Raw genomic sequence first — 72,089 nt, 5'->3', positions numbered from 1 at the left:
CCCCTTTATATACTAGTCTCCTAGGGGCTAGTGTGTAAATATTAATTATTACACAAGTCCTTGATATTTATAAGATAAGGGCTTTTTCTAGAATTCTCTACAAGCCTAGAAGATTCCAAGGACTTTCCTAGCAAATCCATAAGGATCTAGGTTTTTCCTAAGGAAATGTCCATACCTCTCTAGAATCTTCTCACAAATGCTAGCCCTCTTCTTATGTAAGCTTCCACATGTCATTAATATATGCCAGATGGCGCCTATATGGTATGATGACATGGCGGGTTATCACAGGTAGCTTTTTAATTTTATCATATACGTAGTTTAATGGGGAAGGAAGAGAGAGCAAGACTTTAATTATCTTTAACTAATTAAAAAGCTAATAGGAAATTTGTTTCTCTTATGTAAATCAACCATTGAATCAGTGACAAAGGCACAATATATGTTACGCGTTCTTTAGAACCCAGTAGCTCTGGTTCAATTCTATATATTCATGAGAAATCCACCAAATATATTCATATACTCTAATAGATTGTGAACCCAGTAGGACGACAAATGTTGAAGGGAAAGAGTGGAGATGGGGAAAAGCAGCGTTTGAATTTTTTAAACAAGAAAAAAAATTAAAATAATATTGGTAAGCTATATAGCAATTCAATATTACATGATGGTATAAAAACAAATTTACACTAATGGTGAACAAAACTTTAACTCTTTGTTTTAACATATCGCCATGATTGATGAGAAAAGGCAGAAATTGTGTTTATTTGGCACTCTTTAGTTATCCACTTTAAACTTTTTTCTTCAATATCTGAGGAGAAGTAAAACGTGGAAAACATGCAGAAGTAAACCATGAAAAAAAAAGAATTAAAATGAATGGTTGAAACGAAGGAGGACTACGATTTACAGGTTGTGTTAGCTATGGAATAGAAAATACATAATAAAAAGAAAATAAGTTCTACAGAATGGTTTCGAGACCAACAACGTCATATTCGAATAAATATTGAGCCTCAAAGACCTACATCATATAGAGAAAATTAGAAATTAATTTCTCTAAGAGAGGGTGCGACTAACACACATATATAAAGAACAAATTAAGAGAAGATTGTACGAAAATTAGCAAGTAATTTTTTCATTTTAAAAACGTCGAGACATGTTATAGCATATGCTCTTTAAATACTTTTCGTTGGACAAAGCTTTCGTACATTTTTTTGGCTAAATATATTAACAGAAACAGGTTTGTAATGGTATAAAATATTGTACCTATTTCCTTTCACATGAATAGAGTAAACTATGTCTCACTTTTTCCTTGTTCTCCCCATATACTTCTTTCAGTCTTTCTCGACTAGCAACCTTCGCCGTTCTTGGATTGAGAACAAAATTGTATATTTTGATGTAAACAGCAAGAGTCAAGAGTACGCGCTCAGCGACTCAGTTCTCAACGTTGGCATGACGAGCAACAAATGATTCCACCAGTGGGTTCACAAGATGAGGTGCCTCATCCTACAAGAAAATCAATAAAATGTCACAATGACGAGACACAATCCTCAGACTTCTAATATATTTTACATAAGAATCAAACTTTTGAAGGGGAGCCTTGGCGTAATTGGTAAAGTTGTTGTCATATGAACAGGAGATCACGGGTTCGAGCCGTGAAAACAGCCTCTTGCAGCAATGCAGGGTAAGGCTGCGTACGATAGACCCTTGTGGTCCCAGCCTTTTCTTGGACCTCGTGCATAGCGGGAACTTAGTACACTGGACTGCCCTTTTGTACAAGAATCAAGCTTTTCTTCTTTGGATGACATGCAAATTTTGAAGAAGCGTGTTTTCTTAACGTTATAGCTTCATATATAAGCTACGTACTTTGAGTATGCAGATGCGGATGGAGCCTTGTCTAATAGGTTCAGCTTAACCTAGAATTTTGCGTATATATGTGTGTGAAAAACCACTAAACTTTCAACAATTTAATTTTAAGTTTTGGGCAGCCCAGTGCACAAAGCATCCCTCGTTCATGCAAGATCTAGGGAAGAGTCGCACCCCAAAGTGTGATGTAGGCAGCCTAGCTAGTCTGATGCAAGTACCAGTGATCGATTCCACGACTCGAACCCGTGACCTATAGGTCACACGAAGACAACTTGAGCATTGCTCCACGGCTCCCATTAAGTTTCGAACCCATAATTCTAAATGCACTATGTTAAGTGATAAAAACCTTAAGGTTGAACCCATTAAACTTAAATCTTGAATTTGCGTTGCGAGTATGATTGCATTGCAGATAATGAATTAAAGGCATTTGACAATTGCATCTGCATTTGAAAGAGGGAGGAAAGACCTGAGGGCAATGGCCAACATTAGGGAGGACAACGAAATCTTCAACTGTATCAAATTTGCCATAGGCTCTTCCTAGTTCTATTGGCTCCCAAGGATCCTTGTCACCCCACGCCACCAGAACAGGACACTGCAAGTTTCACATTTGGGGAAAAACATTGAATTCCAAAAAGATTTAGTTCCCAAATAAATAAATAAGCGATTAGAGTACAGAAATAATAGCAATAAATTTAGGATCACCTTTACTTGGGGCAGTAGTTCCTCAGGAAGAGGCCCCGCTGAATAGCAAATGAACTCAAGAAACACATCGACAGCACCAGGCTCGAGCCCTGGAAGAAGGATGGCCTGTACCAACTCATCTGTCACCTGGGATGTGTCATGGTAACACTGCAAAGAAAGTTTTGGTCAATCTTATCGATTTCTGCTATAGTCACAACAAATAAACGAAAACAAACCGTAAAAATACACTATAGATCCTCCAAATATGTGACCAGCATACCACAAATTTTTCAAATGCGATGTTTTGGTCATCTCTTGCTGTGTTTCACTTGCTAAAGCGGCATCCCTCTGACCTTTTTGTCATAGTAGTTTCTTCTAAACCAACTAATGCTCCACTTAAGTTCAATACCCTTTAAAGAACTGCTATGTACACAATACTTACCGACCTCAAATAGTTGAATATTTTCAACCTTAAAACTACGACAAACGTAATCTTTTAAGCTGCTTAAATTTGAAAATTCTCAATTACTCCAAGTCAAAATTTAAGTTACAAGTAGCCTGTGAAGTTTTTGGCCTTAGATGTCAGATTTTGTTCTTTTTAATAGTTCATGTATGTCCACTCCTCCTAAATTATGCTATCTTGAATAACAATTGACGGACGCTAAACATTGAAAGATATCCCAAGATCATTGTTTTATACTTTAGTGAACATTTCTGTTAGCAATTACTTTTTAATTCTTCAGATAGATATAACATTATAGACAAAATGGTGCTTTAAATTATCTACCTGACATAGAATATTCTTCACTGATTCAGGCGTAGCAACACTTTTGAAAAAGAATTTCCCAACTGCAGTATTTCTGAGTCAAAAACACTTAGAACATGAGTCTGTTGCAGATAGCAAAAGATTCGAGATGTAATGAATAAAGAAGTTCACCTCAATAAATTCTGAAATGCTTTAATCAGTGGTCTTCCAAACCAAGGCTGCTTTGTTATATGCAGCATTCGGAGCGAGATATTTAAAAGAAGAATGCCTCTACAGAGTTGTGGTTCCATTACTGCAGCCTGAAGACCAACAAGTCCTGCAGAGGTATCCAGAAAGTTCTTTTATGGGTTACAAACATCACATAAATTAAAGCATAAAAATATGAAAGAAGCACATAAGCGCAAAGAACTAGAGAAAGTGAGAATCAATTGGAATATTTCACGAGACTGTGAAATGGATCTTTTACCAATTTAGATATAAAAGGTTCAGTCTTCTAGAATTATATATTATCTACAAAGTCATTAAATAGTAGTAAGTATATTAACTTTAAGCTCATAAACAAAACAGAAAGAGAAGAGGTCACCTCCAATGGAATTGCAAATGAAGAAGGCTTTGTCTCTGATAACATCCTTACAAAAATCGTTTAGCTGACAGCCCCATGTTTCAAATGTATAAAAGTTGTCTATACCAAGCTCGCGAGGATTTGGTTTGTCTGAATAGCCATAACCAATAAGGTCAATAGAGAACACCCGATGTGACTGCGCAAGAACAGGCAGATTTTTTCTCCAATGGTCACTGTGGGAAAAACGATCATTCTAAACGCCAGATCAAACAGAATGAAACAGTAACAAAATTCCAAGCATGATCTTTGTGCAGGGTGACAATAGTTGAACTTGCATTCAAATGAAACCAAATCAACCAACAGCCAGCAAAATAAGCTACACGTTAACCATGTGATCTGGTTTTGCAACTATAAAAGAAATGCTACATTGAAAGTTTTACGTACATAAATTAGCTTGATTGATGCAAAATAAGACCTCCAACTTTAGGCATCTTCTATACTCGTCTAGGAAACAAGATCGCGAAGTTCTTTGTATTATTCTATAGCTTCCGTTCAAGTATCTTCAAAGAAACTTAGCATAATAGAGTTTGGCTTTAATATAAAAAAGAGCGTCAATATATCAAAGATAAATTACATGCTAAAGTTCAAATTCTGTTGTCTAATATGTGACTAAAACTTCAAAGGCCAAAAGAGAAAAGGATTATGAAATGAAGAGGAAAGGAAAAATTATGTTCGTGGTGTAGTTTTGCAAATTAGTACCTATAAGCAAAATGTGATTGATGTTGACCTGTTTGCTCCAAAACCATGGACTAAAACGAGTGCAGGGCCACTGTTGCCACTATACTGGTATCGAATGGAATAGCCCCTCCAGTTCCATGTACTGCAGGACCAAAACAAACAGATAAACAGTTGAATATGGAAATTGCAAAATCGAGCAATAGGCTAAATGACCTCATTCAGAAATCTTTAAGTTACATTCTCAGTCTTTCCAGAAATGATAATTCTGAAACTTTCAATTAAATCCCCACCGCTTGTTCTTGAAATACATTCCAAGCATAGCAAGAATGTAAATTTTGTACAGAAACAAATAGCTTTAGGATGAAACTGTACTTCCTTTAATGTGTTTTATGCTTTAATTATCCTCCAATAGAACCTTTTTCTTTCTTTGGATGAGTAATTTTTATCCAATATGTATCTGTTAGCCTATGTTTTTCAAGCATTAGCTACATTTTCGATCTGCCATTAGTCCCAATCTAACTGTATATAGATCAATCAATTAACCACGTCTCAATCCCAAACTAGCTGGGGTCGGCTATATATTCTCCACTAAACGGGCTCATTTGAAAACACCGGGAAAGTGTCATTCCGAACTCACACTTAAGAACTAGCAATCTTGCTAGTCAATTGGGGTAAATACTTACCCTCAAGCAGAGGCGGATCCAGGATTTAAAGTTTATGGGTTCCTATAACGACCTTAAGCAAATATACAATAAATAACTGGGTTCACAATCAAATATTTATGGATATTTAGTAGATTTTTTAATACCTATACATGGTATATGTAAAAGCTACTGGGTTCACGGAAACCCACATTCAATAGGCTAGATCCGCCCCTACCCTCAAGCGAGTGTTCACACCAAACCGAGTAAACTTACCATGGTTAGGTTATTTAATAAAGTAAAAGCATACATCAATTAATCATGATTAAGTGAACTATATGCAAGCAAATGCCATGCTTCTACTGGTTTGGTGTAAACCCGATGCAAGCAAGTTTTTACCCGTCATTGGGCAATAAAGGCTACAGTTTTTTTTTCAGAGGCAAACATTATCCCAATAATACACTAGAGTCTATAGGTACAGATTGCAAGCTTTTCTCAGACACAGTAAAAAGGGTGAATTTTTACTAAAATACAGTTGAATATTTGAATAAAGGGCAGTCCAGTGCACAAGCCATCAGAAATTCACACATGGTCCGGTAAGGGCTGCACCCCAAGAAGGTGTGATATATGCAGCCTACCCTTATGCCATCAGTGGCTGATTTCACAGTTCGAGCCCGTAAACTATAAGTCACACAGAGACAACTTGACCGTTGCTCCAAGACTACCTTCACAATTGAATATTTGAATAAACAACATAAATACACTACAGAAATAGAAAGAATTTACCTGGTTTTAACTTCAATGGGGACTTGGGTTATGCTTTCTTTAGACGTTTCATCAATTGAAGAGTCATTTACAAGTGAATTGGATATATAGCCACAAGATTTTGGAGTCTTACTGGAAATAAAGAAGTTTTTAGTAATATATTTTCTACAAAAAGGAATTGAACTAATTGAGTTTTTCTTGTTTATGCTTTGTGAAAATGAAACTGGAAAGTCTAATTTGGATATGGAGATTGATGAAGAACTTGAAATCGCCATATTCAGACTTGGGACAGTTTGGTTAGTGAGAGAGCTGAAGCTAAATTTGGAAGTAAAGCTGAGAATCCAAATTTCCAAATTGTTTGGACAGCATGAAGCCACATACATACAGCCACGTCCCTATATTTTTCTGAAAGTAAAAATCTGTATTTTTTTTCCTCCTCTTATTACGTGCATATCATTTGAAATTATTTAAGAGAATCTTGGTTAGCCATTTGATATTTTTAAAATTAAAGATATCTGAAACTCAATATATATTTGATTATTAAAATATTATTTTTATATTTAAATACTAGACAATAATTTTTCAATATTAGGAATGTACATATAATTTATTAATTAAATGAATAAGTATAACTTTAGATAACATACTAAATCAAATTATATATGGCGGTCGACGGTAGTGATGTTAGTGTAGTAGTGACCGGTGGCAGTGTACTTGTATGTGTGTTTGATAATTGAGCAAAATGCATAGTTTATCCATCAAATTTTTAGTCAAATCCTTATTACAAGCCCAATAAACACGGGTAAACCTTTACACATCTAATCTTTTTCAAGTGTGTCTAAGACCCTCCAAAGTTGAGCAGTCCTTTTAATAATTCATAGGGTATATTACACACACTTGATTTACCGTTGACCATTATAACACCCGACCCAGCTGTCTAATAAACCTATTACATTACCCGACCCGACCTACTCCAATTAAAAGCCTAAGTGCAAATAACCCCAAAACAAATTCCACATTTATCGACTCTTCTTTCTTCTTCCATTGAAGGCGTTGAAGGAGATCCGCCCGGTGCATGTGAATATGATCTGCATCGGGTAATTTTACCATTCACAAACGGTTGGTTCAAGTCCTTCAGGGGAGTATGCACATTTTATTCGTCCAGTGCATGTGGGTTTTGTTTTTTGTTATTTATATTTAGTCGATTTAAGGTTTCGTACTTTTCTAAAGGGGAATCCTTCATTCTCAATGTTACTTTCTGTTTGTCGTTTTTCTGCTTTTAAGAGTGTTTTATTGTTGGTTGTATTTGGCTCTTTGTAAACGATGTCTAAAGTTAGGGTTTTTCTAGTTTTTTATTGTTACACCCGATTTTAATATTGTGAATTGCTTTGGCTTTATTTCTTTATTCATTACTACTTTGGCTTTATGTGTAGCTTTTTATTTCTTGCCTTTCTTTATTTATTACTGTATTACTGCTTTGGCTTTATGTGTAGCTAGTCAAGTCTTTATTTATTACTGCTTGCTCCCTTTTGCAAGAAAAATATCTTTTAATCTGATTACATTAAAATAGTATCATGATGGGGTGTTAGTTCCAAGTACTTTGCTCGTTATGTGGGGGGTAGTCAATCATTGACCTTAGATGTAGATGAAGATATGTTATCATTTTTTGAGCTAATGGATTACACTAAGCAAATGGGGCTAAAAAATATTATTGAGCTGTATATTTGTCCCATGGACAAAACTGATAAATTGGCAACTGTACTAACTAATAAGGATATATTAGACATTTCAAATGAACTGGAGGATGGGGATACCCTAGATATTTATGTCACACATGCTGCCCCTTTAATAGTTATTGACATAAATGCTACTGGGCCAGGAGTTGGTAGGACAAATAGTGAGGCTGATAGAGTCACTATATACTTAGAAGAGCAAGAGGAAGAATATGTTGAAGAGGGGGAAATAGAGGAAGATGATGAAGGTGAGCTTGATAATGAGAATGACTCAGATTTTGATAATTCATCTGAGTTTGAGAGTGATGGAGTTAACGAAGATGTTCATGATAATAATCAATATGGTTCTGATGTATATGAAGAGTTTGAGAAGTGCAGGGAAATATTGAGGAAGCATAGGAGGAAAAGGAGTGAAAGACATAAAGATAAGGGTGACATAAATCTACGGGATACTGGTATAGACCGTTGGTTTGATGAGCCGAGGGCTGAGAGCAATGAAAATAGGTATGAAGGGTTAGTTGGGGCTGATGAACCATATTTTGGTTCTTCTGATGCTGAAAGTTTTGCTTCAGATGAGGAAAATGAGTATGATGAAGAACACAAGAGAAAAATTGATGCAAATAAGATAAAAAAAGTTGATATTTGATCCAACTGTCAAGAAAGTAACATGGGACTTGGGCCTTATTTTTATAAGTGTTACGGAGTTTAGATAGGTTGTATCCAAATATGCTATCTGATCGAGGCCAACCCTACACTACTATTGAGTAGCGAGAGAGGGTCGAAGCAGCTTTTACCCGTTAAGGTCGGGATCGATTTTCACAGGGAGCTAGAAGTTGGAGTCGGGTGTCTGTCTAAAGCTGAGTTGTGTATGTGTTCCAAATTGCACTTCTTAACATTTTTGGATTTATGATTTACTTCTAATTTTATCAAGCTACAATGCTAAATTAAACTAGAATAAGCTAAGAGTAAACTATTGTGAGTTGTTCAAATGGTTAAAAAGCATTAGGGTAGTGACTTTTGCCTAGGTGGTCAATTGACAGATACTTGAGTCTAAGACATGATTGACATGTTTGGGGAGTATGATATAACCATTGCACGATTTTACCCACTCTACATCTCTCGGTGGTTCGAGTGATTTTGCCCGAATTGACTTTCTCAAGACCAATTGGGTATGCAAATTTGCACAAACAATCAAGGTTCAAGTCGGGTATTACTATCTCTAGGTTTAACCCTTTAATTGGGGCTATCAATCTCTTGAGTACGCCCCAATTCCTTGTTGGACCAATTTCAGAGACTTAGGCTCTCTTTCTCAAAAAGAGCCAAAGTCAACTAAACAGAAACTAGAGTTTGCAACCACCAATTCAGCAATTAAACATGAAATTAGCCCAAATATCAAACACCCATAGTCAATCTAGCCTGAAAATACAAGACCCATCAATTGCCCACACTAGGGTTGAGCCACAACCCTAGCTTATGGGTCTAGCTACTCATAATTAGAGAAGAAAACAAAGAAATAGATGAAGAAAAACTCATATTAATTATGTGCTAAGATAAACTAGAAGATTCAATGTTGAAAATGAAGCTAAAATTACTCAAAATAGCTAAAATATTCGAAGTTACGAGTGCAGCCCAGTACCAAAACTATCTGATAACCTAAAAATATGAAAAGAAGCTATTTATACTAAGCTAAAAAATCTAGACAAAAATACCCCTGAGGGGCTAGTGCGGACCGCACAAAATCACGTGCGGCCGCACTAAGGCTCTTGACTTAAAATTCAACTCTCTGAACACGGGCAGTGCGGACCGCACAGAATCGAGTGCGGCCGCGGTGGCTTCTAGTGCGGTCCGCATGAAATGGAGCACGGACCGCATTGGCTTCAATCTCCAAACTGGCACTTCTCTGCTCCTTGGTTTTGCGGACCACATTAAATCGAGTGCGGCCGCAGTGACTCCAATGCGGACTGCATTTAAATCTCATGCGGTCGCATTGCCTATTGGCTTGGAAGTCCACTTCTCTGAACCTCACTTGTGCGGACCGCACAAAATGGTGTGCGGCCGCATTGAGCCTGCTTTGCCTGATCTTGCCTTGTCTTGGTACTTGTGCAAGTTTCGCTCCTTTTTGAGCCGATCTTTGACATCTTGTCACTTTGTTGATCAAACCTGCAATCAAGCACAACTTGTGAGCCTTTTTGGGACTATTTTGTACAAATTTCTAATCAAAACATAAGCAAGAAGGAGTATAAAATGTATCAAAATCCCTAGTTATCAACTCCCCCAAACTTAAGCTTTTGTTTGTCCTCAAGCAAACAAAATAAGACCCATCCCTTAAGGAAAATTCCAAGAAGATTTAGCTGTCCTAAAATGTCCTCATCTAGCATCAGTTAGGACTAACAATTGCCCTCTATACAAATGAATCATTAATAACATTTTACTCTTTGAAACACCATGGATTAAGTGTGACACAAGAGCATCAAGAGTTGACTCAACACATCAAAGACTCTTTCTATTACTTTGGTCATTGTGGAACCCAAACTCACACATCCTCAACTCTCCCTAAGCAAATCTCACCTTTAGAATAGTAGCACTCAGAACGAGGTTAATGGAAAATCACTCATCTCTCTCAAGGAAAAGTCACGAGTCCAGCTCTAAGTACCATATGCTTGCCCCTTATGTGAGTCACCACTAATGTAAGCTTCATTCAACTCAAGATCATATAGGGCTTTTGTGGAGACATAGTGAAGGCTTTTGATTCAGGGCAGGTAATGTATGGTTTAAGTAGGTTCCATCTTCCCTTAGCACTTCTTTTGTTTCATTTTGGCACACATTCACTTGACTTTTTGAGTCTTTTCACTTCTTTCTAAGGGGTTAGAGAGACCCACTGTCACTCTTTATTATTCATTTCAAATCTTTTCGCCTTTTTCAACTTTCCACACCTTTCATTTTTTGCTTTTCTTAAATCCCTTTTTATTTACATAATGAACATTCTTTTTGTCTTTTTGCTTTTGTTTCTTTTTTATTGCCTTTTATTTTCTTCATTTTTGTGCCTTTTTACCACCTGTTGCAACCCTCGTCTCTCCCCCCCAAACTTATACTTTTGCCATGTGCTAAGGGAAAGATCGGGTGCCAAGAGAGGGTATCTTTTAGAATGGGTAAAGGCTTGTATCATGGTTCTCGAAGGAAAAAGGTCTAAGGCTCAAAAGGGTTGACTAGGGATCTTATCATTGGTAGGTTATGGAAGTGTTCAAGCTATCATTTGGACCAAGGAGAGCCTATAATCAAGTCTCAAGTCAAAATTCACTTAGGATTTCACTTTAACAAACATCCAGGGCAAGTTCTAGACCAATGGCTCGGGACTTGGACTTGTAATGTAATTCTCACCACACAAGCTATAGGATTGCTAAAGACACAGAGTCAGGGACCCACACCGACCTTAGATAAGATTTGAGCACACAATGGTCCCGAAAAACCACTTGATGATTATTGGTCAACACAAGAGTCTCAAGGTCACGACTTTTACCATCCTAAACACAACAATTTGTTTTTGACCATGAGATCAAAGGCAAATGTGCTAGGACCAAGTGAAACTTTGCTTGAGGTACCCTTACCACTTACTACTAAAAAGCAAAAAGAAAAACGGAATGAAACCCTTAAGAAGGTTGTCACGCCATCCATCACTAGAAAGTGCCACCCAGTTCACAGAAACTCCACCTTTGGAAAGAACCGTGGCATTAAGAAAACCAAAGGTTTATTACAAACGTTCAGAACAAGAAGCTACGAACCTAAATAAGAAGCTAAGAAAGAAAATATACGGAAAGTAAAATGAATATAAACAATAGGGGATTTAATCGAATATACAATAGATGAGATCAATATGTATAATGTAACATAACTTTATATACAGACCCAAAGTAAAATAAAAGTACGAGAAATGTAACGAAATGTTAAAATTATATACAAACCAAAGATGAAAAATAAAGAAAGCATAAAACTGTTAAATATATACAATAATCCAAATCCATAAAAGTAGGGCCTACCCCCTCAAATGAAATCTGGCATTGTCCCAAATGCCAACTAAACCAAATAAGCACTAAAAAGAAAAAGGGAAAAAGGATATAGAGACTCCTTATGGCCCATCTGTCTGCATGGGCTCCTGAGTGGTCCCTAGGTCCTCAATATGCTCGGGAACCTCAGACTAGTTCCCTATAGCCTGCTGCTCTGCTGCTGGGACCTGGGCCTGAACCTGGACAGGCTCCTAAGGTGCATCATGTGGTTAATTGGATGAAGTCTCCGATAGGTCTGCCAACTGGATGACTGCATCGTCTGCTCGAGGAATCATCCTCTTCCTCTTGGGAGGCCTTTGGGACTGCTCAGGCTGGGGATGAGCTGTTGGTACCGGGTCCTGTAGCAATAAGTCCAAAGGCAGATGATCCGCCTTCATCCTGTCAACCTCAGCCCTCAGCGTCTTACCTTGGAAGTCTGCGTCTTCCTCAACTTCTTGTGCTCCTTAGCAAGCTCCTTGAGAGCCTTGCTGTTTGAATCAACAACATCATTAAGCACTTTCTGGGTGTCAAGGATTTTCTTTTGGTTGGCCAGAATCTCCTTGAGGCATCCTCGATAGACTGCGAGACCTGCGGAGGCGTAGGTGCCGACTGAGCTTCCACTGTAGTAGTGAGGATAAACAACTTGGATGAAGCTGTCTGCATCCAGTTGTTGATGCTGAGAAGAGCCTGGCTTAGTCGGTGTGCATCCATTGGGTAGGCTGGGGAAGAGGGTATCTCGAGATCTGCTGAAGTGGATGGACCAGGAGGAATATCTGCGGAGGTGGAGGCAGGCTGAGAAGGAGCCAATACCACAACTGGCTCTTCAGACTGGCCAGTTGGAGTAGTAGTTGTTCCCTTGAAGTTCTTGCTCTTTGGGTTGTCATTACCCCTGCATACTGTACAATGAGAACGGGGCCTTCACTTTTACCTTTTTATCAAATGGCCTCTTTTCAACTTTGAGGTCCCTGAAGTACATGGTCAAGAAGCTGGGGAAGGGGTAGTTTCTATCACCCTCACTGACTACCTGCGTAATTACCCGAGACATTACCTTCCCGACATTAATCAGGTACCCTGCCATGATCGACGCCACCAAAACTGCCAGATGAAGAGGGAGAGAGTTGTCATGAGTAGTAGGGTCCAATCTGCTGCACACAAATGTTTCCCACCCCTTGGCTTCGAAATTCAGACTTCTTCTCAAAATTTTCACTCCCTCATTTAGCCAATCGGGGGTGGTACCTGGGATTGCCAGATACTGTGCCAACTAGCGACAGACCTCCTCGCCCAATTCCATCTTTGCCATATACAGTTCCTCATCCTTCTCATCAAAGCCGAGGTAATCATTTATTGTTTTCCCATAAAAAACACCTTCATATTTCGCACCTTGGTCATTTTTGTGCCCTTTTTGATGTGGGCAACATTGGTATAGAATTCCTTGACCAAGTGCTCGTTTGCATCCTCACAGTTGTTCAAGAAATACTCCCAGCCAACTCTCTCCCTAAACTGCCTCCTCACATTGGGATTGCGTGGTAATAAGTCTCTATCAACAAAGCTCCTCTCCGTGATCAACTTCCTCACCGGCCACCATTTCCTATGTTTGTGATAAGCTACCTCGCCCACAAACCGGTCTTGTCACACCTCCGGGTTTCTAGTTCGTTCTACCCCGCCAACCTGGGGCTCACCCCCTTCTCCTACTACTTTTTCTCCTACTGCACCCTCTCCGGATAATGAAATTGTGGGAGAGGTAGAGTATTCATCCCCACTACCTTCAGCTGAACCCTCAGACGACCTAGAAGATATATTTACTGACGCTTGGGCAGCGAGGAAAGTGGGAGGAGTGTCTCTTAGTCTATTTCTCTCCAGCCAGTCAGGGATGTACTCTGGGATTGAGTCTGAAGATATCTCCCGAGAGGGCTCGTGTAAAATAACCTGACCGGTCATTTTGTGTATTGTAACCTCGTTCCCCTATTAAATGCTTACTCTATGTTCACTTGTGGTTACATGACTTGTCGCGGTGGTTGGTTTTATTCCGAGGATGTTTCAGAGTGACCAGTTTGTTTAGAACCCTTGCCTCTTTGTTTCACCATTGTCTGCAAACATCATCCATTAGGCTTGTTAGTATCAGTAAAAACAATTAAGATCAAAGTTGCAGAAAAGAAAAAGTTACAGACAGCTACAGAAGTTACACAGTGCAGACCGCACAAAATGGAGTGTGGCTGCACAGAGGCCAATGCGGACCGCACAAAATGGCAATGCGGTCTGCACAGAGGTGGGGTTCAGACTACCCACCCTCGGTATCCAAGAAATGCGGATCGCACAAAATGTAGTGCGGCCGCACAAGGACCCATGCGGACCGCTCAAAATATAGTGCGGTCACAGTCCCCAAAGATCAGATTGTAGAGCTTTCAACAATGCAATCCGCATAGAATGTTATTGCGGACCGCACAAAGGCATCGCCGACCACACAGAATCAACCGCGGTCCGCACTGAATGCCCAGTTGCGGCACCAACTTAGGGTTTACAAAATTTTGATTTTAAGTCCATTTTTACACCTAATAAAGGTCCCTGAGTGTTTGCCTAGTGATTTTAACTACCTAATTCAACTTTAATCAAGGGATAAACTACCCTAACCTAACTAATTGAAGAAAACACGGGAAGAAAAGAATAATAGACAAAAAAACAAAAAGAACTGAGGAATAACAAAATTAAAACAATTAAAAAAAGGTGGTGTTACCAGATGTGAGAAGAAATGAAAATGAACAATTCCAAGCAGTTAGGTGTGAGTAAAAGAACAAATGAACAGTGATTTATAAGTTCTGAGAGTCAAGAGATCGAAAAGTGTAACAAGAGGGTCTCAGGCCCTATTTAGAGAAAAGGACCTAGGGCCCAACTTACCAACCCAGTGCGGACCGCACAAAATGGACTGCGGTCCGCACCACACAGCATGTTTCAAGTTTGAGAAGGAAACCCACTGCGATCCATACAAAATGCCATGCGGCCATAGTAGTCCACTGCAGACCGCACAAAATGTAATGCGGCCGCGGTGGAAAACTTCAGAGAGTTGGACATTTCATCATTAATCAATGCGGTACGCGCTAAAAGTAGTGTGTCTGCATTGAAAACTTCATAGACCTGAACACTTTTTCCACTATGTCCTGCACTGCATCAACACAATATTGTAGCATCTCACAACCAGTTAGTCAAAAAATAAATCCTATACTACCATGAAAATTAAAGAAAAACAAGAAGAAAAACACATGGGTTACCTCCCAAGAATCGCCTGATTTAACGTCGTAGCACGACACAGCTTACCGTCAAATAATTTGAGATGAAGAAGTGCCACCACGTGGTTGACATCAATTTTTCCCAAGTAGTGCTTGACCCTATGCCCATTCACTCTAAAAACTTCCCCATTTTTGTTCTTTAAATCAAGAGCACCAAATGGGGTCACACACACCACTTCAAAAGGTCCACTCCATTTTGATTTAAGTTTTCCCGAAAACAGACGTAATCGAGAGTCGAATGAGAAAACCAAATCACCAATTTTGAACTCCTTGCTACGAGCATATTTATCATAGAGGTACTTCATCTTGTCCTTGTACAAGGACGAACTAGAGTAGGCATGGAATCAGAACTCATCAAGTTCATTAAGCTGCTCCACACGAGGATTTGCTGCAACATCCCATTCAAGATTTAGCTTCCTCAAAGCCCACATGGCCTTGTGCTCTAACTCGACAGGTAGATGGCAAGCTTTTCCAAACACCAACCAATACAGAGACATACCAATCGGAGTCTTGTAAGCAGTCCTATAAGCCCATAGAGCGTTATCCAACTTCTTTGACCAATCGATCCTATTTGCATTGACCGTCTTTGACAATATGCTTTTGATTTCCCTATTAGAGACTTCAACTTGACCACTTTCTTGAGGATGATAGGGAGTAAAAACTTTGTGATTGACACCATACTTTGAAAGCAAAGTGTCAAAAGCTCTATTGCAAAAATGAGACCCCCATCACTTATGATTGCACGAGGAGTACCAAACCTTGTAAAGATGCTCTTCTTGAGAAATGCAACAACACTCCGGGCCTCATTGTTGGGTAAAGCCACGGCTTGAACCCAATTTGAAACATAGTCCACTGCCACAAGAATGCATGTGTTCCCACACGAGCTAACAAATAGGCCCATAAAATCAATGCCCTACACATAAAAAATATCAACCTCAAGAATGGTATTGAGAGGCATCTCATCTTTCTTCGAAATTCCACCCTCTCTTTGACATTCATCACACCTCTTCACAAGTTCACTTGCATCATTGTACAAAGTTGGCCAATAAAACCCACAACTAAGAACTTTGGAAGTCGTCCTCGCCCCGCCATGATGGCCACCATAGGGAGAGGAATGACAATCCTCCAAGATACTCAATTGCTCTTCCTCCGGGACACACCTTTGGATCACACCATCCGTGAAAATCTTGAACAAGTATGGCTCATCCCAATAGAAATCCGAACTATCCCACTTGAGCTTCTTCCTTTGGTTAGAAGAGAGCTCACACGGGATTATACCAGTCACAAGGAAATTAGCAACATCGACAAATCATGGCATATCATTCATCGACACCGAAAGGAGTTGTTCGTCGGGAAATGAATCATTGATCTCTAGGCCATCATGAGGCCTCCCCTCCTCCTCCAAGCGGGACAAGTGGTCGGCCACTTGGTTTTCACTACCCTTCTGGTCCATAATCTCCAAATCAAACTCTTGAAGTAACAAGACCCATCGCATCAGTCTAGCTTTGGAATCCTTCTTCGTCATCAAGTACCAGAGTGCGGCATGGTCGATATGAATAATAACCTTAGCACCCATAAGATACGACCAGAATTTTTCCATTGCGAACACAATAACCAAAAGTTCTTTCTCGGTCACCGTGTAGTTCACTTGAGCGTCATTCATTGTCTTGCTTGTATAATACACTGGATGAAACATTTTGTTCACTTTTTGACCCAAAACCACCCCAACCGCAACATCGCTTGCATCACACATGAGCTCAAAGGGCAAGCTCTAATTAGGTTCGGTAATGATAGGAGTGGTGGTCAACTTATGCTTGAGAATTTCAAAGGCTTGCATACATTTTTCATCAAACACGAACTTAGCATATTTTTCCAATAATTTGCACAAGGGATTAACCACCTTCGAAAAGTCTTTGATAAATCTCCGGTAGAACCCCGCATGCCCAAGAAAACTTTGAACTCCCTTGATAGATGTAGGAGGAGGGAGCCTTGAAATCACATCAATTTTTGCTTTGTCTACCTCAATACCATGCTTCGAAATTTTATGCCCAAGAACTATGCCCTCTTCCACCATAAAGTGACATTTCTCCCAATTGAGAACAAGATTGGTTTCTTCACAACAGGCCAAAACTCTATCAAGATTCTTCAAGCATTCATCAAATGAGTCTCCCACAACATTAAAGTCATCCATGAACACCTCCAAAATGTCTTCTACCATATCAGTGAAAATGGCCATCATACACCGTTGAAATGTAGCCGGTGCATTACACAACCCAAAAGGTATCCTCGAAAAGGCAAAGGTGTCATATGGACAAGTGAATGTGGTTTTCTCCTGATCTTCTAGAGCAATCAAGATTTGGTTGTACCCAGAATACCCATCCAAGAAACAGTAGAAGGCATGCCCAGCAAGTCAGTCTAACATCTGATCAAGAAAAGGCAAAGGAAAGTGATCCTTGCGGGTCACTTTATTCAACTTGCGGTAATCCATGCATACCCTCCAACCAGTGACGGTTTTGGTAGGAAACAAATCATTTTTTGAATTTGCAACCACGGTCATGCCACCCTTTTTGGTACACATTGCACCGATGAAGTCCAAGAGCTATCAGAGATCGGGTACATAACCCCGACATCCAACCATTTGATCACCTCCTTTTTCACAACTTCTTGCATTACCTCGTTCAACCTCCTTTGATGCTCCATGGAGGGCTTTGCATCATCTTCCAGAATAATATTGTGCATACAGAATGCGGGGCTTATCCCCCGAATATCATCTAAAGTCTATCCAATTGCCTTCTTCTGCTTTTGAAGCACCGCCAATGTGGCATCAACCTACATGTTAGTAAGAAAAGAGGAAAGAATAACTGTCAAAGTAGAATTTGAGCCTAAGAACTCATACCTGAGGTGTGGAGGCAGTGGTTTCAACTCCAACACCGGGGGCTCCTCAATTGAAGGTTTAGTTGGTGGAGTCTTTCTATTCTCGATCTCCAAAGATAATTTCCTAGGCTCATAAGAGTAAGAGCCCATTCCATGTAAAGCATTCACACACTCCACTCGGCCCTCATCATCATTGACATCAAGATTCAACAATACGGCCTCCAAAAGGTCCTCCACATTGATCATTGCACTAGTGTCATCAACTATCACTGATGTGACAAGGTCCACAAAAGAGCACACCTCGGTACTGTTAGGCTGCTTCATTGATTTGCAAACATGAAAGACCACGTTTTCATCACCCACCCGGAAGGTGAGTTCCCCTGCTTCCACATCAACTAAGGCCTTCCCCGTAGCAAGGAAAGGTCTCCCCAAAATGATAGGAACTTCATAATCCACCTCACAATCCAAGATCACAAAGTCAGCTGGCAAGATAAATTTGTCCACCCGGACAAGCACATCATCAATAATACCCAATGGTCTCTTCATCGTTCTATCCACCATTTGTAATCTCATGGAAGTCGGCCTAGGTTTCCTAATACCCAAAGTCTTGAAAATGGAATAGGGCATCAAATTGATACTAGCCCCCAAATCACATAGAGCTTTAGCAAAATCCGCACTCCCAATGGTGCAAGGAATGGTGAAAGCACCAGGATCTTCAAGCTTCGGGGCCATTGAATGCACTATTGCACTAACTTGGTGAGTCATCTTTATAGTTTCACAATCCATAGACCGCTTCTTTGTTACCAAGTCCTTCATAAATTTATCATAGCCCTGCATTTGTTCAAGAGCCTCCACTAAAGGCACATTGATGGATAAGCTCTTCATCATGTCAATGAACTTTTTGAATTGATTCTCATTTTTCTGCTTCACAAGCCTTTGAGGATAAGATGGAGGTGGCATTGGAAAAGGAGCCTTGGCTTTAGGCACAACCAGCTCCGGCATGTCTATTATGTGTTCCTTAGACGGGTTCACATCATTTTGGGTTTCCACCTCGACATGTTGAATATCAATCCTCACTTCTTCATTTACATTTTCATCAATTACATTTTCAACCACCAAAGGAACTTCATCTTCTTGCAACTCAACATCATCATCCACAATTTGCTTTTGTTTGGAGACATGCACATCACTGCCTCTCTCACTTTTTGTTGTTACCGCCATAACATGATTGTTCTCTCCCTTCGGGCGAGTATTTATAGACTATGAGATTTGGCCTAACTGCACCTCCAAGTTTCTGATAGAGGTATTGTACGAAGCCAACTGAGCATTCGAGTCCACATTCTTCATCATCATCTGTTTGAAAATCATTTCAATTCTACTCATATCATTGCTAGAAGAACTAGGACCTTGAGATGGAAATGGGGGTGGATTGTTCAGTTGTTGGTACATTGGGGGCCTTTGAAAGCCTTGCCCCCGGTTTCCTTGGTTTCCATTGTTCCATCCACCTTAATTGTTATTACTACCCCAATTGTTGTTATTACCATTCCAATTTCCTTGGTTGTGTTGATTGTTGTTCTGATTGCCCCAGTTGTTATTTTGGTTGTTGTTCCCCCAATTACCATTGCCTTATTGTTGATTGCCCCAATTGCCTTAGGGTCTCCATTGTTGTTGGTTGGAAGAATTGCCTCTTTGGCCTTGATAATTATTCACGTATTGCACCTCTTCACTTTGTTCATCATAACCATCATTTTGAAATCCACCACAATCATTGTCAAATTGCTCTGAATTCCCTTGGTTCTGTTGCCCTCTTTGTCTTCTATTGTTGACAAGCATGTTAACACCCTCCATGGCATTCACTTGGCGAGGATTTTGAACTTGTTGCAACTGTGTCTTCGCTAGTTGGTTCATCATGGTTGTCAACTCAGCTATAGCCTGCCCATGATCATGTAATTCCTTGTGCAAATGAATAACCGTGGGGTCACCCTGGGGCACATTGGCTCTACTTTGCCAAGCGGAAGAAGTGTCAGCCATCTCGTCAAGAATGTCACAAGCCTCATCATATGACAGCTTCATGAAGTTACCCCCAGGAAGTTGTTCACTATGCATTGGTTTGTTGTATTAATGCCCTGGTAGAAGGTTTGTTGGATCATCACCTCAGTCCTATCATTGTTGAGGCATTACTTCACCATTGTTCTATAACGCTCTCAAATCTCATGTAAAGGTTCTGCGGGCTCTTACTTGAATGCCAAGATCTCATCTCTCAATGCAGCCATATGCCCTGGTAAGAATAATTTTGCAATGAACTTATTCGCCAACTTATCCCAAGTAGTGATGGAATGGTTGGGAAGTTGCTCGGGCTAATCCAATGCCTTCCCTCTAAGTGAGAATGGGAAGAGTCTCAACCTAAGAGAATCCTCGGACACATTAGTTTGCTTGCTCCCCCAACATGTATCCACGAACCCCTTGAGATGTTTGTAAGCATTTTGATTTGCAGTGCCCGTGAAGTACCCACGTTGCTCTAGTAAGGTCAACATCACATTGGTTTTTTGAAAATTTCCCGCCCAGATTCGAGGTGGGACAATAGCACTTGCATAGCCTTGGTTCGGAAGCACTCTAGGAGCCACTCTTGGAGGTGGCGGAGGAGGGTCTGGTATATTGTCATTAACATTAGCATTAGCCTGGCAGCCTCTACGTTGTCCTTGAGGTATAAGAGGCACCTCATCATCTCCGACATTATCTACCTCCTCCCCCACAATTACATTTCCAAGAGGGTCATTGGCATTATTTGCTGCCATTTGGTACCTGAGTTGTGACAAAAACAAAATTAGTAACAAAGAAGGAAAGAAGAACAATACACAAAACTATTTAGATAGATAGCCAAAACTGTTAGCTCCCCGGCAATGGCGCCAAAAAGTGATTGAGGCCAACCTTGTACTATTGAGTAGCGTGAGAGGGTTGAAGCAGCTTTTACCTGATTAAGGTCGGGATCGATTTCCACAGGGAGCTAGAAGTTGGAGTCGGGTGTCTGTCAAAAGTGGAGTTGTGTATGTGTTCCAAATTGCACTTCTTAACATTTTTGGATTTTCGATTTACTTCTAATTTTATCAAGCTACAATGATAAATTAAACTAGAATAAGCTAAGAGTAAACTATTGCGAGTTGTTCAAATGGTTAAAAGGCAGTAGGGTAGTGACTTTCGCCTAGGTGGTCAATTGACGGATACTTGAGTCTAAGGCATGATTGACATATTTGCGGAGTATGATATAACCATTGCACGATTTTACCCACTCTACACCTCTCGATGGTTCGAGTGATTTTGCCCGAATTGACTTTCTCAAGACCAATTGGGTATGCAAATTTGCACAAGCAATCAAGGTTCAAGTCGGGTATTACTATCTCTAGGTTTAACCCTTTAATTTGGGCTATCAATCTCTTGAGTACACCCTAATTCCTTGTTAGACCAATTTCAGGGACTTAGGCTCTCTTTCTCAAGAAGAGCCAAAGTCAACTAAACACAAACTAGTGTTTGTAACCACCAATTCAACAATTAAACATGAAATTAGCCCAAATATCAAACACCCATAGTCAATCTAGCCCGAAAACACAAGACCCATCAATTGCCCACATTAGGGTTGAGCCACAACCCTAGCTTATGGGTCTAGCTACTCATAATTAGAAAAGAAAACAAAGAAATAGATGAAGAAAAACTCATATTAATTATTTGCTATGATAAACTAGAAGATTCAATGTTGAAAATGAAGCTAAAATTACTCGAAATAGCTAAATATTCGAAGTCACGAGCGCAACCTAGTACCAAAACTATCTAATAACCTGAAAATGGGAAAAGATGCTATTTATACTAACCTAAAAAATCTGGACAAAAATACCCCTGCGGGGCTAGTGCGGACCGGACAAAATCACGTGCGGCCGCACTAAGGCTCTTGACTTAAAATTCAACTCTTTGAACTCGGGCAATGTGGACCGCATAGAATTGAGTGCGGCCGTGGTGGCTTCTAGTCTGGTCCGCATAAAATGGAGCGCGGACCGCATTTGCTTCAATCTCCAACTGGCACTTCTCTGATCCTTGGTTTTGCGGACCGCACTAAATCGAGTGCGGCCGCAGTGACTCCAATGTGGACCGCATTAAATCTCATGTGGCCGCATTGCCTGTTGGCCTGGTAGTCCACCTCTCTGAACCTCACTTGTGCGGACCGCACAGAATGGTGTGTGACCGCATTGAGCTTGCTTTGTCTGAGCTTGTCTTGGTATTTGTGCAAGTTTTACTCCTTTTTGAGCCGATCGTTGACATCTTATCACTTTGTTGATCAAACCTACAATCAAGCACAACTTGTGAGCCTTTTTGGGACTATTTTGTACAAATTTTTATTCAAAACATAAGCAAGAAGGAGTATAAAATGTATCAAAATCTTTTGTTATCACTATCCAGAAAGGAGTTCAAATTGAAACGATCATTGATGAACCTGGCTGTGAGTGTAAGATGCAAGGGTGGTTGTCCAAGGAATCTGTTTGCTAGCAAAGATGGCAGATCCAACAATTTCAAAGTGAAGAGGTATTGTCCTATCCATAAGTATTATAGGACCAACACGAACAAGCTTTGCAACTCTAGATATCTTGAAAGGCATTACATGGATAAAATTATTTCCCACCAAATATGAGGGTTTGGGAGTTGAAAAAGCTGATTAAGCAAGAATTAGATATGTATGTTAGTAGGTCCACTGTCCATAAAGCTAGGGCAAAGATTTTGAATGAATTAATTGGATGTTCAGAAAAAGTTTAAAAGATTGTATGACTATAGACATGTCACTTACAAACTAATCCTGACACAACTTGTATTGTAAAGGCAATAGATAATAGGGATGGAAAACATGTGTTCTATTCCTTTTATGTATGTTTTTATGCAATGAAGAACGGCTGGATGGAAGGTTGTGGAAGAATTATTGGTCTAGATGGTTGTTTTTTTAAAGGAATGTGCAAGAGACAACTGCTTGTAGCTGTGTCTAAAGATGTCAATAATAAGATGTTTCCAATTGCTTGGGCCATTGTAGAGGTTGAAAACACTTTCACTTAGAGTTAGTTTATCAAGTGTTTGATTGATGACTTGATGTTGCAGGAAGGTAGATATCTCACCATTATGTTTGACATGCAGAAGGTAATATCTATTGTGTTTGATTTTTTTTGTTATATAACTAATATATTTTATGACTAATGTAACTAGTGCATTTTCTAACTTTTGCTAGATATACAAGGAATACTTAAGGCACTAAATGATTTGTTTCCTAAAAGTGAACATAGGTGGTGTGTTACGCATATTTTAGCAAACTGGTCAAAGAATTAGAGAGGGTTGGAAAGAAAAAAAATGATTTTGGAGGTGTGCAATATCATCATGTGTTGCTAAATTGAATATCCAAATGGATAACCTGCACAAGCTTGGTAATGGGATCTGTGAGAGTCCGCTCACTTATAATAAGGAAATCTGGGTAAGAGCATACTTCAACTGTGATATTAAATGTGATGTAATTTATAACAATATGTGTGAAACCTTTAATGTATGGATACTAGCTGAGAGACACAAGACAATTATCACAATATTGGAAGAAATAAGAGTAAAGATGATGGAGAGGGTAGGGAAGTTAAGGGAGTTTGCAAACACGTGGATATGTGATATATCTTCCATTGCTATGAAAGTGTTTCAAGAAAACATGGCTAATTCGATGAAGTGTACCATCAGGTGGGATGGTCTTTGTAACGACCCGACCAATCGTTTTGAGTACTTGCACTTCACTCTCCAGTTCTCAGGCATGACTAGTCTCGTATGATGTACTATGACTTATGTGAATCGTCGGTTGTGGTTTTCAAGTTAATCAGAATAAATATGGAAGAACGATTCTAAGCTTGAAGCTTTAAATTTGAAAGGTTTGACCCAGTCTTGACTTCTTAGTATTCGATATCGGATTTGGAATTTTATGATTTGGTTAGCTTCGTAGGGTGATTTTGGATTTAGGAGCGTGCTCGGAATGTATTTTGGAGGTCCGTGGTAGATTTAGGCTTGAATTGGCAAAATTGATAATTTGACATTTTTCGGTCGGCAGTGGAAATCTTGATATCAGGGTCGGAATGGAATTCAAAAAATTTGAGTGGGTCTGTTGTGTCAATTGTGACGTGTGTGCAAAATGTCAGGTCATTCGGATGAGGTTTGATAGGTTTTTGGATCGGTTGCGGAATTCGAAAGTTTTAAAATCCTTAGGCTTGAATCTAAGGGTGATTTAGTGCTTCGATGTTGTTTCGAGTGTTCCGAAGGTTGGAACAAGTTAGAATAGTGATGTATGACTTGTTCATATTTTTGGTTGAGGTCCCGAGGGCCTAGGGATGATTTCAAATGGTTATCAGAGAGTTTGGAGATTTTGGAATGCAGTTGAAGCTACTGGTTCTGTCATAACCATACCTACGGAGTGGGGATCGCAGGTGCGAGACTGTAGAAGTGAAGGAAAAGACCGCAGGTATGGCCAAGGCTTATAAGAGCAGGAATCGCAGGTGCGGAAGGTGGAGCGCACCTACGAGATTACGGTTCTAGTGGATTACGTCTGGACTGCAGAAGTGGTCCGCAAATACAGAAAAATGAGTTGCAGGTGCGAGATGCCTGGGTAGAAAGTATATAAGGTGGACTTCGCGAATTTTGGTCATTCTTCCACCATTTTTGGTCGATTTTGGATCTCCAAGCAGTGATTTCAAGGGGGAATCAAGTGTTTTCAGTGAGGTAAGCTACTTGGACCTTGTATCTTGTGTTTATGGCATTTATTCCCTTGCTTAATCATGATATTAGTGGGAAAATTTGAGAGGAAATTGGGAGATTAGGGCTTGAAATTGGAGAGTTTAAATTGGGGATTTGAGGGGCCATTTGAGGTCCGATTTTGATGATTTTGGTATGTATGAACTCGGGAGTGAAAGGAGTTTCTTGTTTTGTGATTTTTGTTGGATTTAGAGATGTGGGCCCAAGGGTAAGGGGGGGGGGTTGAGCAATTTCGAGATTTTAAATTTAATTTGATAATGTTTGCATGGGCTTTGTCCCATTGGCATGTATTGATGATATGATCCTGATTTTTGATAGATTCGGGATGATTTGAGGTCGAGTCGAGAGACAAGGGCATTACGGAGTAGATTCTCGTCTGGATTGAGGTAAGTAATGATTGTAAATCTTGTCTTAAAGGTATGAAACCCCAGATTTCACTTCGTTTCACTATATTAAGGTGACACACACGCTAGATGACGAGCGTGGGGGCGTGCACCTTTGGGGATTGTGACTTGGTCCATCCCGTAGTGACTCTTAAGTTGCGTATTTGACTGAAAACTATTTGATACACTTGTGTTTTGGAAAATATTACTATGTTTTGGGCTAAATGCCATATTTGGGCCTCGTGCCAAGTTGTTTGGACCCTTAAGGGCTTTTCCTTATTATTTCCTCACTGTTTTGACTTAAGATTCTTTACTCAGTCATGTTATATTTTTATTGATTTCATAACTCACTGTTTATTACTCCTTTGATGCATAAAAATAATATTTTGGACCGAGCACCCTATTTTACTGACAGCCCGAGTGGCTTGTAAGGTTGATGGCTGAGAGAGGCCAAGGGCCTGATTGTGAGGTTGATGACTGAAAGAGAGTCCGAGGGCCTGATTGTGAGGTTGATGACTAAGAGAGGCTGAGGGCCTGGTTGTAAGGATATATATATTATGGATCAGGTTGCACTCCGCACACATATATGTATGTATGTATGTATGTATGTATGTATGTATGTATGTATGTATGTATGTATGTATGTATGTATGTATGTATGTATGTATGTATGTATGTATGTATGTATGTATGCATGTATGTATGTATGTATGTATGTATGTATGTATGTATGTATGTATATGGATTGGATTGTACGCCGCAGCGATATGTATTGGATTGGGCTGCACGCCGCAGCGATATAGCGCTTGGGATGTAGGAGCCCCTTCGGAGTCTGCACACCTCGATCGCAGCGGACTCAACCTGAGGAAGAGTGGGCGCTAATACTTCTACCCAATAGCGGTATCGGGACCAATTTTCCACAGGGAACTTCAATTTGGAGTTGCATGTTTGTATAGTCTAGGACTATGTTTTAGCTCCTAATTGATCTTCTAACATTTTTGGTTTTCTTTTGATTAATAGCTACAATTTATCAACTACAATTGTAAAACTAAGTTATGCTAAAATTATGATTCTAAGTTGTGTGCAATATAGAGAAAGGCACTAGGGTCGTGGCATGTACCTAGGTGGTCAACTAACGGGTAGAGATTCCTAATGCAAGAATGATGACTATGGGACTTATGCTATAACCGTTGCACTTTTACACTCACTCTCACACCTCTCGGTAGAGAGAGTGATTTTGCCCAATTGACTCTCTCGAGACCAATTGGGTAGGCCAATTTGCCCAAGCAACTTATGGTTCAAGTTGGGTAATTACTCTCTCGAGGTTTAACCCGTTAATTGGGACTACCATTCTCATGGGTCCATCCCAATTCCTTGTTAGAATTAATCTTGGGGTCATAGACTCTCTTTCTCAAGAAGAGTCAAGACTCACTAAGCTAGACTTAGTGTTTGCAACCACCAAATCTTAATGAAAACATAAGATTAATTCAAATAACAAATACTCAACATCATTCATGCACTAAACAATCACACCCATTAATTACCCACACTAGGGTTGAGCCACAACCCTAGCTAATGGGTTTAGCTAGCCATAATAGGAACAGAAATTGAAGAAATAATAGATGAAATTGACATAACAATTAACTACAATGTTAATCTACTCAAATCCACGTTAATACTAGAAGAAATTTCCCAAAATAGGCTAAAATCATGAAATCCCAAGTTCAGCTGCTCTATGCTCTCAAAACAGATCTGGAAAAACTGCTGCTAAAAAGTAAAATGTTCTATTTATACTACACAGGAAAAACCGGACAAAAATACCCCTGAGGGTCTGGCGCGGACCGCGCACAAATGACGCGCGGCCGTGTGAACTTCATCCATGTGGACCGCACTGATTAGGTGCGCGGCCGCGTGGGCTTTTGCCTTGAATGATTATTGAGTCTCTGATACTCTTAGGCGCGGACCGCGTGAAAAGGGGCGCGGACCGCGCAGCTTGACTTGAAGATATCATGGCCTCTGAACTTTCCTGCGCGGCCGCGTGGCAGAACAGTGCGGACCGTGCATGTTGAACTTGAAGATGTCCAGATTCTGAACTCTCCTGTACGGCCGCGTGACAAAACGGTGCGGACCACGCAGGTCCTTTTGATCCCCCCTTTCAGTTGTCTTTTGACACTTGGCAGATTTTACTCCTTTTTGAGTCGATCTTTAGTATTTATCATCTTGTCGCTCAAACCTGCAATCAAGCGCAACTTGTAAGCATTTTGGGACTAATTTCTGGCAGTTAATGCATAAAGCTTAGGTAAGAATGGGTATAAAACATGTAGAAATCACAGTTATCAACTCCCCCAAACTTAAACCTTTGCTTGTCCTCAAGCAAATAAAATGAGACCTACCCCTCAATGGACAACACTCGAGAAATTCCTGTTTATCCTAAAATAACCTCAACAAGCCTCAATTGGGACTAACAATTACCCTCAATGCGAATGCATCATTAACACATTTAAATTTTGCAAACTTGTGGATCAAGTGCGACGCAAGAGCATCAAGAGTTGACACATTTCATCAAGGAACCTTTCTCAATTTCTTTGGTCATTGTGGAACCCAAACTTACACATCCTCGACTTTCCCTGAGTGAACCTCACCTTTTAGAGTATTCGCGCACAAATCGAGGTGAATGGACTTCTCTCTCATCTCTCACAAAGAAAAGGCCTTAAGTCTGGCTCTAAGTACCATATGCTTGCCTCTTATGTAAGTATCCACTAATGTAGGCTTCCCTCAACTCAAGATCATATAGGGCTTTTGAGGAGTCATCGTGAAGGCTTTGGGTAAAGGTAGGACGTGTTTTTGTTCAAATCTTCCCTCAAGCACTTCTTTTGATTTATTTTGGCACACTTTCTTGACTCAATTGAGTAATTCACTTCTCTCAAGGGGTTAGAGAGACGCATTGTCACTCTTTCTTTTGCAATTCAAATCCTTTCTCCTTTTTTTTTATCCTTTTTCCACACCTTTTCACTTTTTTTGTCCTTGGATTCCCTTTTTGGTTCTTATTCATTTTTGTCTTTCTTTTTGTCTTTTTCTCTTTTTCATTGCCTTCCTTTTCTTTTGCTTTTGCGCCTTTTTACCACATTGATGCCTTTCTTGTCTCTCCCCCCAAACTTAGACATTTGCCATTTATTCAAGGGAAAATTTGGGTGCCAAGAGAGGGTTTCGTTAAGAACGGGTATAGGCTTGTAGCTTGGTTCATGAACGAAAAAGGTTTAAGGCTCAAAAGGGTTGAACTAGGGATTATTTCATTGGTAGGTCATGGAAATTGTTCACAGTTTGCATTTTGGATCAAGGAGAGCCTATAATCACGTCTCAAGTCAAGTTCCACCTATGATTTCGCCTCAACAAACATTCAGGGCAAGTTCTAGACCATTGGTTCAGTACTTGGGCTCACGATTCGAATTCTCACTACACACACTCAAGGATTGCCTAAGACGGAATCGAGGGCCCACAACGACCTTAGATATGATTCAAGCGCACAATGGCCCAAAATGACCACATGATGATTGTTTGGTAAACACAAGAGTCTCAAGGCCACAACTTTCACCATCCTAAACACAACATAATATCTTTGACCATAGGATCAAAGGCAAATGTGCTAGGTCTAAGTGAGGCTTTGCCTGAGGTATCCTTAACTATAAAAACTTGAAAATCAAAAAAGAAAAATAAAAAACGGACTCAAACCCTTAAGAAGGTTGTCACGCCATCTATCCTTGGGAAGAGCCACCCGATTCGCACAACATCTACCTTTGGAAAGAATCGTGGCATTAAGAAAACCAAGGGCTTATTGCAAACGCCAAAACAAGACAAAAAGGCTACGAGCCTAACTTTGCAACTAAGACGAAGAATTTTAACAAGAAATAGAAAAACATGCAACTAAAACAAAAAATCAAAATGAAAACCGAATGAATATGTACAAAAGGGGAGTAGAATATACAACCAGGGGGAATGAATATATACATAGAATCTGAAGAGCATCTGGAATGAACAGTTATATATAAACCATCTACCAATTACTAATGTCAACAAGCTAAATGTAAAGATAATATGTACAGTAATCCAGCAGTTAATCAAAGTAGTAGGGCCACACCCCCCACGAATAAAAGCTAGCATTGTCCCCAATGCTAACTACCAAATAAAACATCAAAAATCAGCAAAGGATATAGAGCGGCCCCTTAAGCCTCATCAAACTGGTCCCCAGCCTGTTGCTACTGTGCTGCTGGGACAGGTGTCTTCTCCTGATCTGGCTTATCAACTGGTGGAACTGAAGAGGGCTCAACATCTGCAGTACTAGATGGGCCCACCTGAGCTGGAGCCACATCGATCACTATTCCCTCTGTGCTAGGGAGCTTTCTCTTCTTCCTTGGCCTATCCTCCTCTGCCTGTGGCTGCATTGCTGCTGGCTCTCCAGTTGGATCTCCAAATAGTAAGTCGAGTGGCATCTGATCTGCTAGCAACTTGTCCACATCCACTCTCAACTGTGCAACTGACTCCTTGGAAATTTTCTGCTTCCTTAGCTTCTTGTGCTCCCGAGCCAACTTTTCCAATGCCTTTCCATGTGCCCCAACCGCCTTAGTCAAGGCATCCTGCATCGCCATCATCTTTTCCTGGTTGGCCAGGATCTTCTTCAATGCATCCTCAATGGAGGAGGGAATCTCAACAGTAGCTGGTGCTCCCTGTGCCTGCACAATAGTGGTCAAAGTAGACAACTTGGATGTCGCAACTGACATCCAGTTATTCAAACTGGCAAGGGAGTGAGTGAGCTTGTTGGCAGTGAACCGGTGAGTCTTTGATGAAGGAATCACTGGATCAGCTGCGACAGATGGACCAGCTGTGGAGGAAGGGCCTGGGGGCAGTGCCTCATCAGTAGTAGGCTTAGGGGGCTGCTCAGTAGCAACTGGCTCTTCAGACTGGCCAGGCGCGGAGGAGGTAGAAGCTTGAGTCTTTTTGCCTCTCTTTGGGTTGTTCGGACCCAACTGATCATACCACGAGTAGGGGGCCACTGGAGGTACCGTAACATCATATCTTTTCTTCTTCACTTTCAACTCTTTGAAGTAAAGGGAGAGTGTGTTCGGAAAGGGGTAGTTTGTTTTTGTCTCATTACCGACAGTAGAAATCACTCTCGACATTATATTACCTACATTCAGAGGGAAACCCGCCATGATAGATGCTACCAAGACAGCCGAGGAAGTGGAACGGAGTGATCGTGTGTAGACGGGTCAAGTCGACTACACACGAAGGTCAACCACCCTTTTGCTTCAAAGTTGAGGGTGTTTCGAAAAATCTTTTCCTGTGCCTTCAACCACACAGGGACTGTACCTGGAGCTGCTAAATGCTCGGCCAACCACGGACAAACCTCCTCTTTCATTGCTAGCTTCTCAAGATACTAAGACTCATCCTCTTCTTCAAACCCCAAGAAGTCATTCAGCGACTTCCCATCAAATATCACGATCTTGTCCCTCACTTTTGTTGCTTTGGAGTCCCGAACTGTGTGGTGGACATTGCAATAAAATTCCTTCACCATGTGCTCGTTTGCAATTTCAACTCGCTCTTTAACTCCAACATGTGGTGCACCTCCTTCGGCATATCCTCCACTTTCCCCTGATAGTAAAGCTGTGAGAGAAGTGGAGTAGGTGTTATCATTTGCTTTTTCTGCTCCGTACTCATCAGACGAGTCCGAGATGACATTTACCGGCTTTTTGGAAGTGGCTACATCAGCACGAACAGGAGATGGGGAATCCCGTAGCTGAAAAGATGTGGACATGTGTGTGTGGGGGGGGGGGCAGACTCTGAAGTGACACTCCTCGAAGGTGCATACTCACTCCCCGTGGAGTGAGATGCAGCTCTATCAGCTTCCCGGATTATCTTCCGGTTTTTCTTTATCGCTTCCCTGGTTTGAGGATTCAACTTTACAATTCTTTTTCCTTTTCCCCTACGGGAGGAACCACCTCTCCCTGGTTGTATTTGTTTGCCTGCTCATTTTTTAGCCACTTGCTTTTGAACCATTGTCTGTAAGGAATACGTGTCTAACATTGTTACTAAAAGCACATAATATGAAATAAACAGTTCAGTTGAATGCACAGATGTAGACATAGTTACACAGACAGAAGGGCACAGACCGCAATAAAAGGCACGCGGTCCGCACAGTATACTGATACCCCACACATGTTTCTCTAAATAAGCCGACGTGGTCCTCACTGTTTTGGACCGCGGCCGCGTGGCTTCAGCGCGGACCGCATAGAAATGGCACGCGGACCGCGCTGAGAAGGTTCGTCATTGCACACAAGGAGCCACGCGGACCGCGCAAGAATGTTGCGCGGCCGCGTAGGGCAAATATAACTGAGCCGGGATATTTTTCAATTAAGTCCCATTTTTGTTCACAATTTGAGTCCTAAGTGTCCGTACTCAATTAATTAACATGCATTTATGCCCCATGATTCAACCAAAACAATAAAAATCTAAAGTAACAGTTAACTAAGAAGAAAAAGGACGAAAATAAGAAGTTATACTAGTAGGGAGTGATTAAAAGAAACAAAAATTAGGCTATGAATGAAATAAACAAGAGTTGTTACCAGGGATTAATGAGAAATCAACTAACTGAGCAAGAGATGCGGATGCACAGTGAAAATTAAAGCTCTAGATGAAAATTTGCGAAAAGGTTCAAATGAGGCCCAAGGCTTCTATTTATAGCAAAACCCTGGGGACTCACAACTTACCTACCAGCGTGGCCGCACGAAAATGGCCACGGTTCGCGCTGGTTTTCATTCCTTCACATTTGACTACTCAGCCCACGCGGACCGCACTGTTTTGGTGCGCGGACGCGTGGAAGTTATCAGAAACTTGGTGATTTCAGCTTTTCCTACGCGGACCGCACTACTTTGGACCGTGGTCGCATATGAATTTTATCAGAGAGCATGCCATTTTAAGTTTCCACACGCGGACCGCACAGTAAGGGACGCGGACCGCACAGCAAGGGACGCGGACCGCGTTGAATCTTCTGAGAATGAACTTTCAGCTGCTCAATCCCACGCGGACCGCACTGCTTTGGTGCGCGGCCGCGTAGGCCATTTTCAGGGATTGACCATTTTTTGCACTTTTGCCCAGCACTGGTTCAACATTATTCCCTGTAACACTTCACAAATTATCAGCTCAAAAATCCTACTCTACAATAGAAAAACAAAGAAAAGGAAAAGACATGGGTTGCCTCCCAAGAAGCGTCTGATTTAACGTCGCGGCACGACGCATGTTACCATCACAGTCATTTCAAATGAATGCGTGCCACCACGTGGCTGTCATCAATCTTTCCCAAATAGTGCTTGACACGATGCCCATTGACTCGGAAAACTTTACCATTTTTATTTTTGAGATCAATGGCACCAAATGGAGTTACACCAACCACTTCAAAAGGGCCGCTCCACTTAGACTTCAGCTTGCCCGGAAATAACCTCAACCGGGAATTGAAAAGAAGAACCATGTCACCAACTTTGAATTCCTTTCCTTGGGCATACTTGTCATGAAGGTACTTCATCTTGTCCTTATACAAGGACGAGCTAGAGTAAGCATGAAACCTAAACTCATCAAGTTCATTCAATTGCTCAACCCGGAGATTGTAGCTACATCCCATTCTAAGTTCAACTTTTTCAGAGCCCACATAGCCTTATGTTCCAATTCTACCGGAATATGACAAGCCTTCCCAAACACCAAACGATATGGCGACATACCAATCGGAGTTTTGAAAGCTGTACGATAAGCCCAAAGAGCATCATCCAATTTCTTCGACCAGTCGGTCCTATTTGCATTGACAGTCTTGGACAAAATACTCTTGATCTCACGGTTGGATACTTCAACTTGGCCACTCGCTTGAGGATGATAAGGAGTGGTCACCTTGTGATTTACCCCATACTTGGCTAGCAAAGAGTCAAAAGCCCGGTTGCAAAAATGAGAACCCCCGTCACTGATGATAGCACGTGGAGTGCCAAACCTCGTGAAGATACTCTTTTTCAAGAATGCCACCACACTTCGAGCTTCATTATTTGGCAAAGCTATGGCCTCGACCCATTTCTACACATAATCAACTGCTACCAAGATGTAAGTGTTGCCACAAGAACTTACGAATGGTCCCATAAAGTCTATCCCCCAAACATAAAAAATGTCAACCTCTAGAATCGTGTTAAGGGGCATCTCATCTTTTTTCGAAATCCCTCTGGCACGTTGGCATTCATCACATCTTTTCACAAAGTCACCGGCATTCTTGAACAACGAAGGCCAATAGAAACCACAGCTCAACACTTTAGACGCCATCCTCGCCCCGCCATGATGGCCACCATAGGGCAAAGAGTGACAAGCTTCCACAATACTCAATTGCTCTTTTTCGGAAACACACCGGCGAATTACACCATCGGTGCAAATTTTGAAAAGATACGGCTCATCCCAATAGTAGTCCAAGCAATCCCGCTTGAGCTTCTTCCTTTGGTTAGAAGAGAGATCATATGAAACCACACCGGTAATAAGATAATTGACAATGTCGGAAAACCATGGCATGTCTAGCATTGAAACCGAGAGGAGTTGTTCATCCGTAAAAGCATCATTTATCTCAAGGCCGTCCAAAGGCCTCCCTTCCTCCTCCAATCGAGACAAGTGGTCCGCCACTTGATTTTCACTACCCTTTCTATCAACAATCTCCAAATCAAATTCTTGAAGAAGAAGCACCCATCTCATTAACCTCGCTTTAGAACCTTTCTTCGTCATCAAATACCTAAGGGCGGCGTGATCGGTATGAATAATCACTTTGGCCCCATAAGGTGTGGGCAAAACTTCTCCATGGCAAAAACAATGGCAAGCAATTCCTTCTCGGTGACCGTGTAGTTCCTTTGATCTTCATTCATTGTCTTACTTGCGTAGTACATCGGATGGAACATTTTGTTGATTCTTTGGCCCAAGACCGCCCCCACCGCAACATCACTTGCGTTGCACATGAGCTCAAAGGGCAAGCTCCAATTTGGTGCAGTAATGATCGGGGTAGTCGTCAACTTTTGCTTTAGAAGCTCGAAAGCCTCCATACATTTCTCATCGAACACATATTTGGCATCTTTCTCTAGCAATTTACACAATGAGTTAACTACCTTAGAGAAGTCTTTGATGAATCTTCGGTAGAAACCCGCGTGACCAAGAAAACTCCTCACCCCTTTGACAGAAGTAGGGGGAGGGAGCCTTGAGATAACCTCAATTTTCGCCTTATCAACCTCAATCCCTCTTTTTGAAATTTTGTGACCCAACACAATTCCTTCTTCTACCATAAAATTGCATTTCTCCCAATTGAGAACCAAGTTTGTGTCTTCGCATCGGGCCAACACACGATCCAAGTTTTGCAAGCAATCACCAAATGAGTCCCCAACCACACTAAAATCATCCATGAAGACCTCCAAAATGTCCTCCACCATGTCGGTGAAGATTGCCATCATATATCATTGGAAGGTCGCTGGTGCATTGCATAATCCAAATGGCATTCGAGAGAATGCGAATGTTCCATAAGGACATGTGAAGGTTGTCTTTTCTTGGTCTTCCGGGGCAATGAGAATTTGGTTATAGCCTGAATACCCATCTAGAAAACAATAGAAAGCCCGGCCCGCAAGACGATCAAGCATTTGGTCCAAGAACGGCAATGGGAAATGATCCTTTCTAGTCACCTTGTTCAACTTTTGGTAGTCCATGCATACCCTCCAACCCGTCACCGTACGAGTCGGAATAAGTTCATTGTTGTCATTGGTCACCACCGTCATTCATCCCTTCTTTGGCACACATTGTACCGGAGAAGTCCACGAACTGTCAGAAATTGGATACACCACACCGGCGTCAAGCCACTTGATGACTTCCTTTTTAACCACCTCTTGCATGGCCTCATTGAGTCTCATTTGATGTTCAATAGACGCCCTAGCATCCTCCTTCAATATTATCTTGTGCATGCAAAACGCGGGGCTAATACCCCGAATATCCGCCAAGGTCCATCCAATCGCCCGCTTGCGCTTTTGAAGAACCGCCAAAGTGGCATCAACCTACACGTTAGTCAATTAAGAAGAAAGAATAACCAGCAAAGTGAAATTAGGACCAAGAAATTCATACCTGAGGTGAGGAGGAAGTGGTTTCAACTCCAACACCGGTGGCTCCTCAATAGATGGCTTGGTGGGAGGAGTTTTGCGATTTTCAAGATCAAGAGATAACTTCCTCGGTTTATAAGAATACGAGCCTATTCCATGTAATGCGTTCACACACTCCACCCTTATAGCATTATCATCAACATCAATGTTCAATAGCAAGGCCTCAAGTGGGTCCTCAACATTTGCCATTGCGCTTGTGTCATCCACTATCACCGCCGTGACAATGTCAACAAACGAGCACACCTCGGTGCTATTTGGTTGCCTCATTGATTTGCATACGTGGAACACCACCTTTTCATCACCAACACGGAAGGTCAATTCTCCTGCTTCCACATCAACCAAGGCCTTCCCCGTAGCTAGGAAGGGCCTCCCAAGAATAATAGGCACCTCGAAATCCACTTCGCAATCCAAAATTACAAAATCAGCCGGCAATATGAACTTATCAACACGAACAAGGACATCATCAATAATTCCCAAAGGCCGCTTCATTGATCGTCCGCCATTTGAAGCCTCACAGAAGTTGGACGAGGTTGTCCGATTCCCAAGGTCTTGAAGACCGAATATGGCACTAAATTGATACTTGCCCCCAAGTCACAGAGGGCTTTTGCAAAGTCGGCACTTCCAATGGTACATGGGATAGTGAATGTGCCATGATCCTCAAGTTTTGGAGCCATAGAATGCACAATTGCGCTCACTTGATGGGTCATCTTGATTGTCTCACACTCCATTTATCTCTTTTTTGTAACCAAATCTTTCATGAACTTTGCGTATCCCGACATTTGCTTGAGTGCCTCCACCAAAGGCATGTTGATAGTCAAACTCTTCATCATTTCAATGAATTTCTTAAATTGGTTGTCACCCTTTTGCTTGGCCAACCGTTGAGGATAGGGCGGAGGAGGTCTAGGTAAGGGTGCCTTGGCTTTTGGCACTACCGGTTCGGGTATATCAATGACGTGTTCCCTAGACGGGTTCACGGCCTCTTGAGTCTCCTTCTCACCTTCATCAATTTCAATTCTCACATCATCATTTGCACTTGGTTCAACAACATCCTCAACTACCAACGGGATCTCATCATTTTGCAACTCATCTTCATCCACCGTAACTTGGTTTCCTCTTGAGGCATGCACATCACCGCCTCTTCCACTTCGCGTTGCCACTGCCATCATATGATTATTGTTCCCACACTTGGGGTTTACTACCGTATCACTTGGTAGAGCACCCTTTGGGCGAGTATTTAAATATTGAGATATTTGGCCTAATTGCACTTCCAAGTTCAGGATAGATGTGTTATGCGAAGCTAATTGGGCCTCGGAATCTTGACTCTTTTTCATCATTTGCTCGAACATGCTCTCTATTCGACCCATGTCATTGCCCGACGAACTCGACCCTTGAGATTGAAACAGAGGCGGGTTATTGGGTTGTTGATACATTGGGGGCCTTTGAAAGCCTTGCCCCCTATTACCTTGTCCACTATTGTTGTTCCAACCACCTTGACCACCATTGTTGTTGTTCCAATTGTTGTTCCCATTCCAATTACCTTGATTCCCCGAATTATTGTTCCCCCAATTGCCTCCTTGATTGTTGTTGTAATTCCAATTGCCACCTTGTTGATTGCCCCAATTACCTTGGGGTCTCCATTGTTGATTCCCTTGATTACCTCTATTCCCTTGGTAGTTGTTGACATATTGGACTTCCTCACTTTGGTCATCAAAACCTTCGTTCGAATATCCACCACCATCATTGTTGTTGTCATATTGTTCACAATTACTTTGAGGTTGTTGTCCTCTTTGCCTCCTTTTCAACATAGCAACACCTTCCATTGCGTTGACTTGGCGCGGGTTTTGGACTTGTTGCAATTGCGCCTTTGCCAATTGATTCATAGTTGTTGTAAGCTCGGCTATAGCTTGGCCATGATCGTGCAATTCCTTGTGCAAATGGATGACCGTGGGGTCACCTTGAGGCACGTTTGTTCGGCTTTGCCATGTCGAAGAGGTGTCGGCCATTTCATCAAGTACATCACATGCCTCTTGGTAAGAAAGTTTCATAAAATTCCCTCCGGCCAATTAGTTCACAATGCATTGATTTGTGGTGTTGATGCCTCGATAAAAGGTTTGTTGAATCATAGCCTCGGTCATGTCGTTATTAGGGCACTCTTTCACCATTGTTCTATATCTTTCCCATATCTCATGCAAAGGTTCCGTTGGCTCTTGCTTGAAAGCTAGAATTTCATCCCGAAGAGCTGCCATATGACTTGGAAAGAAGAACTTGGCAATAAATTTGTCCGCCAATTCATCCCATGTTGTAATAGAATGATTGGGGAGCCTTTCTAACCAATCCAATGCTTTACCCCAAAGAGAAAACGGGAAAAGCCTCAACCTCAATGCATCCTCGGACACGTTTGTCTGCTTGCTACCCCAACATGTATCCACGAACCCCTTCAAGTGCTTGTAGGCATTTTGATTGGAGGCACCCGTGAAATAACCTCTTTGCTCGAGCAAGGTCAGCATAACATTTGTGATTTGAAAGTTCCCCACCCGGATTCGAGGAGGAACAATAGCACTGGCGTATCCTTGATTTGGTAGAACTCTGGGAGCCACTCTCGGCGGTTGCGGAGGAGGGTCTGGAATGTTGATGTTCTCCTTTGCATTTATATTGACATGTCGGCCTCTTCGTGGAAGTTGAGGTAAGACCTCATCTTGTTCTAGATCTTCTACCTCCTCCCCCGCTATCACATTGCCGAGAGGATCATTTGCATTAAGAGTCATTGTACCTGATTGATCGACACACACCAAGTTAGTAAATAAGAAGGAAAGAGAAGCAAAACACAATACTAGCTGCACAAATAGTCAACACCGTAAAGTTCCCCGGCAACGGCGCCAAAAAGTGATCACAGCGGACTCAACCTGAGGAAGAGTGGGCGCTAATACTTTTACCCAATAGCGACTATGTTTTAGCTCCTAATTGATCTTCTAACATTTTTGGTTTTCTTTTGATTAATAGCTACAATTTATCAACTACAATTGTAAAACTAAGTTATGCTAAAATTATGATTCTAAGTTGTGCGCAATATAGAGAAAGACACTAGGGTCGTGGCATGTACCTAGGGGGTCAACTAACGGGTAGAGATTCCTAATGCAAGAATGATGACTATGGGACTTATGCTATAACCGTTGCACTTTTACACTCACTCTCACACCTCTCGGTAGAGAGAGTGATTTTGCCCAATTGACTCTCTCGAGACCAATTGGGTAGGCCAATTTGCCCAAGAAACTTATGGTTCAAGTTGGGTAATTACTCTCTCGATGTTTAACCCGTTAATTGGGACTACCATTCTCATGGGTCCATCCCAATTCCTTGTTAGAATTAATCTTAGGGTCATAGACTCTCTTTCTCAAGAAGAGTCAAGACTCACTAAGCTAGACTTAGTGTTTGCAACCATCAAATCTTAATGAAAACATAAGATTAACTCAAATAACAAATACCCAACATCATTCATGCACTAAACAATCACACCCATTAATTACCCACTCTAGGGTTGAGCCACAACCCTAGCTAATAGGTTTAGCTAGCCATAATAGGAACAGAAATTGAAGAAATAATAGATGAAATTGACATAACAATTAACTACAATGTTAATCTACTCAAATCCACGTTAATACTAGAAGAAATTGCCCAAAATAGGCTAAAATCATGAAATCCAAGTTCAGCTGCTCTATGCTCTCAAAACAAATCTGGAAAAACTGCTGCTAAAAAGTAAAATGTTCTATTTATAATACACAGGAAAAACCGAACAAAAATACCCCTGAGGGTCTGGCGCGGACCGCGCACAAATGACGCGCGGCCGCGTGAACTTCATCCACGCGGACCGCACTGATTAGGTGCACGGCCGCGTGGGCTTTTGCCTTGAATGATTGAGTCTCTGATACTCTTAGGCATGGACCGCGTGAAAAGGGGCGCGGACCGCGCAACTTGACTTGAAGATATCATGGCCTATGAACTTTCCTGCACGGCTGCGTGGCAGAACAGTGCAGACCGTGCAGGCTGAACTTGAAGATGTCCAGCTTTTGAACTCTCCTGCGCGGCTGCGTGACAAAACAGTGAGGACCGCGTAGGTCCTTTTGATCCCCCCTTTCAGTTGTCTTTTGACACTTGGCAGATTTCACTCCTTTTTGAGTCGATCTTTAGTATTTGTCATCTTGTCGCTCAAACCTGCAATCAAGCGCAACTTGTAAGCATTTTGGGACTAATTTCTGGCAGTTAATGCACAAATCTTAGTAAGAATGGGTATAAAATATGTATAAATCACAGTTATCACACCTCTAGTGAGCGCAATCGACTATATATATTTATGGATCAGTTTGCACGCCGCAACAGTTATTATAAGGTACCTATTGAGCGTGAGTGCTTACCTAGAATGTTGACCAAAGTCAACTTTATTCAATTTTAAAAGTCAATTTCCTTATTTCACTTAGTTTTCACACAAAAGCTTTCCGGAAACGCGCCCGGACTATACACACAAATCGAGGTGAGACAAAAAGAGGTTTCTAAGGCCTCGGAACACAGAATTTACTTTCAAAATGAGTGATGACCTTTTGGGTCATCACAACGCCGCACCGATATAGCGCTTGGGCTGTAGGATCCCCTCCGGAGTCTGCACACCCCTAGTGAGCGCAGTCGACTATATATATATTTATGGATCGGTTTACACGCTGCAACAGTTATTATAAGGTACCTATTGAGCGTGAGTGCTGATTGAGGAGAGTTGAGTCATGAATGGCTGAGAGGCTTGTCCGAGGGGCTCTCTCTCTCTCTCTCTCTCTCTCTCTCATATATATATATATATATACACGAGCGATGCTTTTACCCTCGGGGCTTGTTTTATGAAATTACTGTTTTCACTCCTCTTTATACTGAGCCTCTATTGAAAATGTTGAACAAATATTTTAAACTTTCATTGAAACTGGAGTTTTTATGAAATGTTCAGAATTTAGTTACTGATTTGGCCTTGTTATTTCCACTAAAAAAATTATGTTATGAGATGTATATGAGTGACCGAGAGGTTTGCCCGAGGGGCTATTCATGATTTATGTTTGCCCGAAGGGCTGTATACGAATTATGTTTTACTCGAGGGATCGATTATGATTTTCATCACTTTTACTATAAATTTCATTGAACCTCTATTGAAACTGTTGGACAGTATCTCCGAATGATTTTTACCAAAAACTGGATTTTAATGAGATGATTTAACTCATATTATGATTAAAAGCATGTTGTGCTTACTGAGTTTATCATGATGTAGATCTTATTTGTTTTCTACTGCTCAGTCTCTATTTACTTTTATTACTTACTGAGTTGGCATACTCACATTACTCCCTGCACCTTGTGTGCATGTTCAGGTATTTTTGAGCTCGGTGACAGGTTTATCGGAGTTAGCAATGTAGCTGCCTGGTGGCTTTCTTTCCGCACTATTGTTTTGTTTTAAACACTTTATAAAAGTTATTGCTAAAAAGCTTGATTTTATACTAAGAAGGAAAAATATTGATTGGTTTTGGAAATGCGTCGGCTGGCCTAGTTCCATGATAGAAGCCATCACGACCGGGGTGATTTTAGGTCGTGACAGTCATGTTGGCTATGAGATTGAGGATGGTCCATATAAGCATTGTGTAAATATGCAAAATCAGACATGTAGCTACAGGTCCTGGATACTTAAGAGTATCTCTTATGCTCCTGCAATTGCTGTATTGCACTTCAAAAAGATTGAGCCTCTTAATTACATATCCTATTGGTACCGTAAATCAACTTACCTGAAAGCATACGCAACATTTGTCCAACCAGTGCCTAGCATGATAATATGGCTAGCATCTACCAATCCACCCATTGAGCCTCCACCAATTAAGAGGATGCTTGGCAGGCCCAAGAAGAAGAGGAGAAGAAAAGAAACAAATCAAGGAGGGGTATGGAAATGAGCTGCTCAAATTGTGGTGGTTATGGACACAATAAGAAAAGATGCTTCAAGGATCCAAGACCTGTAGGTTCTACTCCTGCAAATGCTTTTTTCACAAGAGGAAGAGCTCAGAATATTTCTACTCCTGCTACAGATTCTACTCCTTCTACAAGTTCTACTCCTGCACAACTTACACCTATTGCACATAATTCAACTGTCAGAGGTAGGGGCAGAACAAGTGTTCCATCTACTGGTTATGGTAGGGGAATAGGGGCTGGAAGAGGTAGAGGCAGCTCTGGGATTAGACTATTCCAAGATGGCTCTGCTTTAAGTCTTTTTCTGTAAGTATTGCATAATTTCAACTTATCCACTTTGCTGTGATTATTTTTAATGAATTCCTTTTCTTGGCAGTCTGGTGGTGATTCAAAGAGTGGTTACAACTGGCCAAAAGAGGTATTTTGCTGATATTTAAGAGTGTGCTTACAAACCAACCAAAGGAGTCAAGTGGAATGGCAAACCAAATATTACAACAAGGCAACTCCAAAGAGCTGTTGCATCCCATTCCAACCTCAGTCAATCAAGCTCATCCTCTCAGCCAATTAAGACTAATTAGCATGTTTAGTTCTTTATGTGGTGCTAAGTTTGCTTTGAAGTGTAGTGTAATCTTTTAACAATAGAACTGCAACCAAAATGTTAAGGTTGCTATATGCAGCTATTATATGTTATGTTTAATGTTGCTGAAGACAAAGATCTAGTTTTTAATGTTGTGGAACACCTTTATTTTTAAAATGGAAGCAGTTTGTGATTATCTTGATGGAATTTATATAGCTTTTATATGCTATAGACTGCAACATTTTATATAGCTTGATGGCTTGTGCTTATGAGCGACAATTGATCACCAAGTGGTAGTCTTTATTGAAAGACAATTTATATAGCTTGATGACTTATGCTTTATATATGCAATAGAAGCTGCAGCTAAAACATAAGTTATGAATGCTAAAACAGAAGCTGCAGCTATGTCATCAAGCTATATAAAAACTGCAGTTATGAATGCTGAAACATTAGCTTGATGACCTGATAGTTATGAGCAAGCTAAATCAGAAGCTACAACTGAAGCACAAGTTAATAAATGCTACTATAATACTTAAGGATACCAAGCTGGGAGACATTTTGGGTGGCCATTTCGTAAATGCTACTGTAATACTTAGCAAATGAACACATAACCATTGCCAACACCATCAACAAAAGCTTTGGCAGAATAAACTTATTTTATTAACATAAAGTATTACACTTCAATAAGCAGCAAAAGGATTGCACTTGCAACAAGGGTGAAAACAACCTAACTACTAAGATAGATGGTTCATAGACCATTTTACAAGTTTTTACATTATGTAACAATCTTCGGTTCCAAACATAATCACCTTGAATACAATTACGATTAACACCAAAATTATCAATCACCTCCAATTTCTTTGATTTCAACTTACCTTCACGAATGCATCCAACGCCTTTTTATTTTTAAGTAGCCCCAAGATAACACCTTTTAAGTGCTCTGGAGTAGGATGATCAAACTATACAAAAACTTTATACCCTATATCACAATCCTTCTAGAAATAAGAAGATTTCAGTGTTAAAAACTCAAAAAAATAGATTTTTAACACTAAGTTTACCTTATAGAATCTACACCCATAAAAATGACAACCGAGATTATCGATGCTCCATAAAATTACAAGCACAACTTCTTCACTATAGCGACAAATATGTTTAAAATTATGCATTAGACAACAACCCTAGATTTTCAATTTTAGGCGAAAACTCAAAAGAAAGGGTTCAAAATTAACAATACACTCTAATTTAAAAATGAATTATACAAGATAAAGAAGATTGAAGAAGAAGAAGAAGAAGCTTTGAAGTTAATGGCTGAGAAGAGAAAAATCGAGGGCTGCAATGGCTAACAGGTTGAGTATTGAAGATCCATTTTAATTTAAGAGCCAAAAGAGTCGTTAAGATCGATTCTGGACCGTTGATAATTGTCAGCTACTTTTTAACATAGACTTCCACGTCCTTTTGTGTTGCCGTTTTACATGTACTAAGGCCTGGTAAACTTTGGAGGGGACTTTGGAGGGTCTTAGACACACTTGAAAAAGATTAGATGTGTAAAGGTTTACCCGTGTTTATTAGGTGTGTAACAAGGATTTGACTAAAAGGTTGATGGGTAAACTATGCATGTTGCCTTGATAACGGTGGTTACTATCAACAGGGACGACTCAATAGCATCTGAGGCCTAAAGCAAAGCCTTAATAATTGAGAACTTGGTTTTATAACGTACAAACAATTGAATGAATTTAACGTTGATTGCATCACAACTGAAATGAGAGCACCCAGAAAATATACTTCCTCCGTTCCAACTTATGTGATTCCTTTTGTTGGTAAGTCCCCTTTCTATATTTGGTAATAATTCAACTTTAGATTTTTCTATAATTTCTAGCCACACAAGTTTCTATGATTTATTTTAAATCACAATTTTCAAAAGTTTTCCTTTATTCCATAAACTCCTTGTCCAGTCAAACGCTTTCATATAAATTGGATGGAGAGAGCATAACTTATGTGAGGAAAATAAATGATAAGTTAGATTATTAGATATAATGTAATACCCTATATTTTTTTATAAGGGTATATTGGTCATTAGCAAAATAATAATAATAATAAGAAGAAACTAACCAGTAAAAATAAAATAAATCAAAAAAAAGAGAGATAATGATTGAATAAAAAGGGCCGAAGCCCACATTCTGTGGCAAAATCACAAAATAAAAGACAAAAGAGAACAGGGGAAAGGGAAAAAAGAGAAAAAAAGGTTGCTGCTTTAAAAACACAATAATAATAATAATAATAATAATAATAATAATAATAATAATAATAATAATAATAATAATAATAATAATAATAATAATAATAATAATAATAATAATAATAATAATAATAATAATAAGAAGAAGAAGAAGAAGAAGAAGAAGAAGAAGAAGAAGAAGAAGAAGAAGAAGAAGAAGAAGAAGAAGAAGAAGAAAGCTTTGGGCAAAGGCCTTAAGAAGAACTGAGAGTTGAAATTGAAAGTATTAAAGCTCTACTTCGACTCAAGAGGTTAACCTTCTTCTCCTCATCTGTTGAATTATTTCACTGCATCTATGCAATTTCATGTAGTACAAAAGAATTCAATATCAATTTTCTCTTATATAAAAAGAAATATACAATTACTATGGAGATAACAAGGCTATAAAGGTTTGGTTTAAACACTGATAAGTCTAATTTTAGAGCAATAAATTATACTAAATAGTTTGAAATTGATAGAATCATGGACTAGTTCTATGATTAAATATGAATCCACAAATTAGGACTCAAACATGAACCCCGATGATTGGGTATTCGAAATTAGATATAAATTAGCCTAAACAAGAAAACTAACGTGAGATCGATATTATAAAATTATAGATTGATTGGAGGAATTTGTACGAATTACTCAAGGTGAAACATTTGGTATTTCGGCACGAGTACGGTAAGTAGTAATCTTACCGCAATTTATATTTTCACAACTTGTATGATTTAAACATGATTTTTAATATGAATATGTTACTGATTATTTTGAATTGCATGTGGGACAAGTCTTTTACTCGATATGATACCGAAATAGTCATTTGAGATGATTATCATTATTAAATATTCTTGTGGTCACTAGATATGTTTTACCGTTACTTGAATTTTTCTGTTATCGAAATAAAATTACATGATTTGATAAGAACCAAAATGCCCTATATTTTAAAATATATTTTTTCTACCAGTATATACGGATTATAGAGACAAGTATAAATGGGAGTAGACATTGAATGATCCAGTAGCTAATGGAGGGTTAGTTAGACCTGGTGCACCTTGTAATTACAAATTACTGTTACATCCCTCGCTAGTGTGAAGGTAGAACTAGCATACCGTTACCGATTTTCCTCGAGTAGGGACTACCGTTATATTTGATTTCTTGCGAAGAAGTCCACGATTATACCGATTACATGATCCGTTCACTGAAACCTCCCAAATATGAATATTAATATTATACAGTGGTTACCGAGCTTATTGCTGAACTTTTAATTGTATTATACTACAAGAAAAGCATGATGAAACTGCAAATTATTTATTGTTTCTGAAAGGGCATTTTTATGTTATTTTCTGTTTGAGATACTAGCATATTTTCGGACTTGTCCCCCAATAAAAATGGTTGTGAATATGTGTTATTACTCATTGAGCTAGCGACTCATTCCCCGCTAATTTTTTTTCCAGAGACAGCAGTTGACGCGGGCGAGGATTTCGTTAATTAAAGCGCACAGGTTGATAGTTCTTGGTGAGCCTCGCACTTGTTCGCGTGGGCAGAAATTTTATTTATTGTTATCGTCTTTTCTTTGAAATCTTAGAGTAGCTCCATGGTCATTCTTTTAGTGTCTTGAGTATTCTTCATTATTATAGACTTATGTTGAGTATCGCTCATTTTTATCAAATTTGGAGATAAAGTAGTATTTCTAGTTGTTAGTGGGTGGACTATTAAAGGTAGATATTTATTTTGGTTAATTGATAAAGTCATTATCATTTGAATTGTTATTAGGATGTTGGTTACTGATTTGAGACAGGAAAGTTTTTGGGATAGTCCAAAAATAAGGAAAACTCTATCCGATTTTCTGTAAAATATCGAGGAGGCTTACTTGGGGGCACTTGCTCCTAAGTGCCAGTCATGATCCTAAATTGGGTAGTGACAAAGTTGGTATTAGAGCTTAGGTTTTAAGTCCCGAGTCATGGAGCAATGTTTAGTAGAGTCTTGTTCATGGGTATGTAGGCGCTCATACTTATGATCTTGAGGCTACTGAACATCTAGAAATGGTTTCCCTTCTTTCATTCTTTGATCGTGCGTTGAGATAACTTGAGATTGACTTTGGAATATTTCTTTCGCATATGGCTAGGATACGCACACCCTCATCTGCTGGATGTAGTGCTACCCGGGGTGGAGGTCAAGTTGGGGTTCATCAAACTAGAAGACAGACTGCTCCTCAACCTGAAATTGGGAACATGGGTCAACCCCAAGCTGCTATGCCAGGTCAAGTGCAAGGGCAGGGAGTTCAGGATGCTCCACCACCAGTGCCAACTGGTGTACCTACTGTCCCATCCAACCTGAAATTAGAGGCATTAATGTCTAATCAGGGTGGAAGTTCAGCTCCTCAGGCTACTTTACAGATACAAGCACCTACACAGACTCAGACTTTCACGAATAAGGAAGTATCCCTACAAGAGTTCCTGAAATTGAAATCACCAAAATTCACATGTTTCTATAATTCAGCAGATCCTCAAAGTTGGATGGGACACTCAAGGCATTACGTGCTCTTGGATGTTCTAGTGAGAGAGCCGTGGATCTTGCAGCATACAAACTAGAGGATATGGCCAACACATGGTATGAAACTGTATTGCTAGGAAGGCCACCGGGAGCAGCACCATTGACATGGGACGAGTTCACTAAGTTGTTCAAGAATCATTTTCTTCCAGACAGCCTGATGCAAAAATATGCTAGAGACTTCGAGAGATTGGTTCAGACTCCAGATATGGATGTGTCAACATATAACACTAAGTTTTGTAAGCTGGCTATATATGCTCCTTACTTAGTGCCTACCGAAGAAGCTCGAGTTCAAAAGTTTGTTGATGGATTGGTTGGTCGCCTATACACTACAGTAGCCCCACAGATGAAGACTTTATCCTACTCTGATGTAGTCGACCTTGCTAGAAAGATTGAAAACAAGGGACGTGATGAGCGTGCAACTAGTGATTTACGTAAGAAGGCCAAGACATGAGGGTCTTTCGGTGGCAGTTTTAGTGAAAATCAAAGAGCATGAAATCAGGGACAACAACAACAGGGTTCTCAGACAGGGACACATTTGTCTTCACAGTCCACATATAGGCCACTTTATAGATAGGGTACTAGCGGACCGTCAACATCTGGACATCGTAATTTTGGGCAGATATATGCCACTACTACAGTCTGACGACCTGTGGTAGATCACATTTGGGCTAGTGTCGTGTTCTAACTGGAGAGTGATTTCGGTGTGGCCAATTGGGACATCACTTGAGGGATTGCCCTCAGCCTCTGAGAAATTTCAACCAGGCTTTTATTCAGTCAGATGTACCTACTCAGACTACTCGTAATACTTCAGGTACAGGAAATAGAGGTCGAGGTGATGGAGACCATGCTAATGTGAATCAAGGACAAAGAAATGTTGGTAGAGGTCAGGCAAGAGTTTTTGCATTTACTAGACAGGATGCTCAGGCCTCGAATGTTGTGGTTACAGGTATTCTTTCTGTTTGTTGATTTGATGCACTTGCGTTGATTGATCTGGGATCTACTCACTCCTATGTGTCATCATACTTTACTTTGAGGTTTAGTAGACAATCTGAGCTATTGAATGACCCTTTTCTAGTTGCTACTCCTATTGGAGAGTCTCTATTAGCTGAATACGTGTATCGTGCTTGTCAGATTCGAGTTAAGGGTAGAGATACTCTAGCTGATCTTATTGTATTCGATATGATTGACTTTGACATGCTAATAGAAATGGATTGGTTATCTTCTTGCTATGCTATAGTCGACTGTCATGCAAAGATAGTTAAGTTTGAGATAGCAAATGAACCCAGTTTTATTCTAAGAGGGAGTCAGGTTCCAGAGACTTGCAAAATTGTATCTTTTATGAAGGCTCAATGACTTCTGAAGAAAGGTTGCTTGAGTCTCTTAGCTATTGTAAATGAAACAAGAAAGGAAACAACTAGTATAGAAAATGTTCCAGTAGTGAGAGAATTTTCTGATGTATTTCCTGAGGATTTACTAGGATTGCCTACAGTACGAGAAATAGATTTTGGTATTGATTTGCCACTTGACACACAACCCATATCAATACTGCTATATCGGATGGCACCAACAGAATTGAAGGAGCTAAAATAACAACTACAGGATTTGTTAGATAAGTGTTATATCAGACTGAGTATATCTCTATGGGGTGCACCAGTACTGTTCGTAAAGAAGAAAGACGAATCCTTGAGAATGTGCATTGACTACAGGCAGTTGAACAAGATAACAATATGTAATAAATATCATTTGCTCGTATAGATGACATGTTTGATCAGTTACAAGAAGCTGCCCACTTTTCAAAGATTTACCTCCGTTCTGGTTACCATCAGCTTTGAATCAAAGATGAAGATATTTCTTAGACTGCTTTTAGAACTCGATACGGGCACTGTGAGTTCCTTGTGATGCCTTTCGAACTGACTAATGCTCCAGCTGCATTCATGGACTTAATGAATAGGGTGTTCAAGCCGTTTCTGGATAGATTTGTAACAGTATTTATTGATGATGTCCTGATATATTCTCGTAGCCAAGGAGAACACGGGGATCATCTCAGGACTGTGTTGTAGACATTGCGAGAACATCGACTTTATGCTAAGTTCTCAAAGTGTGAATTTTGGCTAGACTTAGTATCATTTCTGGGGCATGTTGTATCCAAAGATGGATTTATGGTAGATCCTAAAAAGACTGAAACTGTGCAAAAATGGCCCAGACCTACTTCTCCTACAGACATTCGCAGCTTTTTAGGCTTAGTGGGCTATTACAGGTGTTTTGTGCAGGATTTCTCTAGAATAGCAGCGCCGCTGACCAAGCTAACATAGAAAAATGCAAAGTTTTAGTGGACGGAGGAATGCGAGCAGAGCTTTCAAAAACTCAAAACATGTTTGACAACTGCACTAATATTAGCCTTACCATCATGTTCCAGAGGATTTACGGTGTTCTATGACGCATCGAGGGTGGGATTAGGATGTGTTCTCATGCAAAATGGTCGTGTTATTGCTTATGCTTCGAGACAATTGAAAAAGCACGAGCAAAACTATCATACATATGATTTGGAGATGGCTGCAATGGTATTTGCTCTAAAAATTTAAAGACATTATCTATACGATGAAACTTGTGAAATTTATACTAACTATAAAAGTCTGAAATATATCTTTCAGCAGAGAGATCTAAATCTTCGACAGCGTCATTGGATGGAACTACTCAAAGACTATGATTGTTCTATTTTGTACTCAAAGCCAATGTGGTGGCTGATGCATTGAGTAGAAAATCTATGGGGAGTTTGGCATATATAGCTTCTGCAAAGAGACTTTTGGCCAAAGATATTTAGAGACTAGAAGATACAAGTATCAGATTTAGTGTCAGAAATTCAGAGGCATTGTTGAGTTGTGCTCAGGCTAAGTCTTCATTAGTTGAGCGTATTAAGGCCACCCAATATGAGGATGAGCAATTATGCAAATACAGAGATGAGGCCTTAGCTGGTCAAAATAAGGATATGATTGTTGAAAGTGATGGTGTGCTTCGAATGGGTGACATACTATGTGTAGCAGGCGTAGACGGGTTGAGACGTGCTATTCTTGAAGAAGCCCACAACTCCAATTACACTATACATCCTAGATCCACAAAAATGTACCATGACCTGAAACAATTTTATTGGTGGGAAGGTATGAAGAAAGATGTTGCTAACTTCGTTTCTAGTTGTTTGACTTGTCAGCAGGTCAAGGCTAAGCATCATCGACCCGCAGGACTACTACAACAAATTAAGATTCCAGAGTGGAAATGGGAAAGAATTACTATGGATTTTGTCACTGGTCTACCACGAACCCTTAGAGGTTATGATTCGGTGTGGGTAATTGTAGATCGACTGACAAAATCAGCACACTTTTTGCCAGTGAAGACTACATATGGTGGAGTGAGGTATGCATAGATATTTATGAACGAAATTGTACGACTTCACGGAGTTCCAGTATCCATCATCTCTGATAGAGGATCACAGTTCACTTCACGCTTTTGGAAATCTTTTCAAGAAGCATTAGGTACATGAGTGGATCTTAGTACTGCATTTCATCCACAGACAGACTGGCAGTCTAAACTTACTATATAGATCTTGGAGGATATGTTGAGAGCTTGCATTCTTGAGTTTGGAAGTAGTTGGGCACTTATCTACTGTTAGTTGAATTTGCTTACAACAATAGCTTCCAGTCCAGTATTCAAATGGCACCGTACGAAGCATTATATGATAGAAAATGTCGTTCTCCTATCGAATGGTTTGAAGCTGGTGAGACTAACTTATTGGGATTCGACCTAGTACAAGAAGCTATGGACAAGGTCCAGTTGATCAGACAGAGATTGCTTGCAGCACAAAGTAGACAAAAGTCTTATGATAATAAGAGAAAAAGGGATTTAGTGTTCACAATTGGGGACAAAGTGTTCCTACGAGTCTCCCCTATTAAAGGTGTGATGCGTTTTGGGAAAGGAGGCAAGTTGAGCCCCAGGTTTATAGGATCGTATGAGATACTAGACCGAGTGGGAGCTGTGGCTTATCGTTTGGCACTTCCTCCTGAGTTATCTTTTATTCACCCAGTGTTTCATGTCTCAATGCTAGGAAAATGTATATCAGACTCATCTCAGGTGCTTGAAGCACCGACTATACCGCTCGATGAGAAGTTATCCTACGAGGAGGAACCGATGGCTATTGTTGATAGGCAAGTAAGAAAGCTACGGTCAAAAGAAATATTATTCGTGAAAGTCTTATGGAGAAATCATATAGTTGAAGAAGCTACTTGGGAAATAGAAGATGCTATGCGAGTCAAGTGCCCCCATTTGTTTCAGCTTACAGGTGCGTACTTGAGTTAAATTCGGGGACCGAATTTCATAAGGTGGGGAGGATGTAATACCCTATATTTTTTTATAAGGGTGTATTGTTCATTAGCAAAATAATAATAATAATAAGAAGAAACTAACCAATAAAAATAAAATAAATCAAAAAAAAAAGAAGAGATAATGATTGAATAAAAGGGGCCGAAGCCCACATTCTGTGGCAAAATCACAAAATAAAAGACAAAAGGGAACATGTGAAAGGGGAAAAGAGAAAAAAGGGTTGCTGCTTTAAAACTACAACAGAAGCTTCAGAAACAGCAAATTACAAACCAACAAAGAAAAAAAAGGAAAAGAGAAGAAGAAGAAGAAGAAGAAGAAGAAGAAGAAGAAGAAGAAGAAGAAAGCTTTGGAAAATTGCCTTAAGAAGAACTGAGAGTTGAAATTAAAAGTATTAAAGCTCTCCTTCGACTCAAGAGGTTAACCTTCTTCTCCTCATCTGTTGAATTATTTCACTGCATCTATGCAATTTAATGTAGTACAAAAGAATTCAATATCAACTTTCTCTTATATAAAAAGAAATATACAATTACTATGGAGATAACAAGGCTATAAAGGTTTGGTTTAAGCACTGATAGGTCTAATTTTAGAGGAATAAATTATACTAAATAATTTAAAATTGATAGAATTATGGACTAGTTCTATGATTAAATATGAATCCGCAAATTAGGACTCAAACATGAATCCCGATGATTGAGTATTCGAAATTAGCTATGAATTAGCCTAAACAAGAAAACTAATGTGAGATCGATATTATAAAATTATAGATTGATTGGAGGAATTTGTACAAATTGCTCGAGGTGAAGCATTTGGTATTTCGGCATGAGTACGGTAAGTAGTAATCTTACCGCAGTTTATATTTTCACAACTTGCATGATTTACACATGATTTTTAATATGAATATGTTATCGATTATTTTGAATTGCATGTGGGACAAGTCTTTTACTCGATATGATACCGAAATAGTCATTTGAGATGATTACCGTTGTTTAAATATTCTTGTGGTCACTAGATATGTTTTACCGTTACTTGAATTTTTCTGTTATCGAAATAAAATTACATGATTTGATAAGAACTGAAATGGCGTATATTTTAAAATATTTTTTTTCTACCAGTATATACGGATTATAGAAACAAGTATAAATGAGAGTAGACATTGAAGGATCCCGTAGCTAACGGCGGGTTCGTTAGACCTGGTGCACCTTGTAATTATAGATTACTGTTACAACCCTCGCTAGTGGGAAGGTAGAACTAGCATACCGTTACCGATTTCCCTCGAGTAGGAACTACCGTTATATTTGATTTCTTGTGAAAAAGTCCACAGTTATACGATTACATGATCCGTTCATTGAAACCTCCCAAATATGAATATTGATATTATACAATGGTTACCGAGCTTATTACTAAACTTTTAATTGTATTATACTACAAGAAAAGCATGATGAGACTGCAAATTATTTATTGTTTCTGAAAGGACATTTTTATGTTATTTTCTGTTTGAGATACTAGCATGTTTTCTGACTTATCCCCCAATAAAAACGGTTGTGGTTAAGTGTTATTACTCACCGAGCTAGTGACTCATTCCCCGCTGATTTTTTCTCCAGAGACAGTAGTTGACGCGGGCGAGGATTTTGTTAATTAGAGCGCACAGGTTGATAGTTCTTGGTGAGCCTCGCACTTGTTTCACGTGGGCAGAAATTTTGTTTATTATTATAGTCTTTTCTTTGAACTCTTAGAGTCGCTCCATGGTCATTATTTTAGTGTCTTGAGTATTCTTCGTTATTATAGACTTATGTTGAGTATCGCTCATTCTTATCAAATTTGGAGATAAAGTAGCATTTCTAGTTGTTAGTGGGTGGACTGTTAAAGGTAGATATTTATTTTGATTAATTGATAAAGTCATTGTTATTTGAATTGTTATTAGGATGTTGGTTGCTGATTTGAGACAAGAATGTTTTTGGGATAGTCCAAAAATAGGAAAAACTCTATCCGATTTTCTGTAAAATACCGAGGAGGCTTACTTGGGGGCACTTGCTCCTAAGTGCCGGTCATGATCCTAAATTGAATCGTGACATTAATAACGTGACTAACGAATGAATAGAGAAACACAATTCAATAAAAACGTAAAATAAAATTGACAGAAAACAATTTTAGTTATACTAATTAGAGGAAAAAATTGAGTTATTAAAAATCAATATGACAATAAAGAAATAAATTTATCAATAATAATAAATAATTATATTAATAATATACTATATACGGAGAAATAATAATTTTGGGGGCCTTAAGGGCCTACACTTGCTTTAGGGTCTGGCCGTCCCTTACAGCAGTATGGATTGTGCGTTAGAGGCTGATACCTAACAATGATTATGTAGCGCTAATTGAAAAAACAATAGAGTTCGCATTTGTAATAATTTAAGTAAACGGTGTCTTAATGATTTTATAACCTCATTCAAGATCAAATAAGTTGAGATCTGATGAATAAGATTCATTTTGCCCCAATACAAAAAGGGCCAATACAGAACACAATAAACACAATGCGAGCATATGATATCGGAGTTCATGTGATCTTGAATTAGTTTTTTTTTTTTTTTTTTTTATTTCAAATGCGTTTCATTTAATTCTTTTGGTTGTTACTATGAAATTTAGAAGAGCTGTAGACTTGTTTTGGACTTCTCTTTGATTTTCTTTTTGGGGATAATATATAATTATCCCATTAAGATTGTAGCACGTTACCTAATGCACCCTTTAACTTTGGTGTAAAAAAAAAAGAAAAATCAGAAAATAGAGAAAAGGAAACTTAAAATAAAAATGACATGGCATCATATGGTTGGTGCGTGTGTTTCACATCTATTTGTGAAATCGATTCTAGTCAGAAAAGGGGATATTTACACCACTTTAAATGATTCTAAGGGGTTCATAGGACCCCCACAAAGTTAAAGGGTACATTAGGTAATATGCTACCGCCCTAGTGAGGTAATTATGTATTATCACTTTTTTAAAAAAAAAATAGATTTTCGATGTCTGTCCGACTAATCCTAATTTGCATTCTGTAGGCTCACTAAAGCAGTAAGTGCTTCTTAGAGCTTCCCACTATTCTGAAAGTTCGAATCTGAAATCATAATTAAGGATCACACTCCAATTTAAAAAAAAAAAACGAGAATTATCCATGGAAAATTTGATTTTCAATATAGAAAAAGACCCAAAATCAACTCTCTACGATAATTGGCCTTATGAAATATATGAAAACCACATAAACAAAAGAATGTTAGGAGCTTTCACGCCATTGCTTTTGAATTTCAAAGTAGTATTTGATATCCACATAGCATCTTTCTTTATCATCTATAACCTGAAACATAAATAAAATTAATGTAAATATATATATAAACTGTAGTGTAATTTTATAGCGAAGAAGACTCAATTAACCATCCTTGGGCGAACGTGCCTTTGCAATAATCGATGCTCCATGCTTATTCATTTAATTAATTAATAGTCATAGCAATTGTTTATTTTTTTTAAAATTACTGTGATTAATAAATCAAGACATTATATTTAAAATTTTAAATTTTATTGCACAATTGGCGATAGTTATACCTGTGTTCTTGCTGAATATAATCCCCTTGCAAAGACACCAGAAGGTGTAACATCTTCCTCTAATTCATATATGTATGGCTCTTTTCGAGGACTAAAATTTCCCAACATCACTTGAGACTTATCAACTGCCATAATAAATGAAATTAAAAAATCAATCAAAATCACTAAAATGCCTTCATAAGGCTAAAAATAAAATTTATTCCTTTGCGGATATATGATAATAGAGTTTAAAAAAAAGGTTATATTAGTATATATTTTGACATGTTATAGTAGGTTACTTATTCTACGGTACTAATTGTAGTAGGTTACTTGTTCTACGATACTAATCTTGATTATTATGGCTAAATACCTTGTAACTATCTTTAGATGACCTAATAATATAAAATTTATACTTGTTTGTCTCGGTTTATGTGATACACTTTCTTTTTAGTCTGTCCAAAAATAATATTACCTTCTATATTTAGAAACAAATTTAAATTTCTTTTATTTTACCTTTAATGAGATAACTTATTGGTTATTGCCACATAAATAATTCTGGTTTATTTTAAATCACAAGTTTTCAAAAGAATTAATTTTTTTCTTAAGAGACGCAGTCGAACACTGCCACATACATAAATTGGAAAGAAAGAAGTAGTATTCAGGGGCGGGGCTAGCGTTAAAATAGCACGAGTTAGTCAGTTTTCGGACTGATCATTCAAAAATAGCCAGTGTTTGCAAAGTCATTGAAAAATAGCCACTATTTTGCTGCAATACGGAAAGTTCCAGCATAATATACTGGAGATCGGTGCACCTGTGTATGAACTTCCAGCATATTATGCTGGAACTCCAACACGCGAAAAGTTCCAGCATAATATACCGGAGATTGGAGCATCTGTGTATGAACTTCCAACATATTATGCTGGAGCAATATATTATACTGGAACTGGAGTATTTTCCGGATTTTGAACAGTATTTTTGTTTAGATTTATCTTTACATGAAAAGTGGCTAAATTTCGATTACTTTTGAAACTGTGACTATTTTTAAATGACCACTTATAAATCTGGCTATTTTTGAATTTCTCCCGGGGCAAGCTAGTGTTTCACGTTACCGGTTCGGTTGAACTAAGTAACTTTGGTCCAACTTCTGTACTATTATCTTAAGAAATTCATTGAACATGTACAACATATTAATTTAGAACTCACTAACTTATAAATTAAATACTAGAATCTAGAACCCATAAGTTTTAAATACCGACTCCGCCTCTAGACTAGAATTTATGAGTACTTTACTACATACCTCTTACACCAGATTTCCAGGTAGTATTGATGTATTTGAGACCAGAGACAACATTGTTTGAAACAGTAAAAGAAAATTTGAGCTTATAGCGACTTCCTTCCTTGAGTGTGAAGAGGCAATCTTTAGGGCTGGAAATGAATGGCTCTGAAAGTTCTATATCTGATCTGCCTGGGCAAATTATGTATAGTCTTGGTTCTTGTACCTCTGGATCTTGGTTCTCTATTTAGATTACAAGACAATACAATAAAATCATAAATACAATTTATATTATATTTTAATCGCGTGCAAGTTAATTCTGACACTATCGTTATAAAAAAAAAAGTTACATGTATATTTTTTCCTAATCATTTAGAAAACATCTTGAAAAAAGAAATGTCATCATGTTGTGATCATAAGATACTCTTTGTGAAATAATTGGTTCTTTTTGTTAAGTTTAACGCTGTTTGAAAATTTTAAAAAAATGTATCTATACTTGGAACATAAAGAGATTTGGTTTTATTTGAATTTTATGCAAATAATATGATACCAAAATATTTATGAGTTAATTTGGACGCCAAAGAGAGAGAGACCTTCAACTGCGAAGCCATCAACATTCCCAAGAAGCTGTTCCTCCCTCAAACTTTGATCAACCTTTAATTTCACGTAAACAAACAATTTTTAGTCATACATACAAGTATACAACTATATATCATTAACCTTAATGATATTCAATATTATCATTAAAAAAATGCATGAAAAAATACTTTCTGTTTCATTTTTGTGACACTATTTCCTTATTTATTCGATCAGAAAAAATGATACACTTTTTTATTTGAAAAGAATTCAATTTTAAATTTCTTATTTTAAATATCCTTGATGAGAAACTTTTGTAGTCCATAAATTTCAAAAGTTTGTAGACATAAAATATTAAAATGACATATTTAAGTGGGCGTTTGGAAATAACAATTGTAAACTTCCGAAAAAGTAAAAAAACAAAAAAAGTGAAAATAGTATTTGAAATTAGAGTTGTATTTTGACATGAATATAATTTTGGGTTGATTTTGAATTTTTATGAGTGATCTGCAGTGAAAATTTTGAAAATAATTTTTAGAGTTTTTCAAAATTTCGAAATTCATCTTCAAGTGAAAATTGAAAATTTTATGGCCAAACACTGATTTCGAAAAAAGTAAAAATAATTTATGGCCAAACGGGCCCTAAAATCACGTTTCAAAGGATGTTCTTACTTTCTTAAAATTTGTATCGAGTTAAATTACATCACATAAATTATAATGCATGGAGTATTATACCAAGGATAACATACTTTATTTTCTTTCTCTAATTGTTCACTTTCAAAATTCACAGAATTAGCTCCACCATCCTCTTCATTCAAGGGTGATCTCTTGCACTCATTTGCTTCCTCTTCTTGCTCATCAAATCCATCATTACTCCTTACCATCTTCAAATTAGAATCATTAATGACTAAGGCCTTGTTTGGTGAAATTGGTTCAACCACAGCTGACATTCTGATCACCACCTTAATTAATTAATTTTTTTCCAATAATATTTGGTAATGAATTGAAGAAGAAAGGGTTGTGGTGGTGATGAGGAGCAGAAGAGGAGGAGGAAATGATTATTTTTTCTTTGTCATAGGATGCAAAAAAATAGAGCAGCTAATTATGTTCCTTAATGTTGGAGGTTAAAATGGGAGGTTGAAAACAGAATTCTGTTTTATGCCAATGGATTTGAATGCTCGTTCTGTTATAGTTATGACTTTGAATATATTATTATTATTATTAGCAACAACAACAACAACAACGAAAAATTCAGCGTAATCTCACACGTGGGATCCCGAAAAGATAATGTGTACGTAGATCATGTCCCTACCTTGTGAAGATAAAAAACTATTTACAATACAATATATCCTCGTTTCGAAGAAACATTATTATTATTATTATTATTATTATTATTATTATTATTAACAACAATAATAACAAACTCAATATAATTCCACAAGCGGGATTTCGTGAGGATAGTGTGTACACAAAACTTGCTCCTACTTTGTGAAGGTTGAGACTGTTTTCGATAGACACTTGACTTGAAGAAATAATAATATTATTAAAATATCAGTCCTTCAATTATTATGAATAGTGACAAATATTAATATTTGATAGGAAAATCGTACTGCTAATTAATTTTAGAAATAAACTTGCTAATCTCAAATTAATAACTCCCTCCTGTCCACAATAAATGCCCATTTTTACCTTTTTATTTTGGTCCAAAATAAGTGTCCATTTACATAATCAAGAAGGAATTAATTTTATTTTTTTAAAATTCTTCCTTATTTACATATTCTAATGTGTTAAGATAATAATTAATTAAGGTTAATGTAATGAATACATCTTTTTTTCTCAAGGAGTTCATATTTCTTTAAGGAGTGTGTCAAAGATAAAATAAAAGCCACGCCCTGAGCAAGTTGATCCTCCTGTGGGTCAGCAGACTGTGATTGCGAGAGAGGTAATCCTACCGGAAATTGACAACATCAAGCCCTATAGCTTGCTCAACAGCACGCCGGAAGAGATAGTGCCTAACTTCCTGAGAGGCACCATCCCGGCCAGGTACAAGTGGATGCCGCTGAGTGGCATCAGGCCTAGTGACGCTGTGAAGTGCGTTGACGGTTTCATCAAGTCACATTTGTATCACCTGAACAAGATTGGGGGGAACGAGCTAATTAGGGACGATGTTAGGAGAAAGGCTGCCATCATCTTGGGTGCTGCCCGTGCTGTCATGACCACTGACTTTGACATAGCTGAGGCCGACTTGGAACCCGCTGAGACTGAGACACCAGTCTTGCACGCAACTGTGGGGGAGAGCAATGGAGCCAAATACACCATCCTGTTGGCACAGAATGACCCGCACAGAGACATCCTTACTGAAAATCTGGCCTTGACTGAGGACGAGTTGGTTATCTTGAAGGTGGTTATGCGAAGCGCTCAAACCATTATGCCATTACAGGGTTTGAATCTTATCATTGATGGCTATCACTATCTCTCGAACAGTACCAAGTCCTCCTACAGTGCATTCTTGGCCGTGGAAAGGCAGGTCTGGGTGCCTAAAGCCTTCAAGACCTTTGCTGACGCCAACAAGGACATAGTTCGAGACTTGATGGGGCACAAGGCTGGCCACCCCGTCTCTGTAAGTATCAAGGAATTAGCAGCCACTTCCCCTGCAGTTAAGACCAAATTGGAGTCTGCTAAGTTAGGTAGCGCCTCGGTTAGGTTACCGGCCCTAGAGAATGATGCTGTCGCTGCTCAAACTATCCTCAAGTTGTCTGAAGTGGTTTCCCCAATCTGGGAGACAATGGGCGGTTCTATGAGTGCAGATGCAATAAGAATTCGTCTACAGATTGTGCACGGGGTGGCCAGGGGGACAGCCCGCTACATGCCTCCTGTCAAGTTGGACAACAACATCACCATCGAGACCAGGAAGGAGGCCCTCAACGAGCTCAAAAGGGTGGTCAAGGCGAGTTCGCATAAAGTTGCGGTTGCCTATGGTTTTTACTGCGCCATGGCGGAAAATCTGCCATGGAGAGTGGTGACACAGCCTCTCACACCCTTAGGCACGCATTCTCGCTGAAGAAGCTGAAGAGTGAGTGCCCTTTGTCCTACTTCATGGGCGTGGAGCTCTACAAAGATTTCAAGGCTGTCAAGGCAAAGGAGAGGATTGAGGGCAAGATGAAGATGCCCGAGAAGAATCTAGTAGAGTAGATGTAACATTGGGCCAGCCATGCCGCAGGCAGGGTAGAGACAACTATGCCTTGCACCCCGGGTGAAGATGTGACACCGGACCTCCACTCACCTCTAGCCTCTGGGGAGCGAGGTCTCTCCTCGTGGGACGAGGACTCCAGTCACCTGTTTGCGTGCATGAGCTTTTTCAATAGGTTGGTGTGTGCGTCCTGGCCACTATGGTTGTCACAGGGGTGTTTTATGCTCCACAAAAACAGCCTGCGCGGCAGCCAAGTCTCGACTTGACTTCAGCCTGTTCCAACACTCGGCCAAAATTCTGCAACTTTGGACTTAGATTTATTTAGGCAGCTTTCAACGTAGTAAGTAGATACTGATTTTAGGCAACGAAAAATTGAATGAAGGGACAGAAAATTAAAGTGAACAAAAGGCACAATATACAGGAAACTCTTTCCCAACTTTGTATTTAACTCGAGAATACAAAGAAAACTCAAACTCCGTAGTACATCCGTGTACAAAATAAGGATCACTCTTGACCCTCACAAGACTACTCTTAGCCTTAGGTTGTTTTCACTCTTGAAAACATATTTAGGACTCCTTCCTAACTCAATTGTGTGCTCTCACACGTTTTTCTCTCTCTCACTTTCAAAAAGGGAAGGGTGTTGTCCATTTATAACATATGAACCAGCCCCATTTACACAATAGTTGCCTATATTTAGGCTTAGGCACTTGCTTAGTCAGCCCATTACTTTAGCTTAGTGTAGTTGACACCCCCAACTACTAGGATCATGTAAATCATGCTAAAGATAATGAGATCATGGCCCTAAAAAACGTGCTAACTCCTGCCAGCTTTTTGGACAATGCTCAACTGCTGCCCATGTGCACAGCATGTGCCGATAACCGCCTTTGACTTTGTCAATCCAAGACTTGCTGCCCAATTTCGTGCCATGGCCTGGACCAGGCGCCAATGCCATTGTATCCAGCTGCATTGTGCCGCAATTAGCCTTGCCATCGCCCACGAACTTGACCCGTTTGCCGCAACTCAATGGCATGACAAGTCTGCCCGCGCACTGCCTTTCCGTTGCACATTTGCTTGCCTTTGCCCATCCGTTTTTGCCTTTTCTTGGCATCACTGCCTCATGCCTTGATGCCTTTGCCATGATTAAGTGCCATCCTTAGCCCGCAACTCATTGTCAAGTCCATGCCAAGCTGCCTCGCCTCCGTCAAAGCCTTGGCCATCACTTGCCTGTTTCCCATTTTTGACATTGGTGCTGCTCATGCACCCAACTTTGCAACACTCTTGCTGCCTCATGACAACACTCTTGTTGTCCCGTCGAGTTCCATTTTTGGGGGTCTAACAAACCACCCACACTCTTTGAAACTCGACGTCCTCGTCGAGGTCAACTCAATGTAAGAGTCCCAAGGGGTTGACAATCAACGCACCTTAACCCCGTTTCTCTTCAGCTACAATTGCATTGACACCAACAGCTTGTTTGTCACTGTCTAGCGCCTCCAATGCAGCTCTCTTCTCCGCGGCAGTCATGGCATTTAACACTGCCTTGTTCGGACAGTCCCTCGCTCGATGTGGTCCATCACAAAGGAAACAACCACTGAATTTGCTGCCCTTCTCCTTGCTCCTTGAAGTTCCAGCTTCCTGCTTTCCCTTCCCCTTGTCTTCATTTGCATTGCCATTTTCACATTTCTTCCACTCCTTTGCCTTGTCCTTCTTTCCGTCGTTGGACTTTGAAGTAGAAGTCTCATCACTCAAGTGAAAATCGCCCAATGCATCAGCCGCAGCCACAACACTTGCGAGGTTTTGAATATTCTGCCTTCGCAACTCGAGTTGTGCCCACTGTTGCAGCCCGCTCATGAAGTTGTGCAACTTGTCTTCTTCCGACATGTTGCTGATGCTCAGCATCAAAGATGTGAACTCTTTCACATATGCTCTAACTGATCCGGTGTGTTTCAACTTTTTCAGTTTGTCCCTAGCAATCCAAGATGTATTACTAGGAAGGAACTGATCCTTCAATTCCTTTTTAAGCCGCTCCCACGACTCAATCTTTGGTCTACCCAAACTTTCATCTTCAGCCACACGAGTGCGCCACCATAACTTAGCATCTTCACTCAAATACATGCTAGTCAAGGTTACTTTCTCCATCTCGTCTTGCACACGAATAGCATGAAAGTACTGCTCCATATCCCAAAGAAAATTCTCCAACTCACGTGCACTCCTTGCACCACTAAATGCCTTAGGTTCAGGAATTCTCACCTTGAGACGTTCAGCACCACGTTGAGGAGCATCCTCGCCCACAGCACGTCGTAGCACCACCGTTTCCGTCCTCAGATCCGCATTCTCTTGACTTAGCCTTGCCAATTCTGCCTCAAGGTAGGCAAGCCTTGTCATAAGGGTCTGAAATTCTTCACCATCAGGAACATTTCCCACCAATGCTTCCAGTTTCATTAGCCTTTCTCGCAGTTCATTGTTACCACCAGCCATGTTCTCGAACAAGACCACGAAATCTGCCACAGCTCGTCGTGTCTCCGTCACGAACCTGCTCCGCTCTGATACCAGTTGTCACAGGGGTGTTTTATGCTCCACAAAAAACAGCCTGCGCGGCAGCCAAGTCTCGACTTGACTTCAGCCTGTTCCAACACTCGGCCAAAATTCTGCAACTTTGGACTTAGATTTATTTAGGCAGCTTTCAACGTAGTAAGTAGATACTGATTTTAGGCAACGGAAAATTGAATGAAGGGACAGAAAATTAAAGTGAACAAAAGGCACAATATACAGGAAACTCTTTCCCAACTTTGTATTTAACTCGAGAATACAAAGAAAACTCAAACTCCGTAGTACATCCGTGTACAAAATAAGGATCACTCTTGACCCTCACAAGACTACTCTTAGCCTTAGGTTGTTTTCACTCTTGAAAACATGTTTAGGACTCCTTCCTAACTCAATTGTGTGCTCTCACACGTTTTTCTCTCTCTCACTTTCAAAAAGGGAAGGGTGCTGTCCATTTATAACATATGAACCAGCCCCATTTACACAATAGTTGCCTATATTTAGGCTTAGGCACTTGCTTAGTCAGCCCATTACTTTAGCTTAGTGTAGTTGACACCCCCAACTACTAGGATCATGTAAATCATGCTAAAGATAATGAGATCATGGCCCTCAAAAACGTGCTAACTCCTGCCAGCTTTTTGGACAATGCTCAACTGCTGCCCATGTGCACAGCATGTGCCGATAACCGCCTTTGACTTTGTCAATCCAAGACTTGCTGCCCAATTTCGTGCCATGGCCTGGACCAGGCGCCAATGCCATTGTATCCAGCTGCATTGTGCCGCAATTAGCCTTGCCATCGCCCACGAACTTGGCCCGTTTGTCGCAACTCAATGGCATGACAAGTCTGCCCGCGCACTGCCTTTCCGTTGCACATTTGCTTGCCTTTGCCCATCCGTTTTTGCCTTTTCTTGGCATCACTGCCTCATGCCTTGATGCCTTTGCCATGATTAAGTGCCATCCTTAGCCCGCAACTCATTGTCAAGTCCATGCCAAGCTGCCTCGCCTCCGTCAAAGCCTTGGCCATCACTTGCCTGTTTCCCATTTTTGACATTGGTGCTGCTCATGCACCCAACTTTGCAACACTCTTGCTGCCTCATGACAACACTCTTGTTGTCCCGTCGAGTTCCATTTTTGGGGGTCTAACAGTGGTCATGGCTATGTTAGTACTGAATTAGATTCTGAAAAGGATATATATTTTCGTTGCCTACAAACATTGGAATTTGGATAAAGATGATATCCAGTTTTTTTGTATAAAACATTCTAGTACTAATGTTCTATAACAATTAATGTGGTTTTTTTGTGTAATGAACCATGAAGATGCTATAAGTTTCAGATCCAAAAAAAAAAATGTTCAATTTTCTTTGAATATTTTCACATATTGTGCTTGTACTTCCTATTTTTACTGCTTTCCTTGGTCATCCAATAGATATGACAAAGGACCTAGAATTTTTGCATGACGGGCACATTATTTGCTCAACCAGTGCCCCTAAAGGCTTGTAGCATTTAGATTGCCAATTGATTTTTTCTTTTCCTTTGTTCAAATGAACTTTTAGGCTTATTATAGTAATTTTTTGTCTGCATTCTCTGGATCAATCTAGTGTTTTTGCTTTGAGAATAACATGAAAGAAAAAGTCATATATTCATGTCTTAGAAAATTTTTTGGGTTATGGGTTATTTTATTGTTTAGGACTTCCAAATTTGTGAAAAAACAGATTTAGCTTTCTTCTTGCTAGGTTTCCTTGGTAACCAAACAACTAGATGGCTTTGTATCAATTAATTGTACATTCCCAGAATATTATTATAGCACTGGACAATAGCCTCAACATTAGAGCTTGGTACTGTCGCAATACAATCACTCCTCTTTATAACAACATTCCTATATAATAATTATTCACTATAAAAGCCAAGTTCTTTTAGGAACCAATTTTTATATTATGTCATAATATAGTGTGTCTTCTATAACAACACTTTACTATAGCAACCAAAAAATATCGGAACAAGCGAAATTGTTATAGAGAAGTTTAACTGTATTATTATACGGGGTCGTATGTGTCACACCTCCTTTTTGCGCGCCTACCCCGAAGGATAAATGCGTGAGGGAGTTTTTCCATTTTAAGTGACATTATTCAAAAATGGGATTATTTATTTATTTCAGAGTCGCCACTTGGAAAAGGTTTGGCTTTTTGGTGTCCCAAGTCACCGATTTATCTTGAATCCCAAATCGAGGAAATTTTTCGACTTTCCAAATGAAGTCTGCGAACCAGAAGTTCTAAGTAAGGAATTCTGTTGACCCGAGGGAAGGTGTTAGGCACCCACAGATCCCGTGGTTCTAGCACGGTCGCTTAAATTGTTATAATGGCTGAGTATCTGATTTTTAAAACATGTTATAACTTGTGTGCTTTTATTAAGTTTAAACCGCTTTTATTATTATTATTTTTTTTCTTCATAGAATTGCAACGTCGTGAAAATGCATCTCGAACCACGTCGCAATCAATGCATCCGTGGTTATTAATACATTCCCGACTCCATTGAGATTTGGATTTGGGTCACATAAATGCGCACCCGATTTTAAGAATGTGATTTAATTAAAATCGCGCCTAAAGAGTCTAACGCGTTATTATCTTTGAGGAAGGCCGTGAAATTCGCTAAACGGCCCATCCCAATTTCTAGGTGTTTTTAATATATACATTGATGAGGGCCCCGCAGTTTGTGCGTTTGTTGGGCGAAGCTCGACTCATTTTATTTTAAAAAAGGGCAAGCCTAAAAGCAACTATGATTTTTTTTTGTCTCTAAAAAAAGAAAATATCCTCATTAAAATATTTCAGGTCTAATATGGGTCAAGCAATAGTTTTAAAATAAACGTGCCATTGGGCTCAAAAGTAAGCCCGAAGAATATGAACTGAAACAACGATCCATTAACGAAAAACTGTTCGAGCGCGGGCCTTAAAATTTTCCCAAAACGAGAAAGGTATTTAATAGGCCCACATCAAAGCTTTTAATTAGCTACTGATCCTTGATTCTTACTAAACAAATTTCAAATAAAATAAAATAAAAAAAGAAATGACGGCATGCTCAGTTATTTCACCCTATTGCAATATGCACTTGATAATTGAACGCAGGGAATAATGATGTGTATTTATTTATTCCTACTGGAGATTGATTACTCAGCACAGGCTAAACTAGTTTGATACTAGCTCGAACTAAACTTACTAGTCTAATACTTAACTTGGGCTTGACGTATGATAACATAATCAATTACTTCACACTGTTCTAACTGCCTGCTAATTTATTACTAACCATACAATCGTTTAATGACGAACTACAAAAGAGGATCTAATACTTAACAATCCAATAATTCACATGATCTAGCTAACTCGAAATCCATTTTTTCAGTCCAAATACAATCTCATACAGTTCATTTGAATACACCCAGGAACCTACTAAAATCATGCATTACACTATCAATGCGAAAACTAAACCAAGCTAATTGTTAACTTAACCCAAAATTAGCCAAAAACAACCAAAATCAGTCTAGTAGTTCAATATAGTTCTTGACAACATAAGTAATCTAAATGGAGTATTAAAACTACAATAATTCTTAATAGGTTCAGATTAACAAAAGTTCCTTGTCATTGACTTTCTGGATCATTTATACACTTGAACCAAGATGCCACATTCAAATGGAGACAAGAGTGTACCTGGATTCGAGATTACAATGAAGAAAAAGAATCAGTCGAGGCAGGCAAGATTAACAACAGCAGATTGAACTCAACAGCCCCAAATTATGTCAAGCTTGAATCCAGAAACACATATAGAAACCAAGAGTGTTTTGAAAATCGAACAACACTACTCAATAAACCCAAAATCAAATGAACATTAACCAAATGGATCCCAGTTGAAAACAAGCAGCAATCTCATACACTTAACCCAAAAAAAAAACTGAAAGTGAACTCTTATATGTCTAAGAATAAACCCTTTTTAGTTTGATCCCTGAATTTGATTTCAAAGAAACAAACTTCAAACTCAAACTCTCAACAGACTGATTAGAATCACTAGATATTCTTTGTGTTTTCGACCCCTCCAAAAAAAATTCAGTCTGAACCTTTTTCCTCTTAATTTTCAGTCCAGACCCCAGTTCTCTCTTCCTCTCTTTGATTTTATAGCCCTTCTTTTTTCAAAATAAGCAGGCTGCCCAGACTTAACATTTGCTAATATGTCCTTTCCACCCTTTTGGTTGTCTAGGCATGGGTTTTCTTTATTAAACATCTCCTGAAGTTCAAAAATAATGCCTATCCTACTGTACAACAGGTATCACTACCTATTTCCATGTGCATTCTCAGCTTTATATTATTTTAAGTCATCTTGCATCTCACTTCCCACTTTTAAAGATGTCAGCCAGAATGTATTTGCACTATAGATTCCCTCTTTTGATTAAATTATTCATTAACTTAATGATTCACTACATACTCAACTGGCAGTCCACTCACTCTAAAAAAACCTTTTTTTTTAGATTTTCAAATCCCGAACTAAACTCTGAAACTATATTAAAACTGCAGCTATAACCAATTCAAAACCCTAAATTCTGGATTGAAACTTCAAACCAAAATCACATCAACAAACAAAAGAGCTTAGCAGAACATTGAAGCTGAAACTAAAACTGAAATCAAAATGCATCGATGCTTAACAGAAAACCCAATAACAGCATTACCATGAATCAGAACACAAGCCTAATAAACTATCCAGGTCAAACTTCCAATCATCAATTGCACATCATGGGAATGATTAATTCATAATTCCTATTTAAGCTAAATAGAGTGAAGGAAATTCTGCGAATATACTGAACTTAACGAAGATTGATGAATATCAAAAAACAAAGAAGCCACACATCACATATAGGGGACAACCTGAACCAATGCCATACATTATTTAAAACAAAACAACAAAAGAAACCTACTGAAATGGACTATGAAATCAAAGTCAGGATTAAAACTAACTATCAGGTTAAACTGACTCATACATAACAAACTAATAACTTGACCAAACAGTTTACAGCATGTAAACAAACAATTAGAGAAAGCTGGACCAAATAAACAGTCTGATGAGAAGGAAAGAAGTACAGAACAAATGCCCAGAAACAAATCAAAACAAAGATGCAATATAAAACGAGACAAACAAAACTATAGAAGGAAACAAAAGAATTAAGAAGAACTTACTGTTCTTTTCTCGGATTCCAACAGTATGCCCTTTCGAACTTGAGTCCTAGTCAGTATCATACTTCTATTTCGTGAGAAATAGGCCTATAATACTGAATAGAAACCAGTCGACCCTGAAGCTTTGACACGTCTTGAAACGTTGAAACCCTAGATCCGTCATTCGACGGTTTTTACTCATGTTCGAGCCAATTTGGTTAGGGACTAAGGACGAGGAGGTAAAGGGGATTATTGGGTGTTAGTCTGGGGTCAAGGGGACAGTTAGGGCTTGGAGGGGAGATCTTTGATTGAAGATTCGAAGAGATCCAACGGGATTCGAGGGAATCTGTTGATGGTTTAGGGATGAGGGAAGCCTAGTGGTGGTGTGGTGTTAATTAGGGGTGGATTGGGGTGGTTTCACGGTCAGCTCGAAACTTCGATTGAAGATTCAAGAAGATGTGGGGTGATTCAAGGCAAATGGTTCATGGATTCGTGTTGTGGATGGAGAAATGGCTCAAGGGTGTCTTTTTGGTGGTCACCGGAGTTGTTGCCGCTGGGTTTATGGTGAGGGGGTGGAAAGGCGGTGCTAGGGTTCTTGGGGTCGTTTGGTTCGTCTCTTTCAGAGACGAAGGGGTGGTGGTGTTTGGGAAATGAAACGGGTAAAAGGGGTTTGGGGGGTCTTTGACACATTAAGAATTGACCTCTTAATCTGGGCCGTTGGATGATAGGATCCAACGGCTCTGATTTAAAACACATAGTGGGGCAGTCCGGTTTAGTAACGGGTCAGGGTCGGATAAATGGATGTGGGTGAGGGTTGGACGATCTGGACCGTTGATCAAGTGAGATCAACAGTCGGGATGGGGCATGACGGAACGACGTCGTTTGGGATGCCTGTGAGGCTTGGGCCAATTGGACCGGGTAAAGGGATGTTTGAATTGGGCTGATGATTATTGGGCCTGGTCCGATTTCCTTCTCTTCTTTTAATTTGTTTTCTTTCTTTTTCAAACTAAATTTCGAAATTTAAAAACCTAAAATCCTATTCTAACTTATTAACTTAAATAATATTAGGTTAAGTACAAAAATCACAGTTAAACACAAAAAACAAAAAAAAAATACACAATGCCTATTTTTTATGATTTTCCGATTATTGCCAAATAAATTATGATTTAAGTTTTAACCTACAAATTATAAAATTAAATTCTAAGGGTATTTTTTTTTGTATTTTCTTTTTATATGACTAATTAATTCTAAAAATGCAAAATTAATTACTAAATGCAACTAATTAATAAAATACCACAAACGATTCTCAAAAATTGCATGTAACGGAAAACTATTTTGGAGTAATTGTTGTGAAGTAAAAATCACATGCTCACAGCTGCTCCTCTTTGTTCGAAAACATGAAGAGTTTTCGTACAAAGATAAAGTGAGCGGATACGAGCGATTTTTGTCCGTTTGACTACTCCGTGTGAAGCATTTTTTGAAAGATTTGACCGAACCTCTGCTTTGAAGGTTTCCTACATATCCTTGGCTAAAAAGGAATCAGGTCAAAGTTGTTCGAGAAGTTTTGGTAGCTGGGACTACCAGGAGCTATGGTTTTACTGTTACCCCTGTTGTTGCTGCTGCTACTGCTTGCTGACCTCCTTATTACACCAAAAGAGAAAATCGAAGCTAAGCTAGCTATGTCTATCAACTATGAGTTACAAGATTCCTATCTACAATTCTCTTGAGACTTGATCTTGAGTCTTAGCCGATTTTGCTGTAGGCTTCGATCTGAATCTTGATGCTCGTAAGTTGTAGGTGCTTGTTTATTTCTGCAGCATTAAGTAAGACAGGATTGGCGGAGCTTGTGACTTCAATCAGATTTCGAGCAATCTGCACCTTTGTTTGCTCCAATATTTGAGCTCATTTCTTCTTCTTTATTTTTTTGTTCTTTTCTTCTTTTCTTTATTCTGGATTGAGACTCACTCCGTAGGTCATCTTGATCCCTGTGCCTCGAGGTCAAACCTGCTCAGACAAACAAAACAAACAAACAAACGAAATTTTTCTGCCCCAGTTTCACTAGGAAAATTTCGTGAGTTATTTGCCATGAAAATCTGCGGAATTGATGAGGGGATTGGAAAAGGCGAAACGCTCAACTCAGGGATTGGATCCCTAATGTTGGCTGAAGGGAACGCTCAAACCAGGGATTGGAGCCCTAATGTCGGCTATGAGAAATGCTCAACTTAGGGATTGGAGCCCTAATGTTGGCTAAGGAAGAATTGCTCAACTCCGAGATGAGAGCCCTAATGTCGGCTAAAGGAAACTTGCTCAACTCAGGGATTGGAGCCCTAATGTCGGCTAAAGGAAAAATGCTCAACTTAGGGATTGGATCCCTAATGTCGGCTAAAGAAAACTTGCTCAACTCAGGTATTGGAGCCCTAATGTCGGCTAAAGGAAAAACTCTCAACTTAGGGATTGGAGCCCTAATGTCGGCTAAAGGAAAAACGCTCAACTTAGGGATTGGAGCCCTAATGTCGGCTAAAGAAAACTTGCTCAACTCAGGAATTGGAACCCTAATGTTGGCTAAGGAAGAATTGCTCAACTCCGAGATGGGAGCCCTAATGTCGGCTAAAGAAAAACTTGCTCAACTCAGGGATTGGAGCCCTAATGTCGGCTAAACAGGAAAAAACTTGTTCAACTCAGGGATTGGAGCCCTAATGTCGGGTAAAGGAAAAACGCTCAACTTAGGGATTGGAGACCTAATGTCGGCTAAAGGAAAACGCTCAACTTAGAGATTGGAGCCCTAATGTCGGCTAAAGTAAAAACGCTCAACTTAGGGATTAGAACCCTAATGTCGGCTAAAGAAAACTTGCTCAACTCAGGGATTGGAGCCCTAATGTCGGCTAAAGAAAACTTGTTCAACTCAGGGATTGGAGCCCTAATGTCGGCTAAAGAAAAACTTGCTCAACTCAGGGATTGGAGCCCTAATGTCGGCTAAACAGGAAAAACTTGCTCAACTCAGGGATTGGAGTCCTAATGTCGGGTAAGGGAACGCTCAACTCAGGGATTGAGTGCCCTAATGTCGGCTAAAGGAAAATCGCTCAACTCAGGGATTGGAGCCCTAATGTCGGCTAAAAGGAGACTAGGGAATGGAGGCCCTATGTCTAAAAAGGTTCAAACTCAGGGATTGGAGCCCTAATGTTGGTAAAATGTGACTAGGGAATGGAGGCCCTATGTCTAAAATCTCCACTCAGGGATTGGAGCCCTAATGTTGGCAAAAGAAACGCTCAACTCAGGGATTGAAGCCCTAATGTTGGCTAAGGAAGTGTCAGGTCGGTATTGGGAATTCTAAACTATCTTCTTTGGGATTTTATTCTTTTGTTATCTCTTTTTTATTTTATTAATATACAAAGCAAAAAAAAAGAACCTGGAGGAAACTTCCCTTTTGCATTGATTATTTGTTGCAAAGCTGCTTCAACATTTGCGCGTTTTTCTTTCTTTTGATTGTACCTGCTTCTTGCATGGTGCTTTGGATTGCACCTGTTTCAATTTTTCAAACAAAGAACAATTGTTAGTTTAAAACTGTGGTCGGTTTTGTGGCCTTCATTGTTTTTGATCATCTGATCTCGGCCCAACTCTTTTGGCGAGAACCTCTGCCGCTTGCTGGCTTTTACTAAAGATTGGTCTCTCTCCTAACCGAGGAACTCAACTTTCAAAATTTATCGTGACGGCTTAACCGTATAAGGCTTTTACCCTTTCATTTTAATCTGATTCTAGGGACTTTGACCTTGGATTTCTTTTCATTTGCAATAACTCTAATTTCAAAGCATTGGCTATCATGGCCAGTTGGGATCGACTTGATGCACCCACTGAGGCTGGATACTTTTCTTTGGACTTGGATTTATTAAACAAAAAATCTGTAAAACCAATCTTGCCACCTTTTCTTTGTATTAGTTTCGGAATAGAGTTAGACCGAAAGGGATTCAAGGAAAAGTAAAGAGAGGACAAGGAAAAAATGAATTTAAGGAGAAGCGTCCCTTTAGGGGAAAGAAAGACTTATCTGAGGTGCATGCAGACTTCAATAGACATGACATGCTTCTTGGACTGGATACCCGATATGCACAACTATCCAACTTATTGTGAACCAACATCTCCAAATCGAGAAACCTAGCCAGGACTCTTTCAGTGGTGGGGGTGTCTTCTTTTCGATCAAAGGCGCCCTTTGCGGGTTTTCGCCGATCGATCTCTCTCATTTCTCTTCTCACCGTCGCCTGATAGCACTCTTTACGAGTTTTCACTAACCAGGCTCTCTCATTTTCAATTTTTCTGCTCACCGTCGCCTTATGGTGCCCGTGTGGGTTTTCACCAATCAGACTCTCTCATTTTATTTCTCTCATTTTTATTACATCGGATCTAAGTAGTTGTATCCTCTGATCCTTGAACATTCTCACTGATTGATCGGAAGGACTTGAAAGGATTTGGGTAAAAATGATTTGGATCGAATTACAACTTTGGAACCATTCAAACGGGATTACCGCAGGACCATTACAACATCTGTCCCAGTTTCATTTTGAGGGAATTTGGATTTTTATTTTGGTGTGACTGAACCCCAAAGAGAGGCTGCCTACGTATCCTTTCGGAATCAAATCGAACGTAGTTCAGGAAAAACATCTTCTTCTTTCTTTTTTCATCATCTTCATTTTCATCATTT

The 72,089-nt window shown here is 39.6% G+C and overlaps 3 protein-coding genes across 4 annotated transcripts; 1 reads left to right on the top strand and 2 right to left on the bottom strand.

Annotated features, from left to right (window-relative positions):
* Window positions 1-1,099: 1,099 nt before the first annotated feature.
* On the bottom strand, window positions 1,100-6,372 carry LOC107810111 (uncharacterized). Of its 2 annotated transcripts, none has more exons than XM_016634851.2 (8): window positions 6,029-6,372; window positions 4,651-4,743; window positions 3,885-4,096; window positions 3,473-3,617; window positions 3,323-3,395; window positions 2,557-2,703; window positions 2,321-2,446; window positions 1,100-1,494 (listed from the first exon to the last, which is right to left on the bottom strand). In XM_016634851.2, exons 1-8 carry the CDS (start codon window positions 6,280-6,282, stop codon window positions 1,423-1,425), a joined length of 1,122 nt encoding a protein of 373 aa, XP_016490337.1. In that variant the 5' UTR covers window positions 6,283-6,372; the 3' UTR covers window positions 1,100-1,422. The 2 variants fall into 2 exon arrangements, with proteins under 2 accessions (XP_016490337.1, XP_016490338.1); XM_016634852.2 differs by having other exon boundaries at window positions 4,623-4,743; window positions 6,029-6,297.
* Window positions 6,373-54,204: 47,832 nt separating this feature from the next.
* LOC107810110 (rho GDP-dissociation inhibitor 1-like) lies at window positions 54,205-57,571 on the bottom strand. Its single transcript, XM_016634850.2, has 5 exons — window positions 57,229-57,571; window positions 56,498-56,558; window positions 55,929-56,147; window positions 54,653-54,777; window positions 54,205-54,407 (listed from the first exon to the last, which is right to left on the bottom strand). The coding sequence occupies exons 1-5, from the start codon at window positions 57,427-57,429 to the stop codon at window positions 54,327-54,329; spliced, it is 687 nt and encodes a 228-aa protein (XP_016490336.1). The 5' UTR covers window positions 57,430-57,571; the 3' UTR covers window positions 54,205-54,326.
* Window positions 57,572-58,532: 961 nt separating this feature from the next.
* LOC107810109 (uncharacterized) lies at window positions 58,533-59,440 on the top strand. Its single transcript, XM_075240467.1, has 2 exons — window positions 58,533-59,243; window positions 59,330-59,440. The coding sequence occupies exons 1-2, from the start codon at window positions 58,533-58,535 to the stop codon at window positions 59,438-59,440; spliced, it is 822 nt and encodes a 273-aa protein (XP_075096568.1).
* Window positions 59,441-72,089: the final 12,649 nt, after the last annotated feature.

This window comes from Nicotiana tabacum, chromosome 20 (assembly GCF_000715075.1).
Source record: "Nicotiana tabacum cultivar K326 chromosome 20, ASM71507v2, whole genome shotgun sequence".
Taxonomy (NCBI): domain Eukaryota; kingdom Viridiplantae; phylum Streptophyta; class Magnoliopsida; order Solanales; family Solanaceae; genus Nicotiana; species Nicotiana tabacum.
This window is presented reverse-complemented; position numbering and strand designations above follow the sequence as displayed.

Excerpts from the sequence above, each read along its gene's own strand:
- LOC107810109 (XM_075240467.1), top strand. The coding sequence starts at position 58,533 with ATGCCGCTGAGTGGCATCAGGCCTAGTGACGCTGTGAAGTGCGTTGAC. Across the intron at positions 59,244-59,329 it reads TCCTCAAGTTGTCTGAAGTG|GGGGACAGCCCGCTACATGC; the intron begins GTTTCCCCAATC and ends CGGGGTGGCCAG.
- LOC107810110 (XM_016634850.2), bottom strand. The coding sequence starts at position 57,429 with ATGTCAGCTGTGGTTGAACCAATTTCACCAAACAAGGCCTTAGTCATT. Across the intron at positions 56,559-57,228 it reads AATTAGAGAAAGAAAATAAA|GTTGATCAAAGTTTGAGGGA; the intron begins GTATGTTATCCT and ends GTGAAATTAAAG. Across the intron at positions 54,408-54,652 it reads TATATTCAGCAAGAACACAG|GTTATAGATGATAAAGAAAG; the intron begins GTATAACTATCG and ends TTTATGTTTCAG.
- LOC107810111 (XM_016634851.2), bottom strand. The coding sequence starts at position 6,282 with ATGGCGATTTCAAGTTCTTCATCAATCTCCATATCCAAATTAGACTTT. Across the intron at positions 2,704-3,322 it reads TGAAGAATATTCTATGTCAG|TGTTACCATGACACATCCCA; the intron begins GTAGATAATTTA and ends CTTTCTTTGCAG. Across the intron at positions 1,495-2,320 it reads ATGTTGGCCATTGCCCTCAG|GATGAGGCACCTCATCTTGT; the intron begins GTCTTTCCTCCC and ends ATTTTCTTGTAG.